Source organism: Carcharodon carcharias, chromosome 22 (assembly GCF_017639515.1).
Source record: "Carcharodon carcharias isolate sCarCar2 chromosome 22, sCarCar2.pri, whole genome shotgun sequence".
Lineage (NCBI taxonomy): Eukaryota > Metazoa > Chordata > Chondrichthyes > Lamniformes > Lamnidae > Carcharodon > Carcharodon carcharias.
The window spans coordinates 64,159,592-64,231,680 of record NC_054488.1 but is presented as its reverse complement, the minus strand read 5'-3'; the positions used below and the strand labels follow the sequence as shown (position 1 = coordinate 64,231,680).

Here is a 72,089-nt window from a genome sequence, read left to right as displayed (position 1 = left end):
CCCTTCACCTCTTTAACCCCCTTCACCCCTTTAACCCCCTTCACTGCTTTAACCCCCTCACCACCAGTAATTCACCCCCTTAACCTCCCTTCACCCTCAGTGATTCACCCCCTTCACCCTCAGTAATTTACCCCTCCAGCCCCAGTAATTCATCCTCTTCACCCTCAGTAATTCACCCCCTTCACCCTCAGTAATTCAGCCCATTCACCCCTTTAACCAACTTCACCCGTCTTTGACCCCCTTCACCCTTTCGCTCCCTTCACCCCTTTAACCCCCTTCACCTCTCCTTGACCCCTTTAAACCACTTTCACCCCTTTAACCCCATCAACCCCCCTTTCACCCCTTTTAACCCCCTTCAGTCCTTTAAACCCCCTTCACCCCTTTAAGCTCCCCCTTCACCACTTTAACCCCCTTCACCCCTTTAAGCCCTTTCACTGATTTAACCCCTCTCAACCCCTTTAACCTCCCTTCACCTCAGTAATTCACCCCCTTCACCCTCAGTAATTCACCCCAGTAATTCACCCCCTGTGATTCAACCACTTCACCCTGAGTAATTCACCCCCAGTAATTCAACCCCTTCACCCTAGTAATTCACCCCATCACGCTCAGTAATTCAGCCCCTTCACCTTCATTAATTGACCCCCTTCACCCTGAGTAATTCACCCCCTTCACCCTCAGTAATTCACCCCCTTGACCCCCAGTAATTCACCTCCTTGACCCCCAGTAATTCACCTCGTTCACCCTCAATAATTCACCCCTTCCCCCTCAGTAATTCACCCCCTCACCCTCAGTAATTCACCCCCTCACCCTAAGTAATTCACTCCCTTGACCCCCAGTAATTCACCTCTTGACCCCCAGTAATTCACTCCCTTGACCCCCAGTAATTCACCCCTTGACCCCCAGTAATTCACCCCCTTCACCCCCAGTAATTCATCCCCTTCTCCAGTAATTCACCTCCTTCACCCTCAGTAATTCACCCCTTCAACCTCAGTAATTCTCCCCCTTCACCCCCAGTAATTAACCCCTTCAACCTCAGTAATTCACCCCCTTCAACATCACTAATTCTCCCCATTCACCCCCAGTAATTCATCCCATTCACCCCCAGTAATTCGCCCCCAGCAATTCACTCCCTTCACCCCTAGTAATTCACCCCCTCACCCTCAGTAATTCACCCCCTTGACCCCCAGTAATTCACCCCTTGACCCCCAGTAATTCACCCCCTTCTCCTCCAGTAATTCACCCCTTCAACCTCAGTAATTCACCCCCTTCAACGTTGGTAATTCTCCCCCTTCACCTTCAGTAATTTACCCCCTTCACCCTCAGTAATTCACCTCCTTCACCCCCAATAATTCACCTCCTTCACCATCAGTAATGAAACCCCTTCACCGTCACTAATTCAACCCCTTCACTGCCAGTAATTCACCCTTCACTCACAGTAATTCAGACCCTTCAACCTCAATAATTCACCCCCTTCACCCTGAGTAATTCACTCCCTTCAACATCAGTAATTCTCCCCCTTCACCCTCAGTAATTTACCCCCTTCACCCTCAGTAATTCACCCCATTCACCCCATTCACCTGTCCTTGACCCCCTTCAACCCCCCTTCACCCTTTCACTCCCTTCAACCCTTTAACCCCATTCACCTATCCTTGACCCCTTTAAACCCCTTTCACCCCTTTAACCCCTTCAATCCCACTTTCACCCCCCTTAACCCCCTTCACCCTTTTAACCCCCTTCACCCTTTTAACCCCCCTTCACCCCTTAACCCCCTACACCGCTTTAACCCCCCTTCACCGATTTAATCCCCCTCACCCCCAGTAATTCACCCCTTTTAACCTCCCTTCACCCTCAGTAACTCACCCCCTTGACCCCCAGTAATTCACTCCTTGACCCCCAGTAATTCACCCCTTCACCCTCAGTAATACACCCCTTCAACCTCAGTAATTCACCCCCTTCAACGTCGGTAATTCACTCCATTCACCCTCAGTAATTCACCCTCTTCACCCCCATTAATTCTCCCTCTTCACCTTCAGTAATTCTGCCCCTTCACCCACAGTAAGTTACCGCCTTCACCCTCAGTAATTTACCCCCTTCACCCTCAGTAATTTACCAGCTTCACCATCACTAATTTACCCCCTTCACCATCAGTAACTTACCCCCTTCACCCTTAGTAATTTACCCCCTTCACCCTCAGTAATTCACCCTCTTCACCCTCAGTAATTGACCCCCTTCACCCTCAGTAATTGACCCCCTTAACTCCCAGTAATTCACCTCCTTCACCCTCAGTAATTCACCTTCTATGCCGTCACTAATTCACCCCCTTCACCTCCAGTACTTCAACCCCTTCACCCTCAGTAATTCACCCGCTTCACAATCAGTAATTCACTCCATTCACCCTCAGTAATTCACCCTCAGTAATTCACCCCCTTCACCCCCAGTAAATCACCCCCTTCATCATCAGTAATTTACCCCCTTCACTCACAGTAATTCACCCCCTTGAACCCAAGTAATTCTCCCCCTTTGCCCTCAGTAATTTACTCCCTTCACTCACAGTAATTCACCCCCTTCAACCCAAGTAATTCTCTCCCTTCACCCTCAGTAATTTACCCCCTTCACCCTGAGTAATTCACTCCCTTAAACATCAGTAATTTACCCCCGTCACCCTCAGTAATTCACCTCATTCACCCCTTTAACCCCCCTTCACCCATCCTTGACCCCTTTGACCCCATTCAACCCCCCTTCACCCTTTCACTCCCTTCACCCCTTTAACCCCCTTCACCTCTCCTTGACTCCTTTAAACCCTTCAACCCCACTTTCATCCCCCTTAACCCCCTTCAGCCCTTTAAACCCGCTTCACACCTTAACCCCCTTCACCCCTTTAACCCCCTTCAACCCCCCTTTCACCACTTTAACCCCCTTTAACCCCCCTTCACCCCTTAACCCCCTTCACTGCTTTAACCCCCCTTCACCGCTTTAACCCCCCTCACCCCCAGTAGTTCACCCCCTTTAACCTCCTTTCACCCTCAGTAATTCACCCTCTTCACCCTCAGTAATTTACACCTTCAGACCCAGTAATTCACCCTCTTCACCCTCAGTAATTCACCCAGTAATTCACCCCCTTCACCCCCAGTAATTCACCCCCTACAGCCCCAGTAATTCGCCTCTTCACCCTCAGTAATGCACCCCTTCACCCCTAGTAATTCACCCCCTCACCCTCTGTAATTCACCCTCTTGACCCCCAGTAATTCACCCCTTGACCCCCAGTAATTCATCCCTTCACCCTCAGTAATTCACCTCCTTCACCCTCAGTAATTCGCCTCTTCACCCTCAATAATTCACCTCCTTCACCCCCAGTAATTCGCTTCTTCACCCTTAGTAATTCACCCCCTTCACCCCTAGTAATTCACCCCATCACCCTCAGTAATTCAACCCCTTGACCCCCAGTGATTCACCCCTTGACCCCCAGTAATTTACCCCTTGACCCCCAGTAATTCACCACTTCACCCTCAGTAATACACCCCTTCAACCTCAGTAATTCACCCCCTTCAACGTCGGTAATTCACCCCATTCACCCTCAGTAATTCACTCCCTTCACCCCCAGTAATTCTCTCCCTTCACCTTCAGTAATTCTGCCCCTTCACCCTCAGTAATTTACCGGCTTCACCCTCAGTAATTGACCCCCATCACCCTCAGTAATTCACCCCCTTAACTCCCAGTAATTCACCCCCAGTAATTCACCTCCTTTACCCTCAGTAATTCACGCCCTATCCCGTCACTACTTCACCCCCTTCACCCCCAGTAACTCAGCCCTTTCACCCTCAGTAATTCACCCCCAGTAAATCACCCCCTTCATCATCAGTAATTCCCCCCCTTCACCCCCAGTAATTCTGCCCCTTCACACTTAGTAATTTACCCCCTTCACCCTCAGTAATTTACCCTGTTCACACCCAGTAATTCACCCTCTTCACGGTCAGTAGTTCACCCCCTTAACTCCCAGTAATTCATCCCCAGTAATTCACCCCCTTCACCCCGAGTAATTCACCCCCTTCACCCTAGTAATTCACCCCCTCACGCTCAGTAATTCACCCCCTTGACCCCCAGTAATTCACCCCCTTCATCCTCAGTAATTCACCCCTTCAACCTCAGTAATTCACCCCCTTCAATGTTGGTAATTCTCGCCCTTCACCCTCAGTAATTTAACCCCTTCACCATCAATAATTTACCCACATCACCCTCAGTAATTTACCCCCTTCACCCCCAGTAATTCACCCCATTGACCCCCAGTAATTCACCCCATTCACCCCCAGTAATTCACCCCATTCACCCCCAGTAATTCACCTCATTCACCCCCAATAATTCACCCCACTCACCCCAATAAATCACCTCCTTCACCATCACTAATTCAACCCCTTCACTGCCAGTAATTCACCCCTTCATTCACAGTAATTCAGACCCTTCACTCTCAGTAATTCACCCTCATTAATTCACCCCATTCACCCCTTTAACCCCCTTCACCCGTCCTTGACCCCTTTGACCCCCTTTAACCTTTCACTCCCTTCACCCCTTTAACCCCCTTCACCTCTCCTTGACCCTTTAAACCTCTTTCAACCCCTTCACCCCTTTAACCCCTTCAACACCACTTTCACCCGCTTTAACCCCTTTCAGCCCTTTAACCCCCCTTCACCCCTTTAAACCCACCTTCACCCCTTTAACCCCTCTTCACCCCTTTAACCCACCCTTCACCCCTTTAACCCCCTTCGCCGCTTTAACCCCCCCTTCAACGCATTAACCCCTCTTACCCCCAGTAATTCACTCCCTTTAACCTCCCTTCACCCTCAGTTATTCACCCCCTTCACCCTCAGTAATTTACACCATCAGCCCCAGTAATTCACACCCTTCACCCTCAGTAATTTACCCTCTTCACCCCCAGTAATTCACACCCTTCACCCTCAGCAATTTACCCCCTTTACCTTCATTAATTGACACCCTTCACCCTCAGCAATTTACCCCCTTTACCTTCATTAATTGACCCCCTTCACCCCCAGTAATTCATCGCCTACATCCCCAGTAATTTGCCTCTTCACCCTCAATAATGCATCCCTTCACCCCTAGTAATTCACCCCCTCACCCTCTGTAATTCACCCCCTTCACCCCCAGTAATTCACCCCCTTCACCCCGAGTAATTCACCCCTTCACCCCCAGTAATTCGCCTCTTCACCCTCAGTAATTCACCCCCTCCACTCCTAGTAATTCACCCCCTCACCCTCAGTAATTCACCCCCTCACCCTCAGTGATTCACCCCTTGACCCCCAGTAATTCACCCCTTGAACCCCAGTAATTCACCCCTTCATCCTCAGTAATTCACCCCTTCATCCTCAGAAATACACCCCTTCAACCTCAGTAATTCACCCCCTTCAACGTCGGTAACTCACCCCATTCACCCTGAGTAATTCACCCCCTTCACCCTCAGTAATTCCCCCCTTCACCCCCAGTAATTCACCTCCTTCACCCTCAGTAATTCACTCCCTTCAACATCAGTAATTCTCCCCCTTCACCCTCAGTTATTTACCCCTTTCATCCTCAGTAATTCACCTCATTCACCCCCTTAACCCCCTTCACCCGTCCTTGACCCCTTTGACCCCCCTCACCCTTTCATTCCCTTCACCCCTTTAACCCCCTTCACCTCTCCTTGACCCCTTTAAACCACTTTCACCCCTTCAGTCCTTTAACCCCTTCAACCCCCCTTTCACCCCCTTTAACCCCCTTCAGCCCTTTAAACCCCCTTCATCCCTTTAACCCCCCTTCACCCTTTTAACCCACCTTCACCCCTTTAACCCCCTTCAACCCCATTTCACCACTTTAACCCCCTTCACCCCTTTAAGCCTCTTCACCCCTTTAACCCCTCTCACTCCCTTTACCTCCCTTCACCCTCAGTAATTCACGCCCTTCACCCTCAGTGATCCACCCCTTCAGCCCCAGTAATTCACCCTCAGTAATTCACCCCAGTAATTCTCCCCCTGTGATTCAACCACTTCACCCTGAGTAATTCACCCCCTTCTCCCCCAGTAATTCATCTCCTTCACCCCCAGTAATTCACCCCCAGTAATTCACCCCCTTCAACCCTAGTAATTCACCCCATCATGCTCAGTAATTCACCCCCTTCACCTTCATTAATTGACCCCCTTCACCCCTAGTAATTCACACCCTCATGCTCAGTAATTCACCTCCTTGACCCCCAGTAATTCACCCCCTTCATCCTCAGTAATTCACCCCTTCAACCTCAGTAATTCACCCCCTTCAATGTTGGTAATTCTCGCCCTTCACCCTCAGTAATTTACCCCCTTCACCCTCAGTAATTTACCCACATCACCCTCAGTAATTTACCCCCTTCACCCCCAGTAATTCACCCCATTGACCCCCAGTAATTCACCTCATTCACACCCAATAATTCACCCCACTCACCCCAATAATTCACCCCACTCACCCCAATAATTCACCACCATCACTAATTCAACCCCTTCACTGCCAGTAATTCACCCCTTCACTCACAGTAATTGAGACCCTTCACCCTCAGTAATTCACCCTCATTAATTCACCCCATTCACCCCTTTAACCCCCTTCACCCATCCTTGACCCCTTTGACCCCCTTTAACCTTTCACTCCCTTCACCCCTTTAACCCCTTCACCTCTCCTTGACCCCTTTAAACCTCTTTCAACCCCATCACCCCTTTAACACTTTCAACACCACTTTCACCCGCTTTAACCCCTTTCAGCCCTTTAACCCCCTTCACCCCTTTAAACCCACCTTCACCCCTTTAACCCCCCTTCACCCCTTTAACCCACCCTTCACCCCTTTAACACCCTTTGCCGCTTTAACCCCCCCTTCAAAGCTTTAACCCCCCTCACCCCCAGTAATTCACTCCCTTTAACCTCCCTTCACCCTCAGTAATTCACCCCCTTCACCCTCAGTAATTTACACCATCAGCCCCAGTAATTCACCCTCTTCACCCTCAGTAATTCACCCAGTAATTCACCTCCTGTGATTCAACCACTTCACCCCCAGTAATTCACACCCTTCACCCCCAGTGATTCACACCCTTCACCCTCAGCAATTTACCCCCTTTACCTTCATTAATTGACCCCCTTCAGCCCCAGTAATTCACCGCCTACACCCCCAGTAATTTGCCTCTTTGCCCTCAGTAATGCATCCCTTCACCCCTAGTAATTCACCCCCTCACCTTCTGTAATTCACCCCCTCACCCTCTGTAATTCACCCCCTTCACCCCCAGTAATTCACCCCCTTCACCCCGAGTAATTCACCCCTTCACCCCCAGTAATTCGCCTCTTCACCCTCAGTAATTCACCCCCTCCACTCCTAGTAATTCACCCCCTCACCCTCAGTAATTCACCCCCTCACCCTCAGTGATTCACCCCCTTGACCCCCAGTAATTCAGCCCTTGAACCCCAGTAATTCACCCCCTTCAACGTCGGTAATTCACCCCATTCACCCTGAGTAATTCACCCCCTTCACCCTCAGTAATTCCCCCCCCTTCACCCCCAGTAATTCTCCCCCTTCACCTTCAGTAATTCTGCCCCTTCATCCTCAGTAATTTACCCCTTCACCCCCAGTAATTCACCCTCTTCACGCTCAGTAGTTCACTCCCTTAACTCCCAGTAATTCACCCCCAGTAATTCACCCTCTTCACCCCCAGTAACTCAGCCCCTTCACCTCCAGTAGTTCAACCCCTTCACCCCCTTGACCCCCAGTATTTCACCCACTTCACCCTCAGTAATTCACCCCCTTCACTCAGTAAATCACACCCTTCACCTCAGTAATTCACCCCCATCACCCTCAGTAATTTACCCCCTTCACCGTCAGTAATTCACCCTCTTCACCTCAGTAATTGTCCCCATTCTCCCTCAGTAATTCACCCATTTCACCCCCAGTAATTCACCCCCTTCACCAACAGTAACTCAGCCCCTTCACCCCCAGTAATTCAGACCCTTCACCCTCAGTAACTCAGCCTCTTCACTCTCAGTAATTCACCCATTTTACCCTCAGTAATTCACCCCCTTCACCCCCAGTAATTCAGCCCCTTCACCCCCAGTAATTCAGACCCTTCACCCTCAGTAACTCAGCCCCTTCACTCTCAGTAATTCACCCCCTTCAGCCTCAATAATTCACCCCCAGAAATTCAAACCCTTTACCATCAGTAATCTCCAACTCCACCCTCAGTAATTCACCAGCTTCAACATCAGTAATTCTCTCCCTTCACTCTCAGTAATTCACCCCTTTCACCATCAGTAATTTAGCCCCTTCACCCCCAGTAATTCACCCCCATCACCCTAAGTAATTCACCCCATTCACTCTCAGTAATTCACCCCCTTCACCATCAATAACTGACCGCCTTCACCATCAGTAATTCACCCCCTTCACCCCCAGTAAATCACCCCCTTCATCATCAGTAATTCTCCCCCTTCACCCTCAGTAATTTACCCCCTTCACTCACAGTAATTCACCCCCTTCAACCCAAGTAATTCTCCCCCTTCACCCTCAGTAATTTACCTGCTTCACCCCCAGTAAATCACCCCCTTCATCATCAGTAATTCTCCCCCTTCACTCACAGTAATTCACCCCCTTCACCCTCAGTAACTTACCCCCTTCACTCACAGTAATTCACCCTCTTCAACCCAAGTAATTCTCCCCCTTCACCCTCAGTAATTCGCCCCCTTCACTCACAGTAATTTACCCCTTCACCCTCAGTAATTCACCCCCTTCACTCACAGTAATTTACCCCCTTCACCCTCAGTAATTTACCTGCTTCACCATCACTAATTTACCCCTTCACCATCAGTAATTTAGCCCCTTTACCCCCAGTAATTCACGCCCTTCATCCTCAGTAATTTACCTCCTTCACCTTCAGTGAATTACCCCCTCACCCTCAGTAATTTACACCATCAGCCCCAGTTATTCACACCCTTCACCCTCAGTAATTTACCCCCTTCACCCTCAGTAATTTACCCCTTCACCCTCAGTAATTTACCCTGTTCACACCCAGTAATTCACCCTCTTCACGGTCAGTAGTTCACCCCCTTAACTCCCAGTAATTCACCCCCAGTAATTTACCCCCTTCACCCCCAGTAATTCACCTCCTTCACCCTCAGTAATTCACTCCCTTCAACATCAGTAATTCTCCCCCTTCACCCTCAGTTATTTACCCCCTTCATCCTCAGTAATTCACCTCATTCACCCCTTTAACCCCCTTCACCCGTCCTTGACCCCTTTGACCCCCTTCAACCCCCTTTCACCCTTTCATTCTCTTCACCCCTTTAACCCCCCTTCACCTCTCCTTGACCCCTTTAAACCACTTTCACCCCTTCAGTCCTTTAACCCCTTCAACCCCCCCTTTCACCCCCTTTAACCCCCTTCAGCCCTTTAAACCCCCTTCACCCCTTTAACCCCCTTCAGCCTTTTAACCCACCTTCACCCCTTTAACCCCCTTCAACCCCATTTCACCACTTTAACCCCCTTCACCCCTTTAAGCCCCTTTCACCCCCTTTACCTCCCTTCACCCTCAGTAATTCACGCCCTTCACCCTCAGTAATTCACCCCTTCAGCCCAGTAATTCACCCTCTTCACCATCAATAATTCACCCCAGTAATTCTCCCCCTGTGATTCAACCACTTCACCCTGAGTAATTCACCCCCTTCTCCCCCAGTAATTCACCCTCAGTAATTCATCCCCTTCTCCCCCAGTATTTCATCTTCTTCACCCCCAGTAATTCACCCCCAGTAATTCACCCCATCACGCTCAGTAATTCACCCCTTCACCTTCATTAATTGACCCCCTTCACCCTCAGTAATTCACCCACTTCACCCCCAGTAATTCACCCCCTTGACCCCTAGTAATTCACCCTCTTGACCCCCAGTAATTCACCCCATTCACCCCTAGTAATTCACCCCCTCACCCCCAGTAATTCACCCCCAGTAATTCATCCCCTTCACCCCCAGTAATTCACCCCCTTCACCACTAGTAATTCACCCCCTCACCCCCAGTAATTCACCCCATTCACCCCTAGTAATTCACCCCATCACCCCCAGTAATTCACCCCTTCACCCCTAGTAATTCACCCCCAGTAATTCACCCCCAGTAATTCACCCCCTCACCCTCCGTAATTCACCCCCTTCACCCCCAGTAATTTGCCTCTTCACCCTCAGTAATTCACCCCCTCCACTCCTAGTAATTCACCCCCTCACCCTCAGTAATTCACCCCCTCATCCTCAGTAATTCACCCCCTTGACCCCCAGTAATTCACCCCATGAACCCCAGTAATTCACCCATTCATCCTCAGTAATTCACCCCCTTCACCCTCAGAAATACACCCCTTCAACCTCAGTAATTCACCCCCTTCAATGTCGGTAATTCACCCCATTCACCCTGAGTAATTCACCCCCTTCACCCTCAGTAATTCCCCCCCTTCACCCCCAGTAATTCTCCCCCTTCACCTTCAGTAATTCTGCCCCTTCACCCTCAGTAATTTACCCCCTTCAGCCTCAGTAATTTACCCTGTTCACACCCAGTAATTCACCCTCTTCACGCTCAGTAATTCACCCCCTTAACTCCCAGTAATTCACCCCAGTAATTCACCTCCTTCACCCTCAGTAATTCACCCCCTTAACTCCCAGTAATTCACCCTCAGTAATTCACCTCCTTCACCCTCAGTAATTCACCCCCTTAACTCCCAGTAATTCACCCCCAGTAATTCACCTCCTTCGCCCTCAGTAATTTACCCCCTTCACCGCAGTAATTCACACTCTTCACCTCAGTAATTGTCCCCATTCTCCCTCAGTAATTCACCCATTTCACCCCCAGTAATTCACCCCCTTCACCAACAGTAACTCAGCCCCTTCACCCCCAGTAATTCAGACCCTTCACCCCCAGTAATTCAGACCCTTCACCCCCAGTAATTCAGACCCTTCACCCTCAGTAACTCAGCCTCTTCACTCTCAGTAATTCACCCCCTTCACCCCCAGTAATTCACCCCCTTCACCAACAGTAATTCAGACCCTTCACCCTCAGTAACTCAGCCCCTTCACTCTCAGTAATTCACCCCCTTCAGCCTCAATAATTCACCCCCAGAAATTCAAACCCTTTACCATCAGTAATCTCCCCTTCACCCTCAGTAATTTACCCCCTTTACCCTCAGTAATTTACCCCCTTCACTCACAGTAAATCACCATCTTCAACCCAAGTAATTCTCCCCTTCACCCTCAGTAATTCACCCCCTTCACCCTCAGTAATTTACCTGCTTCACCATCACTAATTTACCCCTTCACCATCAGTATCTTACCCCCTTCACCCTCAGTAATTTAGCCCCTTCACCCCCAGTAATTCACCCTCTTCACACTCAGCAATTCACCTCCTTTACCCCCAGTAATTCACCCCCATCACCCTAAGTAATTCACCCCATTCACCCTCAGTAATTTACCCCCTTTACCCTCAGTAATTTACCCCCTTCACTCACAGTAAATCACCATCTTCAACCCAAGTAATTCTCCCCTTCACCCTCAGTAATTCACTCCCTTCACCCTCAGTAATTTACCTGCTTCACCATCACTAATTTACCCCTTCACCATCAGTAACTTACCCCCTTCACCCTCAGTAATTTAGCCCCTTCACCCCCAGTAATTCACCCTCTTCACACTCAGCAATTCACCTCCTTTACCCCCAGTAATTCACCCCCATCACCCTAAGTAATTCACCCCATTCACCCTCAGTAATTTACCCCCTTCACCATCAATAACTGACCACCTTCACCATCAGTAATTCACCCCCTTCACCCTCTGTAATTCACGCCATTCACCCTCAGTAATTTACCTCCTTCACCTTCAGTGAATTACCCCCTCACCCTCAGTAATTTACCTCCTGCCTTAGTAATTTATCCCCTTTGTCCTGATCCTTCACCAGACACCCAGATTGTTTGTAGGATCTTGTTAGGGACCAATAACATTTTGTTTAAAGTAGATATTCAAGACACGTGCTCAGTGAAGAAAGATCACAAGTTTTGAACAACCAAAAATGAAATGAATGTTCAAAGTCAGAAAGATAAAACAATTTACAATATCTATCTTATACTCACGGCATTTTGGGTAAATATGAGGTACACGTGAAAATAGCAGGTAAATTGTGGTGGAACACACCACACCACAGATGTGGCACAAGCAGATTCCTTGGATTTCTCAGCAACCCACCCAGATGTTAGTCACACTGTGAGTCAACCAATCTCACTGAAACTCCGGGCGGAACCATTCCAGGTTTGCAGAAAGTGAGATCGCAGGTGGGAAAAAGGATGTTTTACCCACAGGCGGCAATGGTGACTTTTCACACCTTATTGTCCCATTCCTGCCTCTTCATTATGCAACCACAGGAAACACCATCTCACTGGGAGGCAGCCTCCGATTTGTCCAGCATGCTGTTAACTTGCTGCTTCCTCACACACGGTACCACAGTTAAACAGCAGCTGCGTGCACACTTTATTTTATTCATTCACAGGATGTGGGCGTCGTTGGCTGGGCCAGCATTTATTACCCATCCCTAATTGCCCTTGAAAAGGAGGTGGTGAGCTGCCTTCTTGAACCGCTGCAGTCCATGTGGTGTAGGTACACCCACAGTGCTGTTAGGGAGGGAGCTCCAGGATTTTGACCCAGCGACAGTGAAGGAACAGTGATATATTTCCAAGTCAAGATGGTGTGTGGCTTGGAGGGGAACTTCCAGGTGGTGGTGTTCCCATCTATCTGCTGCCCTTGTCCTTCTAGATGGTAGTGGTCATGGGTTTGGTAGATGCTGTCGAAGGAGCCTTGGTGAATTCCTGCAGTGCATCTTGTAGATGGTACACACACTGCTGCTACTGTGCCTCGGTTGTAGAGGGAGTGAATGTTTGTGGATGTGGTGCCAATCAAGCGGGCTGCTTTGTTCTGGATGGTGTTGAGCTTCTTGAGTGTTGTGGGAGCTGCACTCATCCAGGCAAGTGGGGAGTATTCCATCACACTCCTGACTTGTGCCTTGTAGATGGTGGACAGACTCTGGGGAGTCAGGAGGTGAGTTACTCGTTGCAGGATTCCTAGTCTCTGACCTGCTCTTGTAGCCACAGTATTTATATGGCTAGTTCAGTACAGTTTCTGGTCAATGGTAACTCCCAGGATGTTGATAGTGGGGGATCCAGTGATGGTAATGACATTGAACATAAAGGGGTGATGGTTGGATTCCCTTTTGTTGGAGATGGCCATTGTCTGACACTTGTGTGGCGCAAATGTTACCTGCCGCTTGCCAGGTCTTGCTGCGTTTGGACATGAACTGCTTCAGTATCTGAGGAGTCGTGAATGGTGCTGAACATTGTGCAATCATCAGCGAACATCCCCACTTCTGACCTTATGATGGAAGGAAAGTCATTGATGAAGCAGCTGAAAATGGTTGGGCCGAGGACACTAACCTGAGGAACTCCTGCAGTGATGTCTTGGAGCTGAGATGACCGACCTCCAACAACCACAACCATCTTCCTTTGTGCTGGGTATGACTCCGACCAGTGGAAAGCTTTCCCCTTGATTCCCATTGACTCCAGTTTTGCTAGGGCTCCTTGATACTACACTCGGTCAAATGCTGCCTCGATGTCAAGGGCAGTCACTCTCACCTCACCTCCGGAGTTCAGCTCTTTTGTCCATGTTTGAACCAAGGCTGTAATGAGGTCAGGAGCTGAGCGGCCCTGGCGGAACCAAAACTGGGCATCAGTGAGCAGGTTATTGCTAAGCAAGTGCCGCTTGATAGCACTGTTGATGACGCCTTTCATTACTTTATTGATGATCAAGAATAGACTGCTGGAGCGGTAATTGGCTGGGATGGATTTGTCCTGCTTTTTGTGTACAGGACATACCTGGGCAATTTTCCACATAGCCGAGTAGATGCCAGTGCTGTAGCTGTACTGGAACAGCTTGGCTAGGGGCCCGGCAAGTTCTGGAGCACAAGTCTTCAATACTATTGCAAAATATTGTCAAGGCCCTTAGCCTTTGCAGTATCCTGTGCCTTCAACCATTTCTTGATATTACATGGAGTGAATCAAATTGGCTGAAAACTGGCACCTGTAATGCTGGGGACCTCTGAGGAGGCTAAGTTGAATCATCCACTCGGCACTTCTAGCTGAAGATTGTTGCGAATTCTTCAGCCTTATCTTATGCACTGATGTGCTGGACTCCCCCACCATTGAGGATGGGGATATTTGTGGAGATCCCTCCTCCAGTGAGTTGTTTAATTGTCCACCAGCATTCACAACTGGATGTGGCAGGATTGCAGAGCTTCGATCTGATCCTTTGGTTGTGGGATTGCTTAGCTCTGTCTATCACTTGCTGTTTATGATGTTTGGCACACAAGTAGTCCTGTCTTATAGCTTCACCAGGCTGACACCTCATTTTTAGGTATACCTGGTGCTGCTCCTGACATGCCCTCCTGCACTCTTCATTGAACCAGGGTTGATCCCCTGGCTTGATGGTAATGGTAGAGTGGGGGATATGCCAGGCCACGAGGTTACAGATTGTGTTTGAGTACAATTCTGCTGCTGCTGATGGCCTACAATGTCTCATGGATGCCCAGTCTTGAGTTGGTAGATCTGTTCAAAATCTATCCCATTTAGCATGGTGGTAGTGCCACACAACACAATGGAGGGTATCCTCAATGTGAAGGAGGGACTTCATCTCCACAATGACTGTGCGATGGTCACTCCTACCGATACTGTCATGGACAGATGCATCTGCAGCAGGCAGGTTGGTGAGGATGAGGTCAAGTATGTTTTTCCCTCTTGTTGGTTCCCTCACTACCTGCTGCAGACACAGTCTAGCAGCTATGTCCTTTAGGACTCAGCCAGCAGTGGTGCTACTGAACCACTCTTGGTGATGGGCATTGAAGTCCCCCATCCAGAGAACATTCTGCGCCCTTACCACCCTCAGTGCTTCCTCCATGTGTTGTTGAACATGGAGGAGCACTATCAACTGAGGGAGGACAGTACATGGCAATCAGCAGGAGGTTTCCTTGCCCATGTTTGACCTGATGCCACAAGACCTCATGGGGTCCGGAGTCAATGTTGAGGACTCCTAGGGCACCTCCCTCCTGACTGTATACCACTGTGCCGCCACCTCTGCTGGGTCTGTCCTGCTAGTGGGACAGGACGTACCCAGGGATGGTTATGGTGGTGTCTGGGACATTATCTGTAAGGTGTGATTCTGTGAGGATGACTATGTCAGGCTGTTGCTTGACTAGTCTGTGAGACAGCTCTCCCAATTTTGGCACTAGCTCCCAGATGTTAGTAAGGAGGACTTTGCAGGGTCGACAGGGCTGAGTTTGCAGTTGTTGTTTCCGGTACCGAGGTTGATGCCGGATGGTCAGTCTGGTTTAATTCCTTTTGTGAGACTTTGTAGCGGTTTGATACGACTGACTGGCCTTGCAAGGCCATTTCAGAGTCATCCACATTGTTGTGGGGTTTAGAGTCACATGTAGGCCAGAGACCAGGTAAGGACAACAGGTTTCCTTCCCTAAAAGGCATTCGTGAACCAGATGGGTTTTTACAACAATCGACAGTGGTTTCATTAGACTTTTAATTCCAGATTTTTATTGAATTCAAATTCCACCATCTGCCATGGCAGGATTTGAACCCAGGCCCCCATTACCCTGGGTCTCTGGATTACTAGTCCAGTGACAATACCACTACACCATCGCGCCCCCTTAAATGCTTGCAGCCTAGCAGGGTGCTGGTGAACACACGGCCCCAAAAGTCAAGAAGAGTGCAAGCCCCTGATTCAGTGACGCATCCCTGGGACACTGTGGAGACCTGCCCTGATGTCCTCTACCCCCGCTCTGGTCACAGGAGGCCCATCAGTCTCACCACACCGGCTCAGGAGGTGGTGGCAGAGGTGGTCAGTGCCAATGCCACACACCAGAGGTTGGCCATCCAGTGCAGAAAACAAATGAATTACCTCATTTAAACAGAGATGAGGAGGAATTTCTTCCCTCAGAGGGTAGTGAATCTGTGGAATTCTTTACCGCAGAGGGCTGTAGAGGCTGGGTCGTTAAGTATATTCAAGGTTGAGATAGACAGATTTTTAATCAGTAAGGGGATCAAGGGTTACTGGGAAAAGGCAGGAAAGTGGAGTTGAGGATTATCAGGTCAGACATGATCTCATTGAATGGCGGAGCAGACTCAATGGGCCGAATGGCCTACTTCTGTCTTATGGTCCCCTCTCTTTTTCTTGATCTAACTGGAACCTGCTTCTCCCAGAACAAAAACACCAGTAAAAACTGGGAATTAAGAGTGCTGGTCTGAACTGGTCTTGTATGCTTTAAAATGGAACACCAGTAAAGACTGGGGAAATAAAAGTCCTGCTCCGAACGGTTTTTTTCCCTCTGTCCCCTGTTTTTGTCCCTTACTTGGGACTCCCTATTGGGACCTCTCCCTGCCCCCCTCCTACTTCCCTGCCAGGGACACTTCTTGGGTCATCTCCTTGTCCTCCTCCTCCTCCTTTGCCCCTCTCCCTGGGACACTCGCTGGCTCTGGTGCTTTGTACCCAGTCACCTGGCCCAGGTTTTGTGCCCCTTCCTCTTCTGCACAAGTGCATTCAGCTGGACCTTGACCCAAAGAATGTGAAAAATGCCAAACTGCACACTTGCAGACGTCTCCCCGTCTGCACATGCACAGAAAGTCTGAGCTCTGTCGGGACTTGGAGCTCCTGACCTTTGTGCACCACAAGTTTGGGCTTCTTAACATCTCACCCTCAGTAATTTACCCCCTCACCCTCAGAAATTACCTCCTTGCCCTGAGTAAATTACTGCCTCACCCTCAGTCATTTACCCCCGCCACACTCAGTAATTCACTCCCTCTCCCTCAGTAATTCACCCCCTTACCCCCATAATTGGGTAATTTACCCCCTCGCCCTCAGTCATTTACCCCTTTACTCTCAGTAATTCACCCACTCACCACTCAGTTATATGCCCTTGCCCTCATTAATTCGGTAATTTACCCCCTCACCCTCAGTAATTGATCCTTTCACACTCAGTTGTTTACCCACCTGTGGAGAGAGAAACAGAGTTAACGTTTCGAGTTAACGTTATGACTTAAGAGTCATACAGACTCAAAACGTTAACTCTATTTCTCTCCCTACAGATGCTGTCAGACCTGCTCAGTTTTTCCAGCATTTTCTGTTTTTGTTTCAGATTTCCAGTATCCGCAGTATTTTGCTTTTATCTCAGTGTTTACCTCTCTCCCTCACTAATTTACCCCTTTACCCTCAGTAATTTACCCCTCTCCCTCACTAATTTACCCCTTACCCTCAGTAATTTACCCCTTACCCTCAGTAATTTACCCCTCTCCCTCACTAATTTACCCCTTTACCCTCAGTTGTTTACCATATCCCTCAGTAATTTAGCCACTCATCCTCAGTTATTTACACCCCCACATTCAGTAATTCACTCCCTCCCTTAGTAATTTACTCCATCACTCTCAGTAATTCACTAACTAACACCCCATAATTCAGCATTTTACCCCCTCACCCTCAGTTGTTTACACCTCTCCCTCAGTAATTTAACCCCTCACCCTCAGTAATTTACCCCCCCTCCCTAAGTAATTTACCCCCTCACCCTCAGTAATTTACCACCTCTCCCTCAGTAATTTACCCTCTCCTCCACAGTAATTTACCCCCTCCCCCACAGTAATTTACCCCCTCTCCCTCAGTAATTTACCCCCTCTCCCTCAGTAATTTACCCCCTCCCCCACAGTAATTTACCCCCTTCCCCCTCAGTAATTTACCCCTCTCCCTCAGTAATTTACCCCCTCACTCACAGTAATTTACCCACTCCCCCACAGTAATTTACCCCCCTCCCCCTCAGTAATTTACCCCCCTCCCTCAGTAATTTACACCCTCGCCCTCAGTAATTTACCCCCTCGCCCTCAGTAATTTACCCCCCTCCCTCAGTAATTTACCCCCTCACTCACAGTAATTTACCCCCTCCCCCACAGTAATTTACCACCTCGCCCTCAGTAATTTACCCCCTCACCTTCAGTAATTTACCCCCTCTCCCTCAGTAATTTACCCCCCACCCCCTCAGTAATTTACCCCCTCTCCCTCAGTAATTTACCCTCTCCCCCTCAGTAATTTACCCCCTCCCCCAGTAATTTACCCCCTCACTTACAGTAATTTACCCCCCCACAGTAATTTACCCCCTCGCCCTCAGTAATTTACCCCCTCGCCCTCAGTAATTTACACCCTCGCCTTCAGTAATTTACCCTCCTCCCTCAGTAATTTACCCCCTCCCCCACAGTAATTTACCCCGTCACCCTCAGTAATTTACCCCCTCGCCTTCAGTAATTTACCCCCTCCCCCTCAGTAAATTACCCCCTCCCCCTCAGTAATTTACCCCCTCCCCCTCAGTAATTTACCCCCTCGCCCTCAGTAATTTACCCCCTCGCCCTCAGTAATTTACGCCCTCGCCTTCAGTAGTTTACCCTCCTCCCTCAGTAATTTACCCACTCTCCCTCAGTAATTTACCCCCTCACTCACAGTAATTTACCCCCTCCCCCACAGTAATTTACCCCCTCGCCCTCAGTAATTTACCCCCTCGCCTTCAGTAATTTATCCCCTCTCCCTCAGTAATTTACCCCCTCCCCCTCAGTAATTTACCCCCTCCCCCTCAGTAATTTACCCCCTCCCCCTCAGTAATTCAGCACTTATTCCCCTTCCCCAATTCTCAGCCACAGTCTGGCTGCAACCAGAAGGGTTTCAAAACTCACCCAATGGATGTCAATGCCCAGGGTCCAGCACCCAAACCCATCAGCAACGCTCCCCAATAAATATTCGCATTCTGCAAAGGGATGGGAGAATGTTTATAAGCAACAAATTACGTTTATATAGCACCTTTAATGTAGTAAAAGGTCCCAGGGTGCTTCTCGGGTGTGGTTTCAGAAAAAAGACACTGAATCTAAATCTGAAAACTTGGTCAAAGGTGCAGTTTTTAAGGACTGACTTAGGAGATGAGAGAAGTGGGGAGGTCTAAGGAGAGAATTCCATAGCTGAGGGCCCAGGCAGCTGAAGGCACAGTTACAATGGTGGGGAACGATTAAAATCAGGGATAATCAGGTGATGAGAATTAGAGGAGAGCAGATATCTGGGAGGGTTGTGGGGCTGGAGGAGTTACAAGAGATAGGGAGGGGTAAGGCCATGGAGGGAGTCAGAAGGGGTGGGGGTGGGGGTGTTGGGGACAGGGGTGGTGGGGATGGTGGGGGCGGTGGGGACAGGGGCGCTGGGGTGGTAGGGCGGGGTGGTGAGGGTGGTGGGGGAGGTGGTGGTGGAGGGGTGGGTGTGGTGGGTTGGGGGCAGTGGGGGTGCGGGATTGGGAGGTGGGGGTGGGGGTGGGGGTGGGGTGGGGTGGAGGGTTGGGTGGTGGGGGTGGGGGTGGGGTGTTGGGCGGGGGGGTTGGTTGGTGGGAGTGGGGGTGGGGGGTTGGGTGGTGGGGGTGGGGGTGGGGGGTTGGGTGCTGGGAGTGGGGGTGGGGGGGGTGGAGGGTTGGGTGGTGGGGGTGGGGGTGGGGGTGGGGTGTTGGGTGGTGGGGGTGGGGGTGGGGGGTTGGGTGGTGGAGGGTTGGGTGGTGGGGTTGGGGGTGGGGGTGGGTGTGGGGGGGGTGGAGGGTTGGGTGGTGGGTGTGGGGGTGGGGTGTTGGGCGGGGGGGTTGGGTGGTGGGAGTGGGTGTGGGGGTGGGGGGTTGGGTGGTGGGAGTGGGGGTGGGGTGTTGGGTGGTGGGAGTGGGGGTGGGGTGTTGGGTGGTGGGGGTGGGGGTGGGGGGGTTGGGTGGTGGGTGTGGGGGTGGGGGTGGGAGTGGGGGGGTTGGGTGGTGGAAGTGGGGGTGGGGGTGGGGTGTTGGGCGGGGGTTGGGTGGTGGGAGTGCGTGTGGGGGGTTGGGTGGTGGGGGTGGGGGTGGGGGATTGGGCGGTGGGGGTTGGGGGGGTGGAGGGTTGGGTGGTGGGGGTGGGGGTGGGGTGTTGGGTGGGGGGAGTGGGGGTGGGGGGGTTGGGTGGGGGGGTTGGGTGGTGGGGGTGGGGGTGGGGTGTTGGGCGGGGGGAGTGGGGGTGGGGGGGTTGGGTGGGGGGTGGGGGGTGGGGGGTTGGGTGGTGGGAGTGGGGGTGGGGGGTTGGGTGATGGGAGTGGGGGTGGGGGTTTGGGTGGTGGGCGTGGGGGTGGGGGTGGGGGGGTTGGGTGGTGGGAGTGGGGGTGGGGGTGGGGTGTTGGGCGGGGGTTGGGTGGTGGGAGTGCGTGTGGGGGGTTGGGTGGTGGGAGTGGGGGTGGGGGGTTGTGTGGTGGGTGTGGGGGTGGGGGTGGCATGTTGGGTGGTGGGAGTGGGGGTGGGGTGTTGGGTGGTGGGGGTGGGGGTGGGGGGGTTGGGTGGTGGGTGTGGGGGTGGGGGTGGGAGTGGGGGGGTTGGGTGGTGGAAGTGGGGGTGGGGGTGGGGTGTTGGGCGGGGGTTGGGTGGTGGGAGTGCGTGTGGGGGGTTGGGTGGTGGGGGTGGGGGTGGGGGATTGGGCGGTGGGGGTTGGGGGGGTGGAGGGTTGGGTGGTGGGGGTGGGGGTGGGGTGTTGGGTGGGGGGGTTGGGTGGTGGGGGTGGGGTGTTGGGCGGGGGGAGTGGGGGTGGGGGGTTGGGTGATGGGAGTGGGGGTGGGGGTTTGGGTGGTGGGCGTGGGGGTGGGGGTGGGGGGGTTGGGTGGTGGGAGTGGGGGTGGGGGTGGGGTGTTGGGCGGGGGTTGGGTGGTGGGAGTGCGTGTGGGGGGTTGGGTGGTGGGAGTGGGGGTGGGGGGTTGGGTGGTGGTGGTGGGGGTGGGGGTGGGGTGTTGGGCGGGGGTTGGGTGGTGGGAGTGCGTGTGGGGGCTTGGGTGGTGGGGGTGGGGGTGGGGGATTGGGCGGTGGGGGTTGGGGGGGTGGAGGGTTGGGTGGTGGGGGTGGGGGTGGGGTGTTGGGTGGGGGGGTTGGGTGGTGGGGGTGGGGGTAGGGTGTTGGGCGGGGGGAGTGGGGGTGGGGGGGTTGGGTGGGGGGTGGGGGTGGGGGGTTGGGTGGTGGGAGTGGGGGTGGGGGGTTGGGTGGTGGTGGTGGGGGTGGGGGTGGGGTGTTGGGCGGGGGTTGGGTGGTGGGAGTGCGTGTGGGGGGTTGGGTGGTGGGGGTGGGGGTGGGGGATTGGGCGGTGGGGGTTGGGGGGGTGGAGGGTTGGGTGGTGGGGGTGGGGGTGGGGTGTTGGGTGGGGGGGTTGGGTGGTGGGGGTGGGGGTGGGGTGTTGGGCGGGGGGAGTGGGGGTGGGGGGGTTGGGTGGGGGGTGGGGGTGGGGGGTTGGGTGGTGGGAGTGGGGGTGGGGGGTTGGGTGATGGGAGTGGGGGTGGGGGTTTGGGTGGTGGGCGTGGGGGTGGGGGTGGGGGGGTTGGGTGGTGGGAGTGGGGGTGGGGGTGGGGTGTTGGGCGGGGGTTGGGTGGTGGGAGTGGGGGTGGGGGGTTGGGTGGTGGTGGTGGGGGTGGGGTGATGTTCCTCCAACATCTCATCTTCCAATTAGGCACTTTACAGCCGACCGGACTTAACATTGAGTTCAACACCTTCAGACCATGAACTCTCTCATCCAACCTCAACCCCTTTTTAAAATCCCCTTTTATCAATATTCATTTTTATCCACTTATTTTCATTTTTATTTTATTCATTTTTATCCCATTTTCGATCCTTTTCTCCTCACCATTTTCCCCTCCCCATAACTCACCCCCGCGAGGGCCAACTATTACCTGTTCATGTTGTTCTACACAGAGTGCTTACCCTTGTCATGCTATTATCACATTCTGCTTTCTTACCTTTATGCCACTATCAGCACCTTTTTTAGCCCTAACGTCTACCATTAACACTCCCTTTGTCCTTTTGTTCATGACATTTTTGTCAATCCCTCCTTTGTCCCCACCTATCGCTGGCCTTCTATCCAGCTCCACCTGCTCTACCCCCTTAAACACTATAAATTTCATCACATTTCCACTTCTCTGTCGCTCTGAAGAAGGGTCATGGGGACTCAAAACGTTCGCTCTGTTTCTCTCCACAGATGCTGTTAGACCTGCTGAGTTTTTCCAGCATCTTCAGTATTTCTTTCAGATTTCCAGCATCCACAGTATTTTGCTTTTATCCCTGTATTCAATGTAGTTTAGAAGAATGAGAGGAGATCTCATTCAAACATACAAAATTGTTGCAGAGCTTCACAGGGTAGATGCAGGAAGGATGTTTCCCCTGGGGGGAGGGGGGTGTTCTAGAACCAAGGGACACAGGCTCAGAATAAGGAGCAGCCCATTTAGGACTGAGATGATGAGAAATTTCTTCACTCAGAGGGTGGTGAATCCTTGGAATTCTCTATCCCAGAGGCTGTGAAGGCTCAGACATTGAGTATATCCAAGACTGAGATCGATAGATTTCTACTTATTAAAAACATAAATGGATATAGGGATAGTGTGGAAAAATGGCATTGAGATAGAGGATCAGCTGTGATCTAATTGAATATTGAATAAGAGCAGAAGATGGAGGAGCAGAAATTAGGCCATTCGGCCCATCGAGTCTGCTCCACCATTCAATCATGGCTGATAAATTTCTCAACCCCATTCTCCTGCCTTCTCCCCGTAACCTTTGATTCCCTTACCAATCAAGGACCTATCTATCTCGGTCTTAAATACACTCAATGACCTGGCCTCCACAGTCTTCTCTGCCTAAAGAAGTTTCTCCTCATCTCTGTTCTGAAAGGTCCTCCCTTTACTCTGAGGCTGTGCCCTCGGGTCCCAGTCTCTCCTACTAATGGAAACATCTTCCCCACGTCCACTCTATCCAGGCCTTTCAGTATTCTGTAAGTTTCAATCAGATCCCCCCTCATCCTTCTAAACTCCATCGAGTATAGACCCAGAGTCCTCAAACGTTCCTCATATGTTAAGCCTTTCATTCCTGGGATCGTTCTCATGAACCTCCTCTGGACCCTCTCCAGGGCCAGAACATCCTTCCTGAAATACGGGGCCCAAAATTGCTCACAATATTCTAAATGTGGTCTGACCAGAGCCTTATAAAGCCTCAGCAGCACATCCCTGTTTTTATATTCTAGTCCTCTCGAAATAAATGCCAACATTGCATTTGCCTTCCTAACTACCGACTCAACCTGCAAGTTAACCTTAAGAGAATCCTGGATAAGGACTCCCAAGTCCCTTTGCACTCCAGATTTCTGAATTCTCTCCCCATTTAGAAAATAGTCTATGCCTCTATTCTTCCTATCAAAGTGCATAACCTCACACTTCCCCACGTTGTATTCCATCTGCCACTTCTTTGCCCATTCTCCTAAACTGTCCAAATCCTCTGCAGCCTCCCTGCCTCCTCAATATTACCTGTCCCTCCACCTATCTTTGTATCAGCTGCAAACTTAGCCAGGATGCCCTCAGTTTCTTCATCTAGATCATTAATGTATAAAGTGAAAAGTTGTGGTCCCAACACTGACCCCTGCAGAACTCCACCAGTCACCGGCCGCCATCCTGAGAAGGACCCCCTTATCCCCACTCTCTGCCTCCTGCCAGACAGCCAATCTTCTATCCATGCTAGTACCTTGCCTCTAACACCGTGGGCTCTTATCTTACTGAGCAGCCTCCTGTGCGGCACCTTGTCAAAGGCCTTCTGGAAGTCTGAGTAGATAACATCCATTGGCTCTCCTTTGTCTAACCTACTCGTTACTCCTCAAAGAATTCTAACAGATTGTCAGGCATGACCTCCCCTTGATGAAACCATGCTGACTTTGCCCGATTTTACCATGCACTTCCAAGTATTCTGAAATCTCATCCTTAATAATGGACTCTAAAATCTTACCAACGACCGAGGTCAGGCTAATCGGCCTGTAATTTCCTGTCTTTTGCCTCACTCCCTTCTTCAACAGGGGGGTTACATTAGCGATTTTCCAGTCCTCTGGGACCCTCCCTGACTCGAGTGACTCCTGAAAGATCACCACTAACACCTCCACTATCTCTTCAGCTATCTCCTTCAGAACTCTGGGGTTAATCCATCTGGTCCAGGTGATTTATCCACCTTCAGACCTTTCAGTTTTCCTAGCACCTTCTCCTTGGTAATGGTCACCATACTCACCTCTGCCCCCCGACTCTCTTGAACTTTGGGGATGTTACTCGTGTCTTCCATTGTGAAGACTGACACAAAGTACCTATTCAGTTCCTCCGCCATTTCTTTGTTCCCCACTACCACTTCTCCAGTGTCATTTTCCAGCGGCCCAAATACTGTGTGCAGTTTTGGTCTCGTTATTTAAGGAAGGATGTAAATGTATTGGAGGCGGTTCAGAGGAGGTTTACTAGATTGATACCTGGAATAAGTGGGTTGTCTTATGAGGAAAGGTTGGACAGACTGGGCTTGTTTCCACTGGAGTTTAGAAGAGTGAGGGGTGATTTGATTGAAGTTTACAAGATCCTGAACCGTCTTGACAAGGTGGACGTGGAAAGGATGTTTCCTCTGGTGGGTGAGTCCAGAACTAGGGGGCAATGTTTTAAAATTAGGGGTCTCCCTTTTAGGACAGAGAGGGGGAGAATTTTTTCCTCTCAGAGGGTTGTGCAGCTTTGGAACTCTCTGCTTCAGAAGGTGGGGGAAGCGGGGTCATTGAATATTTTTAAGGCAGAGGTGATAGGCAAGGGAATCAAAGGTTATCGGGGGTGGATGGGAACATGGAATTTGAAACACAAGAAGATCAGCCATGGTCTTATTGAATGGCGGAGCAGGCTCGAGGGGCCGAATGGCCTACTCCTGCTGCTATTTTGTATGAATGATCTCCTGTACAGACAGGCTGACACGAACTCTCCCTCAGGTCCCTTGTTAACCAGCAGAATGAATCTTATTGACCTGACCGCTCCACACTAAAGACATCTTTCACCAATGCTCAAAACTCCCCTCCCAACCCTCTGATTCTCCCTCACATTCAAACCTCATCTACTCATTGGCCCCTTCGAACCAGGGGCAGGAGAGCACAGCAAGATCCCAAAAATGCAAACCTTGCCAGAGTGGCGAGTGTGTGCTGCCTCACATGGCTGAAGAGCCAGGGGAAGGTGAGGCCTCCAGGAAGGGGGGGTGGGGGGAGGGATTGGCCCTCAGTGGGCGGGGCCACGGTGCCGACTGGGGAGGGTGGAGCCGCTGAGCTGAGTCGGATGGGGCGGGGCCTCTGAGCCGAAACAGATGGGGCGGGGCCTCTGAGGCGATTCGGGGGCGGGGCTTCTGAGCCGAGTCGGATGAGGCGGGTCCCCTGAGCCGAGTCAGATGGGGCGGGGCCTTGGAGCCGAGTCGGATGGGGCGGGGCCTCAGTGCCGAATCAGATGGGGCGGGGCCTCTGAGGCGATTCTTGGTGGGGGGGGCTTCTGAGCCGAGTCGGATGAGGCGGGTCCTCTGAGCCGAGTCAGATGGGGCGGGGCCTCTGAGCCGAAACAGATGGGGCGGGGCCTCTGAGGCGATTCGGGGGCGGGGCTTCTGAGCCGAGTCGGATGAGGCGGGTCCCCTGAGCCGAGTCAGATGGGGCGGGGCCTTGGAGCCGGGTCGGATGGGGCGGGGCCTCTGTGCCGAAACAGATGGGGCGGGGCCTCTGAGGCGATTCTGGACGGGGGGGGGGGCTTCTGAGCTGAGTCGGATGGGGCGGGTCCTCTGAGCCGAGTCAGATGGGGCGGGGCCTCCGGGGGCGCGATGGCGGCGGATCCGCGGCTCGAGTTGGATGAGCGGTTGCGGGAGGCCTCGAGTATCGGGGACCCGGAGTCGGTGCGACAGCTGCTGGGCCGCGGGGCTCGAGTGAACGGTCAAAACCCGGTGAATGGCTGGTAAGTGGGGCCGGGACCCGGGGGGATTCAGCTCCGGCATCTCTGACCCGAGGTTACAGTGAAACCCGGTAAAAAAACACCCCCTCCCCCCCCCCCCCCAAATACCGCAAGTGTCAGAGAGTCAGTACTGAGGGAGTGCTGCACTGTCAGAGGGTCAGTACTGAGGGAGTGCTGCACTGTCAGAGGGTCAGTACTGAGGGAGCGCTGCACTGTCAGAGGGTCAGTACTGAGGGAGTGCTGCACTGTCAGAGGGTCAGTACTGAGGGAGTGCTGCACTGTCGGAGGGTCAGTACTGAGGGAGTGCTGCACTGTCGGAGGGTCAGTACTGAGGGAGTGCCGCACCGTCAGAGGGTCAGTACTGAGGGAGCACTGCACTGTCAGAGGGTCAGTACTGAGGGAGTGCTGCACTGTCAGAGGGTCAGTACTGAGGGAGTGCTGCACTGTCAGAGGGTCAGTACTGTGGGAGTGCTGCACTGTCAGAGGGTCAGTACTGAGGGAGTGCCGCACTGTCAGAGGGTCAATACTGTGGGAGTGCTGCACTGTCAGAGGGTCAGTACTGAGGGAGTGCTGCACTGTCAGAGGGTCAATACTGTGGGAGTGCTGCACTGTCAGAGGGTCAGTACTGAGGGAGTGCTGCACTGTCAGAGGGGCAGTACTGAGGGAGTGCTGCACTGTCAGAGGGTCAGTACTGAGGGAGTGCTGCACTGTCAGAGGGTCAGTACTGAGGGAGTGCTGCACTGTCAGAGGGTCAGTACTGAGGGAGTGCTGCACTGTCAGAGGGTCAATACTAATGGAGTGCTGCACTGTCGGAGGGTCAGTACTGAGGGAGTGCTGCACTGTCGGAGGGTCAGTACTGAGAGAGTGCCGCACTGTCGGAGGGTCAGTACTGAGGGAGTGCTGCACTGTCGGAGGGTCAGTACTGATGGAGTGCTGCACTGTCGGAGGGTCAGTACTGATGGAGTGCCGCACTGTCGGAGGGTCAGTACTGAGGGAGTGCCGCACTGTCGGAGGGTCAGTACTGATGGAGTGCCGCACTGTCGGAGGGTCAGTACTGATGGAGTGCCGCACTGTCGGAGGGTCAGTACTGAGGGAGTGTTGCACTGTCGGAGGGTCAGTACTGAGGGAGTGCCGCCCTGTCGGAGGGTCAGTACTGAGGGAGTGCCTCACTGTCGGAGGGTCAGTACTGAGGGAGTGCCGCACTGTCGGAGGGTCAGTACTGAGGGAGTGCCGCACTGTCGGAGGGTCAGTACTGAGGGAGTGCCGCACTGTCGGAGGGTCAGTACTGAGGGAGTGCCGCACTGTCGGAGGGTCAGTACTGAGGGAGTGCCGCACTGTCGGAGGGTCAGTACTGAGGGAGTGCCGCACTGTCGGAGGGTCAGTACTGAGGGAGTGCCGCACTGTCGGAGGGTCAGTACTGAGGGAGTGCCGCACTGTCGGAGGGTCAGTACTGAGGGAGTGCCGCACTGTCGGAGGGTCAGTACTGAGGGAGTGCCGCACTGTCGGAGGGTCAGTACTGAGGGAGTGCCGCACTGTCGGAGGGTCAGTACTGAGGGAGTGCCGCACTGTCAGAGGGTCAGTACTGAGGGAGTGCCGCAATGTCGGAGGGTCAGTACTGAGGGCGCGCTGCACTGTCAGAGGGTCAGTACTGAGGGAGTGTTGCACTGTCAGAGGGTCACTATTGAGGGAGTGCTGCACTGTCAGAGGGTCAGTACTAAGGGATGCTGCAATGTCGGAGGGTCAGTACTGAGGGCGCGCTGCACTGTCAGAGGGTCAGTACTGAGGGAGTGTTGCACTGTCAGAGGGTCACAATTGAGGGAGTGCTGCACTGTCAGAGGGTCAGTACTAAGGGAGTGCTGCACTGTCGGAGGGTCAGTACTGAGGGCGCGCTGCACTGTCAGAGGGTCAGGACTGAGGGAGTGTTGCACTGTCAGAGGGTCACTATTGAGGGAGTGCTGCACTGTCAGAGGGTCAGTACTAAGGGAGTGCTGCACTGTCGGAGGGTCAGGACTGAGGGAGTGCTGCACTGTCAGAGGGTCAGTACTGAGGGAGTGCCGCACTGTCAGAGGGTCAGTACTGAGGGAGTGCCACACTGTCAGAGGGTCAGTACTGAGGGAGTGCTGCACTGTCAGAGGGTCAGTACTGAGGGAGTGCTGCACTGTCAGAGGGTCAGTACTGAGGGAGTGCGGCACTGTCAGAGGGTCAGGACTGAGGGAGTGCTGCACTGTCAGAGGGTCAGTACTGAGGGAGTGCTGCACTGTCGGAGGGTCAGTACTGAGGGAGTGCTGCACTGTCGGAGGGTCAGTACTGAGAGAGTGCCGCACTGTCGGAGGGTCAGTACTGAGGGAGTGCTGCACTGTCGGAGGGTCAGTACTGATGGAGTGCCGCACTGTCGGAGGGTCAGTACTGATGGAGTGCCGCACTGTCGGAGGGTCAGTACTGAGGGAGTGCCGCACTGTCGGAGGGTCAGTACTGATGGAGTGCCGCACTGTCGGAGGGTCAGTACTGATGGAGTGCCGCACTGTCGGAGGGTCAGTACTGAGGGAGTGCCGCACTGTCGGAGGGTCAGTACTGAGGGAGTGCCGCACTGTCGGAGGGTCAGTACTGAGGGAGTGCCGCACTGTCGGAGGGTCAGTACTGAGGGAGTGCCGCACTGTCGGAGGGTCAGTACTGAGGGAGTGCCGTGCTGTCGGAGGGTCAGTACTGAGGGAGTGCCGCACTGTCGGAGGGTCAGTACTGAGGGAGTGCCGCACTGTCGGAGGGTCAGTACTGAGGGAGTGCCGCACTGTCGGTGGGTCAGTACTGAGGGAGTGCTGCAATGTCGGAGGGTCAGTACTGAGGGCGCGCTGCACTGGCAGAGGGTCAGTACTGAGGGAGTGCCGCACTGTCGGAGGGTCAGTACTGAGGGAGTGCCGCACTGTCGGAGGGTCAGTACTGAGGGAGTGCCGCACTGTCGGAGGGTCAGTACTGAGGGAGTGCCGCACTGTCGGAGGGTCAGTACTGAGGGAGTGCCGCACTGTCAGAGGGTCAGTACTGAGGGAGTGCCGCAATGTCGGAGGGTCAGTACTGAGGGCGCGCTGCACTGTCAGAGGGTCAGTACTGAGGGAGTGTTGCACTGTCAGAGGGTCACTATTGAGGGAGTGCTGCACTGTCAGAGGGTCAGTACTAAGGGATGCTGCAATGTCGGAGGGTCAGTACTGAGGGCGCGCTGCACTGTCAGAGGGTCAGTACTGAGGGAGTGTTGCACTGTCAGAGGGTCACAATTGAGGGAGTGCTGCACTGTCAGAGGGTCAGTACTAAGGGAGTGCTGCACTGTCGGAGGGTCAGTACTGAGGGCGCGCTGCACTGTCAGAGGGTCAGTACTGAGGGAGTGTTGCACTGTCAGAGGGTCACTATTGAGGGAGTGCTGCACTGTCAGAGGGTCAGTACTAAGGGAGTGCTGCACTGTCAGAGGGTCAATACTAAGGGAGTGCTGCACTGTCAGAGGGTCAGTACTGAGGGATTGCTGCACTGTCAGAGGGTCAGTACTGAGGGAGTGCTGCACTGTCAGAGGGTCAGTACTAAGGGAGTGCTGCACTGTCAGATGGTCAGTACTGAGGGAGTGCTGCACTGTCAGAGGGTCAGTACTAAGGGAGTGCTGCACTGTCAGAGGGTCAATACTAATGGAGTGCTGCACTGTCGGAGGGTCAGTACTGAGGGAGTGCCGCACTGTCGGAGGGTCAGTACTGAGGGAGTGCCGCACTGTCGGAGGGTCAGTACTGAGGGAGTGCCGCACTGTCGGAGGGTCAGTACTGATGGAGTGCCGCACTGTCGGAGGGTCAGTACTGATGGAGTGCCGCACTGTCGGAGGGTCAGTATTGAGGGAGTGCCGTACTGTCGGAGGGTCAGTACTGAGGGAGTGCCGCACTGTCGGAGGGTCAGTACTGAGGGAGTGCCGCACTGTCGGAGGGTCAGTACTGAGGGAGTGCCGCACTGTCGGAGGGTCAGTACTGAGGGAGTGCCGCACTGTCGGAGGGTCAGTACTGAGGGAGTGCCGCACTGTCGGAGGGTCAGTACTGAGGGAGTGCCGCACTGTCGGAGGGTCAGTACTGAGGGAGTGCCGCACTGTCGGAGGGTCAGTACTGAGGGAGTGCCGCACTGTCGGAGGGTCAGTACTGAGGGAGTGCCGCACTGTCGGAGGGTCAGTACTGAGGGAGTGCCGCACTGTCGGAGGGTCAGTACTGAGGGAGTGCCGCACTGTCGGAGGGTCAGTACTGAGGGAGTGCCGCACTGTCGGTGGGTCAGTACTGAGGGAGTGCTGCAATGTCGGAGGGTCAGTACTGAGGGCGCGCTGCACTGGCAGAGGGTCAGTACTGAGGGAGTGCTGCACTGTCAGAGGGTCAGTACTAATGGAGTGCTGCACTGTCGGAGGGTCAGTACTGAGGGAGTGCTGCACTGTCAGAGGGTCAGTACTAAGGGAGTGCTGCACTGTCAGAGGGTCAGTACTGAGGGAGTGCTGCACTGTCAGATGGTCAGTACTGAGGGAGTGCCGCACTGTCGGAGGGTCACTACTGATGGAGTGCCGCACTGTCGGAGGGTCAGTATTGAGGGAGTGCCGTACTGTCGGAGGGTCAGTACTGAGGGAGTGCCGCACTGTCGGAGGGTCAGTACTGAGGGAGTGCCGCACTGTCGGAGGGTCAGTACTGAGGGAGTGCCGCACTGTCGGAGGGTCAGTACTGAGGGAGTGCCGCACTGTCGGAGGGTCAGTACTGAGGGAGTGCCGCACTGTCGGAGGGTCAGTACTGAGGGAGTGCCGCACTGTCGGAGGGTCAGTACTGAGGGAGTGCTGCACTGTCAGAGGGTCAGGACTGAGGGAGTGCTGCACTGTCAGAGGGGCAGTACTGAGGGAGTGCTGCACTGTCAGAGGGTCAGTACTGAGGGAGTGCTGCACTGTCGGAGGGTCAGGACTGAGGGAGTGCTGCACTGTCAGAGGGTCAGTACTGAGGGAGTGCCGCACTGTCAGAGGGTCAGTACTGAGGGAGTGCCACACTGTCAGAGGGTCAGTACTGAGGGAGTGCTGCACTGTCAGAGGGTCAGTACTGAGGGAGTGCTGCACTGTCAGAGGGTCAGTACTGAGGGAGTGCGGCACTGTCAGAGGGTCAGGACTGAGGGAGTGCTGCACTGTCAGAGGGTCAGTACTGAGGGAGTGCTGCACTGTCGGAGGGTCAGTACTAAGGGAGTGCTGCACTGTCAGAGGGTCAGTACTGAGGGAGTGCTGCACTGTCAGATGGTGAGTACTGAGGGAGTCCCGCACTGTCAGAGGGTCAGGACTGAGGGAGTGCTGCACTGTCAGAGGGTCAGGACTAAGGGAATGCTGCACTGTCAAAGGGTCAGTACTGAGGGAGTGCTGCACTGTCAGAGGGTCAGTACTGAGGGAGTGCTGCACTGTCGGAGGGTCAGTACTAAGGGAGTGCTGCACTGTCAGAGGGTCAATACTAATGGAGTGCTGCACTGTCAGAGGGTCAGTAGTGAGGGAGTGCCGCACTGTCGGAGGGTCAGTACTGAGGGAGTGCCGCACTGTCGGAGGGTCAGTACTGAGGGAGTGCCGCACTGTCGGAGGGTCAGTACTGAGGGAGTGTCGCACTGTCGGAGGGTCAGTACTGAGGGAGTGCCGCACTGTCGGAGGGTCAGTACTGAGGGAGTGCCGCACTGTCGGAGGGTCAGTACTGAGGGAGTGCCGCACTGTCGGAGGGTCAGTACTGAGGGAATGCCGCACTGTCGGAGGGTCAGTACTGAGGGAGTGCCGCACTGTCGGAGGGTCAGTACTGAGGGAGTGCCGCACTGTCGGAGGGTCAGTACTGAGGGAGTGCCGCACTGTCGGAGGGTCAGTACTGAGGGAGTGCCGCACTGTCGGAGGGTCAGTACTGAGGGAGTGCCGCACTGTCGGAGGGTCAGTACTGAGGGAGTGCCGCACTGTCGGAGGGTCAGTACTGAGGGAGTGCTGTACTGTCGGAGGGTCAGTACTGAGGGAGTGCAGCACTGCCGGAGGGTCAGTACTGAGGGAGTGCCGCACTGTCGGAGGGTCAGTACTGAGGGAGTGCCGCACTGTCGGAGGGTCAGTACTGAGGGAGTGCCGCACTGTCGGAGGGTCAGTACTGAGGGAGTGCCGCACTGTTGGAGGGTCAGTACTGAGGGAGTGCTGCACTGTCAGAGGGTCAGTACTGAGGGAGTGCTGCAATGTCGGAGGGTCAGTACTGAGGGCGCGCTGCACTGTCAGAGGGTCAGTACTGAGGGAGTGTTGCACTGTCAGAGGGTCACTATTGAGGGAGTGCTGCACTGTCAGAGGGTCAGTACTAAGGGAGTGCTGCACTGTCAGAGGGTCAGTACTAAGGGAGTGCTGCACTGTCAGATGGTCAGTACTGAGGGAGTGCTGCACTGTCGGAGGGTCAGTACTGAGGGAGTGCTGCACTGTCAGAGGGTCAATACTAATGGAGTGCTGCACTGTCGGAGGGTCAGTACTGAGGGAGTGCTGCACTGTCGGAGGGTCAGTACTGAGAGAGTGCCGCACTGTCGGAGGGTCAGTACTGAGGGAGTGCTGCACTGTCGGAGGGTCAGTACTGATGGAGTGCCGCACTGTCGGAGGGTCAGTACTGATGGAGTGCCGCACTGTCGGAGGGTCAGTACTGAGGGAGTGCCGCACTGTCGGAGGGTCAGTACTGATGGAGTGCCGCACTGTCGGAGGGTCAGTACTGATGGAGTGCCGCACTGTCGGAGGGTCAGTACTGAGGGAGTGCCGCACTGTCGGAGGGTCAGTACTGAGGGAGTGCCGCACTGTCGGAGGGTCAGTACTGAGGGAGTGCCGCACTGTCGGAGGGTCAGTACTGAGGGAGTGCCGCACTGTCGGAGGGTCAGTACTGAGGGAGTGCCGCACTGTCGGAGGGTCAGTACTGAGGGAGTGCCGCACTGTCGGAGGGTCAGTACTGAGGGAGTGCCGCACTGTCGGAGGGTCAGTACTGAGGGAGTGCCGCACTGTCGGAGGGTCAGTACTGAGGGAGTGCCGCACTGTCGGAGGGTCAGTACTGAGGGAGTGCCGCACTGTCGGAGGGTCAGTACTGAGGGAGTGCCGCACTGTCGGAGGGTCAGTACTGAGGGAGTGCCGCACTGTCGGAGGGTCAGTACTGAGGGAGTGCCGCACTGTCGGAGGGTCAGTACTGAGGGAGTGCCGCACTGTCAGAGGGTCAGTCCTGAGGGAGTGCCGCAATGTCGGAGGGTCAGTACTGAGGGCGCGCTGCACTGTCAGAGGGTCAGTACTGAGGGAGTGCTGCACTGTCAGAGGGTCAGTACTAAGGGATGCTGCAATGTCGGAGGGTCAGTACTGAGGGCGCGCTGCACTGTCAGAGGGTCAGTACTGAGGGAGTGTTGCACTGTCAGAGGGTCACTATTGAGGGAGTGCTGCACTGTCAGAGGGTCAGTACTAAGGGAGTGCTGCACTGTCAGAGGGTCAATACTAAGGGAGTGCTGCACTGTCAGAGGGTCAGTACTGAGGGATTGCTGCATTGTCAGAGGGTCAGTACTGAGGGAGTGCTGCACTGTCAGAGGGTCAGTACTAAGGGAGTGCTGCACTGTCAGATGGTCAGTACTGAGGGAGTGCTGCACTGTCAGAGGGTCAGTACTAAGGGAGTGCTGCACTGTCAGAGGGTCAATACTAATGGAGTGCTGCACTGTCGGAGGGTCAGTACTGAGGGAGTGCCGCACTGTCGGAGGGTCAGTACTGAGGGAGTGCCGCACTGTCGGAGGGTCAGTACTGAGGGAGTGCCGCACTGTCGGAGGGTCAGTACTGATGGAGTGCCGCACTGTCGGAGGGTCAGTACTGATGGAGTGCCGCACTGTCGGAGGGTCAGTACTGAGGGAGTGCCGCACTGTCGGAGTGTCAGTACTGATGGAGTGCCGCACTGTCGGAGGGTCAGTATTGAGGGAGTGCCGTACTGTCGGAGGGTCAGTACTGAGGGAGTGCCGCACTGTCGGAGGGTCAGTACTGAGGGAGTGCCGCACTGTCGGAGGTTCAGTACTGAGGGAGTGCCGCACTGTCGGAGGGTCAGTACTGAGGGAGTGCCGCACTGTCGGAGGGTCAGTACTGAGGGAGTGCCGCACTGTCGGAGGGTCAGTACTGAGGGAGTGCCGCACTGTCGGAGGGTCAGTACTGAGGGAGTGCCGCACTGTCGGAGGGTCAGTACTGAGGGAGTGCCGCACTGTCGGAGGGTCAGTACTGAGGGAGTGCCGCACTGTCGGAGGGTCAGCACTGAGGGAGTGCCGCACTGTCGGTGGGTCAGTACTGAGGGAGTGCTGCAATGTCGGAGGGTCAGTACTGAGGGCGCGCTGCACTGGCAGAGGGTCAGTACTGAGGGAGTGCTGCACTGTCAGAGGGTCAGTACTAATGGAGTGCTGCACTGTCGGAGGGTCAGTACTGAGGGAGTGCTGCACTGTCAGAGGGTCAGTACTAAGGGAGTGCTGCACTGTCAGAGGGTCAGTACTGAGGGAGTGCTGCACTGTCAGATGGTCAGTACTGAGGGAGTGCCGCACTGTCGGAGGGTCACTACTGATGGAGTGCCGCACTGTCGGAGGGTCAGTATTGAGGGAGTGCCGTACTGTCGGAGGGTCAGTACTGAGGGAGTGCCGCACTGTCGGAGGGTCAGTACTGAGGGAGTGCCGCACTGTCGGAGGGTCAGTACTGAGGGAGTGCCGCACTGTCGGAGGGTCAGTACTGAGGGAGTGCCGCACTGTCGGAGGGTCAGTACTGAGGGAGTGCCGCACTGTCGGAGGGTCAGTACTGAGGGAGTGCCGCACTGTCGGAGGGTCAGTACTGAGGGAGTGCCGCACTGTCGGAGGGTCAGTACTGAGGGAGTGCCGCACTGTCGGAGGGTCAGTACTGAGGGAGTGCCGCACTGTCGGTGGGTCAGTACTGAGGGAGTGCTGCAGTGTCGGAGGGTCAGTTCTGAGGGCGCGCTGCACTGGCAGAGGGTCAGTACTGAGGGAGTGTTGCACTGTCATAGGGTCACTATTGAGGGAGTGCTGCACTGTCAGAGGGTCAGTACTAATGGAGTGCTGCACTGTCGGAGGGTCAGTACTGAGGGAGTGCTGCACTGTCAGAGGGTCAGTACTAAGGGAGTGCTGCACTGTCAGAGGGTCAGTACTGAGGGAGTGCTGCACTGTCAGATGGTCAGTACTGAGGGAGTGCCGCACTGTCGGAGTGTCAGTACTAAGGGAGTGCTGCACTGTCAGAGGGTCAATACTAATGGAGTGCTGCACTGTCAGAGGGTCAGTACTGAGGGAGTGCCGCACTGTCGGAGTGTCAGTACTGAGGGAGTGCCGCACTGTCGGAGGGTCAGTACTGATGGAGTGCCGCACTGTCGGAGGGTCAGTACTGAGGGAGTGCCTCACTGTCGGAGGGTCAGTACTGAGGGAGTGCCGCACTGTCGGAGGGTCAGTACTGAGGGAGTGCCGCACTGTCGGAGGGTCAGTACTGAGGGAGTGCTGCACTGTCGGAGGGTCAGTACTGAGGGAGTGCCGCACTGTCGGAGGGTCAGTACTGAGGGAGTGCCGCACTGTCGGAGGGTCAATACTGAGGGAGTGCCGCACTGTCGGAGGGTCAGTACTGAGGGAGTGCCGCACTGTCGGAGGGTCAGTACTGAGGGAGTGCCGCACTGTCGGAGGGTCAGTACTGAGGGAGTGCCGCACTGTCGGAGGGTCAGTACTGACGGAGTGCCGCACTGTCAGAGGGTCAGTACTGACGGAGTGCCGCACTGTCGGAGGGTCAGTACTGAGGGAGTGCTGCATTGTCGGGGAATCAGTGCTGAAGGCGTGTTGCACTGTTGGAGGGTCAACAGCGAGGGAGTGCCGTGCTGTTGGAGGGGCTGTCTTTTGGAGAAGGCCTTAAACCAAGGCAGTGTCTGTTATTCCTGTGCCATTAAAGTTGCCCTGACACTATTTTGAAGATAAGCAGAGAATTTTCTCTGGTGCCCTGAAGCCAATATTTAGCCCTCATCCAATATAACAAAAAAAAATCAGATTCTTTGGGCATTGTCAGAGTGCAGATCGCAAGCCAAATAAAGATAAGAGTTTGGTGAGGTGAGGAGGAGCTGTTCTTACTTTCTTTCTTTGGTGCAGCGGAAGGAGCTGGTTGGTGAGTAACTGGTAAGCCAGTTAGGAATTAAGAAAGGTATAACTCTTAATTGAAGGTGGTACTAGCATTTAATAAGTACAGTATATTGTAGTACAGATGGGCATTATTCTAAGTTAATTAAGATCGTAATTAAAGTAACTAAATATCCATAATTAACAATGGCTGGACAGGTGTTGCCTTGTAGCTGTGGAATGTGGGTGCTCCTGGGTGCCAAGGTGATCCAGGACAAATACGTCTGCAGATGGTGTAAGCAGCTAGAAGAATTCTGCATCAGGATTATTGGTCTGGAAGCCGAACTGCAGATTCTGCGCAATATCAGTGAGGGGGATAAATATCTGGACATTTTGCACCAGAAGTTGGTCACATCTCTTAGAATAAGGTCACCTGTTTTGGTCAGCGATGAGGGACAGGAGGGTGTGACTGTGGATGAGACAGGTGGAGGAGCCTCAGACTTTGTAATTGTCAAACTGGTTTGAGATGCTTGCACCCTGTGTGGACAAAAGCAAAGTCTGCAGAGTGGATGAGCAAACTGGCCATGGCACCATGGTACTGGAAGCCTTTCAAGCTGTGGTGAGCAAACAGGAATGTAGTGGTAGTAAAGGACAGTAGAGTCAGGGATAGGCACTGTTCTCTGCAGCGTAGAGTGAGAATCCAGAAGGCTGTGTTGTCTGCCCGGTGCCAGGGTTCGCAATACCTGCTTAGGGTTGGGGAGGAAATTGTGGTGGGAGGAGGAAGGATCCAGTCGTCATGGTCCATGTAGGTACCAACGACATAGGTAGAAATAGGAAGGCGCTTCTGCATTGAGAGTATTAGGCACTAAATTAAAAAGCAAAACCTCAAAGTTAATAAACCAGAGATGAACCACATGCAAGTTGGTATAGGGTAAATAAAATTAGATGAGTAGTTGGCTCAAAGCCTGGTGTGGGGCAAGTGGGTTCCCATTTGTGGGGCACTGGCATCAGTATCGGGGAAAGGGGGGCTGTACCATTGGGACGGTCTACACCTGAACAAGACAAGGCAGAAGTATGGGAAATGATGGAAAATGATAGACTGCAACATGAAGGGACAGAGAGTGCAAATCGAAAGGTAAATCAACAGATAAGGCTAGAGGTTACAAAAATAGCACAAGGACAAAACTAAAGGCTCTGAATCTGAATGCATGTAGCATCAAAACAAAACAGATAACTGATAGCTCAAATAGAAATAAATAAGTACGACCTGATAGCCATTACAGAGACATGGCTGCAGGATGAGCTAGATTGGAGCCTGAATATTGAAGGGTACATGACATTTAGGACAGACAGGAAAAGATGCAGGGGTGGCTCTGTTAATTAATTATGTATTAGCTCATTAGAGAGGGATGATCTAAGTTCAGGAAACAAGAATATAGAAGTGGTTTGGGTAGAGATGAGAAAAATTAAAGGCAAGAACTCACTTGTGGGAGTGGTATACAGGCCACCTAATGGTAACCACATAGTAGGATGGAGTATAAATGAAGAAATAGTGGCAGCTTGTCAGAAAAGTATGGCTATAACCTCGGAGGATTTAATAGACTGGGAAAATCAGATGGGCAAGATTGCCTAGTTGAGGAATTCATAGAATGTTTACAGGATAGTTTCTTAGAACAACATATTCTGGCAGCAGCCAGAGAGCAGGCTATACTTGACCTGGTATTGTGCAACGAGATAGGATTAATTCATGACCTTATAGTTGAAGGCGCCCCTAGGTAGTAATGATCATAACATGATTGAATTTTACATTCAGTTTGATGGATAGACTAGTATTTTAAACTTAAGGGCATGAAAGCAGAACTAGCTGAAGTGAACTGACAAATGACGTTAAGGGATAGGCCATTAGAGATGCAGTGGCAGACATTTAAGGGAATATTTTAGAATGCACAGAATAGATACATTCCATTGAGAAAGCCTTCCAAGGGGAGGGCTCACCACCTGTGGTTAACTAAAAAAGTGAAAGAAAAAGTATATAATTGTGCAAAGGTGGGTGGCAGTTCAGAAGATTGGACAGAATATAAAAAACAGCAAAGAATGACTAAAGGATTAATAAGGAGGAAAAATTAGAATACAAGAGAAAGCTAGCTAGAAATATAAAGACAGATAGTAAGAGTTTCTGTAGATATTTGAAAAAGGAAAGAGTTAATAAAGTGAGCGTTGGTCCTATATAAAATGAGCCTGGTAAGTAATAATGGAAAATCAGGAGATGCCAGATGAATTGAGCAGGTATTTTACATCAACCTTCACTATAGAGGATGTAAATAACATCCTAGAAGTAGCTGTAAATCAAGTATTGGAAGGAACTCAAGAAAATTACAATCACCAGGGAAGTGGTACCGAGCAAATTGTTGGGGCTGCGGGCTGACAAAATCTCCAGGTCCTGATGAACTTCATCCAAGGGTCTTAAACCTAGTGGCTAGTGAGATAGTTGATGCATTGGTTTTAATTTTCCAAAATTCCCTGGATTCGGGGAAGGTTCCATTAGATTGGAAAATAGCGAATGTAACTCCTTTATTCAAAAAGGGAGGAAGACAGAAAGCAGGAAACCACAGGCCAGTTAGCTTAACATTTTCCCTATGACAGATGTTAGAAACTATTATTAAATATGTTATAACAGGGCACTTAGATAAATTCAAAGTAATCAGACAGAGCTAACACAATTTTGTGAGAGGGAAATAATGTTTAACCAATTTATTGGAGATCTTTGAAAGAGTCACATGTGCTGTGGATAAAGGGGAGCCTGTAGATGTGCTGTACTTAGATTTCGAGAAGGTATTTGATAAGGTGCCACATCAAAGGTTACTGCGGAAAATAAAAGCTCATGGTGTAGGGGGTAACATATTAGCCTGGATAGAAAATTGGCTGACTAACAGAAAACAGAGAGTAGGCATAAATGGGTAATTTTCTAGTTGGCAGGTTGTGACGAGTGGTGTGCCACAGGGATCAGTGCTGGGGCCTCAACTTTTTACAATTTATATAAATGACTTGGATGAAGGGACTGATTGTATGGTCGCTGAATTTGCTGAAGACCCAAAGATAGGTGGGAAAGTAAGTTGTGAAGAGGATGTAAGGAGGCTACAAAGTGACTTAGATAGGTTAAGTGAGTGGGCAAAGACCTGGCAAATGGAGTATAATGTGGGTAAATGTGAAATTGTTAATTTTGATAGGAAGAATTATAAAGAAGCTTATTATCTAAATGGTGAGAGATTGCAGAGCTCTCAGATTCAGAGGGATCCGTGTGTCCTAGTGCATGAATCACAAAAGGTTAGTATGCAGGTACAGCAGGTAATTCGGAAAGCGAATGGAATGTTATTGTCTATTGTGAAGGGAATTGAACACAAAAGTAGGGTGGTTATGCTTTGTTATACTGGGCATTTGGTGTGTTGTGTACGATATTGGTCTCCTTATTTAAGGAAAGATGTAAATGTGTTGGAAGCAGTTCAGAGAAGGTTTACTAGACTAACACCTGGAATGGATGGGTTGTCTTTTGAGGAAAGGTTGGACACGCTGGATTTCTATCTGCTGGAGTTTAGAAGAGTAAGAGGCAACTTGATTGAAACATATAAGATCCTGTGGGGTCTTGACAGGGTGGATGTGGAAAGGATGTTTCCTCTTATGGGAGAATCTAGAACGGGGGTCACTGTTTAAAAATAAGGGGTCACACATTTAAAACAGAGATAAGGAGAAATATTTTCTGAGGGTCGTGAGTCTTTGGAACTCACTTCCGCAAAAGGCAGTGGAAGCCTTTGAATATTTTTAAGGCAGAGCTAGATAGATTCTTCATTAACAAGGGGGTGAAAGGCTATTGGGGGCAGGCAGGAGTGTGGAGTTGAGGTTACATTCAGTGATCAGTCATGATCTTATTGAATGGTGGAGCAGGCTTGAGGGACCGAGTGGCTTACTCCTCTTAATTCATATGTTCATATAGATTGATGTTTTTGGGAGATTGTGTGCTAATTGGCTGCTGCATTTCTAACCTGCAACAGCGACCACACTTAAAAACGTGTGCGCAATTTGGGATGTCCTGAGGTTATGGAAAGTGCTGTAGAAATGCAAGTTCCTTTTCCCTAGAATATTCAGACTGAAATTGCTTCCATTCACTATTTATGGTGATGTCATAAGCCTGTGTTTTTTTTAATAGTGAGTTCACTATTAGTGAACTGTGGAAATCTTCACTCTCAGTTTCTTATTTCCACATTCATGGTATGATGGTGATCTATTGCTCTCTCCTCCCACTCTTTCAAAAAGAGTGACCATTGATCCAATCAGACTCCACACAAACGCTCCCCTTTTACCCTGCTATGCAGTTGTTTCTGTGCCCTGTGTTGTTGACTATCCTATGATTGTGTTTGTTGCTTGCATTACAGGACCTGTTTGCACTGGGCTTGCAAACGTGGTCATAGCCAGATTGTGTCCTGCTTGCTTGATGCCGGGGCTGATAAAGACATCCTCACAAACAAAGGTGAAAGTGCAGCACAGCTTACAATGAAACCGGAAATCCGAGCAATGTTAGGAGGTGACTTGCTGACATTTTTATTCCACCTCTTACCCTGTCCATCGGTGCATCATGTTTCTTTGTCTATCTGCCTCAGTATTTTAATATTTATTTCACTCAGAAACTCTCATCCAGGTATCTCTCTCTCCTCTCTCCCTCCCTCCATCTCTTTTGGATGTAATATTGCCCAAGTCAAATACCCTGGCAGGGACAACCTTTTACTTCACACTTGCTGTAAACTTAAGCCCTTGTCAAACACAGCTGCCCATATCCTAACTTACACCAAGTTCTGTTCATCCATGAGTACCTTCACTCACTGAACTACATTGGCTCCCAGCACAGCAATGCCTTGATTTTAAACTTATTTTGTGTTCAAATCTCTCCAAGGTCTTGACTCTCCCGATCTCTGTAACCTCCTCCATTGTGCATGGTGGTTATGTTTTTGGACTAGCGATCCAGAAGTCTGGACTAATGATCCAGAAACATAAGCTCAAATTGCAGCTTGGTAGCTGGTGAATTTAAATTAAGCTTATTAAATAAAATCTAGAAAAAAAAGCTAGTACCAGTAATGCTGGCCATGAAACTATTAGATTATCATAAAAAACAATCTGGTCTACTAATGTCCTTTATGAAGGCAATGACCACGTCCAATGAGAGATAATCTAACTATGTTTCCCCGATTTTCAATGACATTACTATCACTGAAATCTCATTAACTTCCTGAGGATTACCATAGGCCAGATATTAAACTGCGCCAGCCAAATAACTACTGTGGCTACAAGAACAGATTAGAGGCTAGGAAATCTGTGGCGAGTGAATCACCTCCTGACTCCCCAAAGCCTGTCCACCATCTACAAGGCACAAGTCAGGAGTGTGATGGAATACTCCCCACTTGCCTGAGTGAGTGCAGCTCCCACAGCACTCAAGAAGCTCAACACCATCCAGGATAAAGCAGCCTGCTTGATTGGCACCTCATCCAGCACCTTCAACATTCGCTCCCTCCACCACCGACGCACAGTAGCAGCAGTGTGTGTACCATCTACAAGATGCACTGCAGCAACTCACCAAGGCTCCTTAGACAGCATCTTCAAACCCACAACCTCTACCACCTAGAAGGACAAGGGCAGCAGGTACATGGGATCACCACCACCTGGAAGTTCCCCTCCAAGTCACATACCATCCCGACTTGGAAATATATTGCCATTCCTTCACTGTCGCTGGGTCAAAATCCTGGAACTCCCTCCCTGTCAGCACTGTGGGTGTACCTACACCACATGGACTGCGGCGGTTCAAGAAGGCAGCTCACCCCCACCTTCTCAAGGGCAATTAGGGATGAGCAATAAATGCTGGTCTAGCCAGCGACACCCACATCTCATAAATTTAAAAAGAACTCGCCAAGAACTTGGTGCTTCCCCAATTTTGGCCTCTTCAGCTATTCTAAACTCTGGAATTTCCTCCCTGCACCTTTACCTCTCTCTTCTCCTTCATGAAGCCCATTAAAGTCTATCTCTTTGACCGGGCTTTTGGTCACTGTCAGTCTTGGCTCTGTGCAAAGCTGTCTCGCCTCTGAGTCAGAAGGTTGTCTGTTCAAGTCCCACTCCAGGAACCTGAGCACAAAGATGCGGGCTGACAATCCAATGCAGTACTGAGGGAGTGCTGCACTGTCAGAATTCATATGTTGAATAGATATTAAACCGAGGCCCTATCTGTCCTCTCAGGTGGACATAAAAAATCCCACAGCCACCATTTCAAAGAAGAGCAGGAGAGTTATCCCTAGTGTCCTGACCAATATTTATCCCTTAATCAACATCACAAACAAAGATTATCTGGTTATTTTCACACTGCTGTTTGTGGGACCTTGCTGTGTACAAATTGGCTGCTGCATTTCCTACATCAGTAAAGTATTTCATTGGCTGTAAAGTATTTGGTTACATTCAGTGGTTGTGAAAAGTGTTATATAAATGTGAATCTTTCTTCCCTTATTTCCTTACCTGCCCTCATATCTCTTTGTGTCAAAGCTGCTATGTAAATGCAAGCTATTGTTGTGTGGAAGGGGAAGTATTGAGTGAAGGTGGTGCTCACTGCTGTTAACTCTCTCTCTCTCTGCAGTTAATGAGGATTCGGAACCTGTGGTTAATGGAGAATCCCAGCTTACGTTCTTGCCCAACTACCTGGCAAATCCCCCCTTCCCGTACAAGGAGAACCAGGAGGCCAACAGTACCCAGGCCCCAGCTACTGGCTCACCAACTGGTCCCAAACCATCACTAACACAGCCAGCACAGAACGGGGCACCAGCAGGACCCCCAGCAACCTTCCAGCCGCTATTTTTTACTGGAACCTTCCCTGTAAACGAACGAGGTATGGATGGTGGGTGCATGACAGACTGTGTTTGTAGAGAGAGGGCACACTCAGTCCCAGCACACTCTGCAGTGGCAGTAAGTGTTTCTGCTTCTGCTTTGATTGTATTAGCATCACAGACTAACATCTGTATTCCACCAACATTTTTATTATTAATGTGGTTAACAATATGATGATGACCAGCTAATCTATGTTTTGTAATTTTGATTGAGGGATAGATATTGGTCAAGAGTGAGTTGGTCATGTCTGTTACACAACAGTAAACTTTTAAAAAAGGTACACAGAATATGCTGTGACACCCTACAGAATATATACAGAGCAGTGATTAACACCCTACACAATATATACAGGACAGTGATTAACACCATACACAATATTTACAGGACAGTGATTAACACCATACACAATATTTACAGGACAGTGATTAACACCATACACAATATATACAGGACAGTGATTGACACCATACACAATATATACAGGACAGTGATTGACACCAAACACAATATATACAGGACAGTGATTAACACCATACACAATATATACAGGACAGTGATTAACACCAAACACAATATATACAGGACAGTGATTAACACCATACACAATATATACAGGACAGTGATTGACACCATACACAATATATACAGGACAGTGATTGACATCATACACAATATATACAGGACAGTGATTGACACCAAACACAATATATACAGGACAGTGATTAACACCATACACAATATATACAAGACAGTGATTAACACCAAACACAATATATACAGGACAGTGATTGACACCTTACACAATATATACAGGACAGTGATTGACACCTTACACAATATATACAGGACAGTGATTGACACCCTACACAATATATACAGGACAGTGATTGACAGCCTACACAATATATACAGGACAGTGATTGACACCCTACAGGATATATACAGGACAATGATTAACACCCTACAGGATATATATAGGACAGTGATTAACACCCTACAGGATATAAATAGGACACTGATTAACACCCCACAGAAAATATACAGGACAATGGTTAACACCCTACACAATGTATACAGAACAGTGATTGACACCCTACACGATATTTACTGCACAGTGATCGACACACTACACAATATATTCAGGACAATGGCTGTTACATGCCACATAGCAAAGGGGTGGCTATAATACTGTATAGGATACATACAGTACAGATGACTGGTCTCAGTAACAAGAGCCCAGGAAGGTGTTGTCTTATTGATTAAGCTGATTCTCAACTGTCCATACTGAAACTGCTCCAGTTACTTCTGGACTCTGAGGGAAAAAGAATCAGAAATTCCTGAGCCTGAGATCACAGACTGGACTAACTACTCTGAGATGGTGCAGCTCCATCTCTTCAAAGGAAGACATAGGCTGATGCTCATGGTACACTGCTCTAAGCCGCTGCTGTCTTGTCCTTGCAGAGCTAATATTGAAAGTTCGCATTCAGAACCCTGCCATCCGGGACAATGACTTCATCGAGGTGGACCTCGACCGAAGGGAACTCACCTACCAAGCACTCCTCTCAGTGAGCTGCCAGGAGCTCAATGTCCATCCTGAGCAAGTGGAAAAGATCAGGAAACTGCCCAACACATTGCTGCGAAAGGTAATAAAAATACCCCACACCCATCACTCTGACATTCTGATACACTCCACGTCCCTCTCTGTGACACTGATACACCCCACACCCCTCACTGTAACACTGATACACCACACACCCCTCACTGTAACACTGATACACCACACACGCCTCACTGTGACACTGATACACACTACACCCCTCACTGTAACACTGATACACCCCACACCCCTCACTGTAACACTCTGATATATCCCACACCCCTCACTGTAACACTCTGATACACCCCACACCCCTCACTGTAACACTCTGATACACCCCACACCCCTCACTGTAACACTCTGATACACCCCACACCCCTCACTGTAACACTCTGATATACACCACACCCCTCACTGTGACACTGATACACCCCACACCCCTCACTGTGACACTGATACACCCTACACCCCTCACTGTAACACTCTGATACACCCCACACCCCTCACTGTGACATTCTGATATACCCCACACCCCTCACTGTGACACTGATATACCCCACACCCCTCACTGTGACACTGATATACCCCACACCCCTCACTGTAACACTCTGATACACCCCACACCCCTCACTGTAACACTCTGATGCACCCCACACCCCTCACTGTAACACTCTGATACACCCCACACCCCTCATTGTGACACTGATACACCCCACACCCCTCACTGTGATACTGATGCACCCCACACCACTCACTGTGACACTGATACACCCCACAGCCCTCACTGTGACACTCTGATATACCCCACACCCCTCACTGTAACACTCTGATATACCTCACACCCCTCACTGTAGCACTCTGATGTACCCCACACCCTTCACTGTAACACTCTGATATATCCCACACCCCTCACTGTAACACTCTGATACACCCCACACCCCTCACTGTAACACTCTGATATACACCACACCCCTCACTGTGACACTGATACACCCCACACCCCTCACTGTGACACTGATACACCCTACACCCCTCACTGTAACACTCTGATACACCCCACACCCCTCACTGTAACACTCTGATATACCCCACACCCCTCACTGTGACATTCTGATATACCCCACACCCCTCACTGTGACACTGATATACCCCACACCCCTCACTGTAACACTCTGATATACCCCACACCCCTCACTGTAACACTCTGATGCACCCCACACCCCTCACTGTAACACTCTGATACATCCCACACCCCTCACTGTGACACTGATACACCCCACACCCCTCACTGTGACACTGATACACCCCACACCCCTCACTGTGACACTGATACACCCCACACCCCTCACTGTGACACTGATACACCCCACAGCCCTCACTGTGACACTCTGATATACCCCACACCCCTCACTGTAACACTCTGATATACCTCACACCCCTCACTGTAACACTCTGATGTACCCCACCCCCTCACTGTAACACTCTGATATACCCCACACCTCTCACTGTAACACTCTGATATATCCCACACCCCTCATGTAACACTCTGATATATCCCACACACCTCACTGTAACACTCTGATATATCCCACACCCCTCACTGTAACACTCTGATATACCCCACACCCCTCGCACTGATACACCCCACATCCCTCACTATAACACTCTGATATACCCCACACCTATCACTGTAACATTCTGATATACCTCACACCCCTCACTGTAACATTCTCTGATATATCCCACACCCCTCACTGTGACACTGATACACCCCACACCCCTCACTGTGACACTGATACACCCCACACCCCTCACTGTGACACTGATACACCCCACACCCCTCACTGTGACACTGATACACCCCACAGCCCTCACTGTGACACTGATACACCCCACAGCCCTCACTGTGACACTCTGATATACCCCACACCTCTCACTGTAACACTCTGATATACTTCACACCCCTCACTGTAACACTCTAATGTACCCCACCCCCTCACTGTAACACTCTGATATACCCCACACCTCTTACTGTAACACTCTGATATATCCCACACCCCTCACTGTAACACTCTGATATATCCCACACCCCTCACTGTAACACTCTGATATACCCCACACCCCTCACTGTAACACTCTGATATACCCCACACCCCTCGCACTGATACACCCCACATCCCTCACTGTAACATTCTGATATACCCCACACCTATCACTGTAACATTCTGATATACCTCACACCCCTCACTGTAACATTCTCTGATATATCCCACACCCCTCACTGTGACACTGCTACACCCCACACCCCTCACTGTGACACTGATACACCCCACACCCCTCACTGTGACACTGATACACCCCACAGCCCTCACTGTGACACTCTGATATACCCCACACCCCTCACTGTAACACTCTGATATACCTCACACCCCTCACTGTAACACTCTAATGTACCCCACCCCCTCACTGTAACACTCTGATATACCCCACACCTCTCACTGTAACACTCTGATATATCCCACACCCCTCACTGTAACATTCTGATATACCCCACACCTATCACTGTAACATTCTGATATACCTCACACCCCTCACTGTGACTCTCTGATATATCCCACACCCCTCACTGTGACACTCTGATATACCCCACACCCCTCACTCTGATACACCCCACATCCCTCACTGTGACACTCTGACATATCCCACACCCCTCACTGTGACACTGATACATCCCACACCCCTCACTGTGACACTGATACACCCCACACCCCTCACTGTGACACTGATACACCCCACACCCCTCACTGTGACACTGATACACCCCACACCCCTCACTGTGACACTGATACACCCCACACCCCTCACTGTGACACTGATACACCCCACACCCCTCACTGTGACACTGATACACCCCACACCCCTCACTGTGACACTGATACACCCCACACCCCTCACTGTGACACTGATACACCCCACACCCCTCACTGTGACACTGATACACCCCACACCCCTCACTGTGACACTGATACACCCCACACCCCTCACTGTGACACTGATATACCCCACACTGTGACACTGATATACCCCACACTGTGACACTGATACACCCCACACTGTGACACTGATACACCCCACACCCCTCACTGTGACACTCTGATACACCCCACACCCCTCACTGTAACACTCTGATATATCCCACACCCCTCATGTAACACTCTGATATATCCCACACACCTCACTGTAACACTCTGATATATCCCACACCCCTCACTGTAACACTCTGATATACCCCACACCCCTCGCACTGATACACCCCACATCCCTCACTATAACACTCTGATATACCCCACACCTATCACTGTAACATTCTGATATACTTCACACCCCTCACTGTAACATTCTCTGATATATCCCACACCCCTCACTGTGACACTGATACACCCCACACCCCTCACTGTGACACTGATACACCCCTCACTGTGACACTGATACACCCCACAGCCCTCACTGTGACACTCTGATATACCCCACACCTCTCACTGTAACACTCTGATATACTTCACACCCCTCACTGTAACACTCTGATACACCCCACCCCCTCACTGTAACACTCTGACACACCCCACACCCCTCACTGTAACACTCTGATATACCCCACACCCCTCACTGTAACACTCTGATACATCCCACACCCCTCACTGTAACACTCTGATATACCTCACACCCCTCACTGTAACACTCTGATATACCCCACACCCCTCACTGTAACACTCTGATATACCCCACACCCCTCACTCTCACACTCTGATATACCCCACACCGTAACACTCTGATGTACCCCACACCCCTCACTGTAACACTCTGATGTACCCCACACCCCTCACTGTAACACTCTGATATACCCCACACCCCTCACTGTAACACTCTGATATACCCCACACCCCTCACTGTAACACTCTGATACACCCCACACCCCTCACTGTAACACTCTGATGTACCCCACACCCCTCACTGTAACACTCTGATATACCTCACACCCCTCACTGTAACACTGATATACCCCACACCCCTCACTGTAACACTCTGATATACCCCACACCCCTCACTCTCACACTCTGATATACCCCACACCGTAACACTCTGATATATCCCACACCCCTCACTGTAACACTCTGATGTACCCCACACCCCTCACTGTAACACTCTGATATACCCCACACCCCTCACTGTAACACTCTGATATACCCCACACCCCTCACTGTAACACGCTGATACACCCCACACCCCTCACTGTAACACTCTGATATACCCCACACCCCTCACTGTAACACTCTGATACACCCCACACCCCTCACTGTAACACTCTGATATACCCCACACCCCTCACTGTAACACTCTGATACATCCCACACCTCTCACTGTAACACTCTGATGTACCCCACACCCCTCACTGTAACACTCTGATATACCCCACACCCCTCACTGTAACACTTTGATATACCCCACACCACTCACTCTCACACTCTGATATACCCCACACCGTAACACTGATATATCCCACACTCCTCACTGTAACACCCTGATGTACCCCACACCCCTCACTGTAACACTCTGATATACCCCACACCCCTCACTCTGATACACCCCACATCCCTCGCTGTAACATTCTGATACACCCCACACCCCTCACTCTCACACTCTGATATACCCCACACCGTAGCACTCTGATATATCCCACACCCCTCACTGTAACACTCTGATGTACCCCACACCCCTCACTGTAACACTCTGATATACCCCACACCCCTCACTCTGATGTACCCCACACCCCTCACTGTAACACTCTGATATACCCCACACCCCTCACTGTAACACTCTGATATACCCCACACCCCTCACTGTAACACTCTGATACACCCCACACCCCTCACTCTCACACTCTGATATACCCCACACCGTAACACTCTGATATATCCCACACCCCTCACTGTAACACTCTGATATACCCCACACCCCTCACTGTAACACTCTGATACACCCCACGCCCCTCACTGTAACACTGATATACCCCACACCCCTCACTGTAACACTCTGATACACCCCACACCCCTCACTGTCACACTCTGATATACCCCACACCCCTCACTGTAACGCTCTGATATACCCCACACCCCTGACTGTAACACTCTGATATACCCCACACCCATCACTGTCACAAAGCAGTATATCCCTGATTTGAAAATAGGTTCCCACAGTTAATGTTTTATTTGAAATAAAAATAATAAATATTGGAAAGCCTCTGGCAGCATCTCTGAAGAGAGAAATAAAGTTACTGTTGATAATAATTCAATACAACTGGCCAATGTTACACAGGAAGCAGGTGGTGAGGAAAGGGTGGAGAGCAAGAGAAACTAAATGACATACAGTTTCACCTCATTTTATTCTCTGTCCACTCCCAGTCTGATCCTTTTGTCCCCAGTCTCCTAAGCTGTTCCAATGAAGCTGACACTAGCTGCAGGAACAGCATCCTGTCTTTCGTTTAGATCCTTTACAGCCTTCCAGACTCAATATTGAGTTTTCAACAGATTCAGATTATAACTGCTGCTCCTATTTTCTCAAATGGGACCTGTTGTTAATGATTCTGCTTCTGTCATCTCTCTAGACAAATATTTTGTTTCTTTACTTGTCCAATTATCACTCCCATAGTCTCTTTTGTCATTTAACACTCATGCCTTCCACCCGATCATCCACCTTCCTTGTTATTCATATCTCCCTCTACATGCTCCCTGACTTTGTGCTTATGTTAAACCTGTCATTTCCCAAACATGTTTTATTTGATTTGATGTTTAGGATAAGGAAGTTGCGAGGCTTCAGAATTTCCAGGAGTTGGAGTTTGTTTTACTGAAAAGCGACACGAACACAAGCTCCTCACCAGCTGCTCTAACTGAACGCCCTTGCTACAATCAGGGAGCGGCAACACTGACCTACTGAAACTTCCTTCCGTGTCTCACTGTGAGCAACCATCACTGGGATTATCCCACCCACACAGTGTAAACTGAAGACTGTTACTATCTGTAAGGGAGGGCAAATCTCAGTGTGGGCTGAATGGCCTCCTCCTCCTCTGTGATGTCTGTAAGGTTAATTCCAATGGTTACTCGAGAGTCGCTAACACTACTTTAAGCTCCCTCCCCTCATAACAAATGAAAACTAATTCAATAAATACTCCCTCATCCAATCCTGCCGACCCCCCCTCTCCCCCAGTCTGGACTCTCTCATCGCACCTGACAGTTCCAGTGAAGATACCTGACTGCAGGAGCGCAGAGGGTGTCAGGATCGAGACAGCAGGGAGGGTGTCAGCTGCTGAATTCCCTGTTATTTTGTAAACAGGAGATTTGGTGTGCAGTGATTTACATCTTTGTTCATTGGGAGGGGCCTCAGCAGGTTTTTGAAATGGGCTGCCCTGGTTAACAGTTCCTTTGCATGAAAACTGTGACCATCTTGTCTGCTTAACCCCCAGTACCTCAGCCTATCACCCCCAAGGTACCTGGGATCCACACTGAGCAGCCTGCAGTCCCTGGGGTGGGGGTGTGATCGCAGTGAGGGGGGCGGGGGGAGGTGGGCTGCAGGATAGGATTGTACAAGAGTCTGATTTCAGACACAGAGTTCAAAAAGGCTGAGACCACGAGCGCACACTCACGTCCCAGCCTCTCTGGTTAGAGCAACCATCCTTCATTATCAAAGCTTTCACCCACATTAACCCCCACCACACCCCCCCACTCCGTGCTCAACCCCTACCAACCCCCACTCCCCGCCCAACCCCCACTCCCCGCCCAACCCCCACTCCCCGCCCAACCCCCACCCAACCCCCACACCCCACTCCCCGCCCAACCCCCACTCCCCGCCCAACCCCCACCCAACCCCCACACCCCACTCCCCGCCCAACCCCCACTCCCCGCCCAACCCCCACACCCCACTCCCTGCCCAACCCCCATTCCCCGCCCAACCCCCACACCCCACTCCCCGCCCAACCCCCACACCCCACTCCCCTCCCAACCCCCACACCCCACTCCCCGCCCAACCCCCACACCCCACTCCCCACCCACACCCCACTCCCCGCCCAACCCCCACACCCCACTCCCCGCCCAACCCCCACACCCCACTCCCCGCCCAACCCCCACACCCCACTCCCCGCCCAACCCCCACACCCCACTCCCCGCCCAACCCCCACACCCCACTCCCCGCCCACACCCCACTCCCCGCCCAACCCCCACTCCCCGCCCAACCTCCACACCCCACTCCCCGCCCAACCCCCACACCCCACTCCCCGCCCAACCCCCACACCCCACTCCCCGCCCAACCCCCACACCCCACTCCCCGCCCCAACCCCCACTCCCCGCCCAACCCCCACTCCCCGCCCAACCCCCACACCCCACTCCCCGCCCAACCCCCACACCCCACTCCCCGCCCAACCCCCACACCCCACTCCCCGCCCACACCCCACTCCCCGCCCACACCCCACTCCCCGCCCAACCCCCACTCCCCGCCCAACCTCCACACCCCACTCCCCGCCCAACCCCCACACCCCACTCCTCGCCCAACCCCCACACCCCGCTCCCCGCCCAACCCCCGCCCAACCCCCACACCCCGCCCAACCCCCACAACCCGCCCAACCCCCACCCAACCCCCACACCCCGCCCAACCCCCACACCCCACTCCCCGCCCAACCCCCACTCCCCGCCCAACCCCCACTCAACCCCCACACCCCGCCCAACCCCCACACCCCACTCCCCGCCCAACCCCCACACCCCACTTCCCACCCACACCCCACTCCTCACCCACACCCCACTCCCCGCCCAACCCCCACACCCCGCCCAACCCCCACACCCCGCCCAACCCCCACACCCCGCCCAACCCCCACACCCCGCCCAACCCCCACACCCCGCCCAACCCCCACACCCCGCCCAACCCCCACACCCCGCCCAACCCCCACACCCCGCCCAACCCCCACACCCCGCCCAACCCCCACACCCCGCCCAACCCCCACACCCCGCCCAACCCCCACACCCCGCCCAACCCCCACACCCCGCCCAACCCCCACACCCCGCCCAACCCCCACACCCCGCCCAACCCCCACACCCCGCCCAACCCCCACACCCCGCCCAACCCCCACACCCCGCCCAACCCCCACACCCCGCCCAACCCCCACACCCCGCCCAACCCCCACACCCCGCCCAACCCCCACACCCCGCCCAACCCCCACACCCCGCCCAACCCCCACACCCCGCCCAACCCCCACACCCCGCCCAACCCCCACACCCCGCCCAACCCCCACACCCCGCCCAACCCCCACACCCCGCCCAACCCCCACACCCCGCCCAACCCCCACACCCCGCCCAACCCGCACACCCCGCCCAACCCCCACACCCCGCCCAACCCCCACACCCCGCCCAACCCCCACACCCCGCCCAACCCCCACACCCCGCCCAACCCCCACACCCCGCCCAACCCCCACACCCCGCCCAACCCCCACACCCCGCCCAACCCCCACTCCCCGCCCAACCCCCACTCCCCGCCCAACCCCCACTCCCCACTCCCCGCCCAACCCCCACTCCCCGCCCAACCCCCACTCCCCGCCCAACCCCCACTCCCCACCCAACCCCCACACCCCACTCCCCACCCAACCCCCACACCACACTCCCCGCCCAACCCTCACACCCCACTCCCCACCCAACCCCCACACCCCACTCCCCGCCCAACCCCCACTCCCCACTCCCCGCCCAACCCCCACTCCCCACCCAACCCTCACACCCCACTCCCCACCCAACCCCCACACCCCACTCCCCGCCCAACCCCCACTCCCCACTCCCCGCCCAACCCCCACACCCCACTCCCCGCCCAACCCCCAGCCCCCCAATCCGCGCCCAACGCTCACCCCCATCCCTCCCACTCCCCACCAAACCCCCATTCCCCATAGTCCCCTGTTCCCTGTCACTCTACCCCCCCATTCCCATTGTCCCATCCCATCCTGGTCCATTCCCCAAGTCAACAATTTATTTTTTTAAGAAAACTTTAAAATAAAACTAACTATTTTTCTATTGTCACCTTTGCTGCCACCCAGTGTCAGAAGAAATTATTCCAGTTCCCATTCTCTTCCACATTTTTTACATCACGAGTGTTTATTGATAGTGACTTTATTCATGGTAAGTCTTGGGTGACGTTTCAGACAGACACCTCCCGTTTCCACGTAGATTTGGTGCTCACTCTGACATCACTTACTGAACCTATGCATTTAGAGATTTGCTATTTTTATATATGCCTTTCCTTAACTCCTTCCATATCCTAAAGCACTTTTTCTAAACTGTTATAATCAGGATTTGAAAGTGTAATAACTGTATCAATAAAACAAGGTTTGTGAGCAGTGAAGCATCTGTGTGTATATGTATGGGGTGTAAGTGTGCAGACTGTGTCTGCGTGTGGATGTATGTTTGCATGTGCTTTTATGTCTGTCTGCAGATGCGTGTGTCTGTTAACATTTATGTCTGTGTTTGAGTATCTGGTAATGTGTGCTTCATGTGCAGGCTAATATAGCTGAGTATCCCCTCATGCTTCTGTACTCACCTGCAAAGAGTTCAATGTTTAACAGTGGGCCCAAGCAGAAAAATTAATGCTCAAATTAATCTCTGCCCATTCCTGGGTAATGGGAACTTTCAGCAAAAACCACTTTATAATTTCCATTGGCCCTTCAATACTGGAGCCCCCAGCAGAGGGAGCTGCAGTACAGGAGGAGCAAGAAATGACTGCACACAAGGCAGTGATTCACACCTGTCTGATGCTGTCTGTGTGTCTCAGTGTCAGCTCCTGTACAACCCCTGTGTGTGTCTGTGTCAGCTCCTGTACGATCTTTGGGTGTGTCTTCGTGTCAGCTCCTGTACGGTCCGTGTGTGTGTGTGTCTCAGTGTCAGCTCCTGTACGGTCCGTGTGTGTGTGTGTGTCTCAGTGTCAGCTCCTGTACAGTCCGTATGTGTGTCTCAGTGTCAGCTCCTGTACAGTCCGTATGTGTGTCTCAGTGTCAGCTCCTGTACAGTCTGTGTGTGTCTCAGTGTCAGCTCCTGTACAGTCCATGTGTGTGTCTCAGTGTCAGCTCCTGTACAGTCCGTTTATGTGTCTCAGTGTCAGCACCTGTATGGTCCGTGTGTGTGTCTCAGTGTCAGCTCCTGTACGGTCAGCGCGTGTGTCTCAGTGTCAGCTCCTGTACGGTCCGTGTGTGTGTCTCAGTGTCAGCTCCTGTGCGGTCCGTGTTTGTGTCTCAGTGTCAGCTCCTGTACGGTCCGTGTTTGTGTCTCAGTGTCAGCTCCTGTACAGTCCGTGTGTGTGTCTCAGTGTCAGCTCCTGTGCGCTCCGTGTGTGTGTGTCTCAGTGTCAGCTCCTGTACGATCTTTGGGTGTGTCTCTGTGTCAGCTCCTGTACGGTTCGTGTGTGTGTCTCAGTGTCAGCTCCTGTACAGTCTGTGTGTGTCTCAGTGTCAGCTCCTGTACAGTCCATGTGTGTGTCTCAGTGTCAGCTCCTGTACAGTCCGTGTATGTGTCTCAGTGTCAGCTCCTGTATGGTCCGTGTGTGTGTCTCAGTGTCAGCTCCTGTACGGTCAGCGCGTGTGTCTCAGTGTCGGCTCCTGTACGGTCAGCGCGTGTGTCTCAGTGTCGGCTCCTGTACGGTCCGTGTGTGTGTCTCAGTGTCAGCTCCTGTACGGTCCGTGTGTGTGTCTCAGTGTCAGCTCCTGTACGGTCCGTGTGTGTGTCTCAGTGTCAGCTCCTGTACAGTCCGTGTGTGTGTCTCAGTGTCAGCTCCTGTGCGCTCCGTGTGTGTCTCAGTGTCAGCTCCTGTACGATCTTTGGGTGTGTCTCTGTGTCAGCTCCTGTACGGTTCGTGTGTGTGTCTCAGTGTCAGCTCCTGTACAGTCCGTGTGTGTGTCTCAGTGTCAGCTCCTGTACAGTCCGTGTGTGTCTCAGTGTCAGCTCCTGTACAGTCCGTGTATGTGTCTCAGTGTCAGCTCCTGTACAGTCCGTGTGTGTGTCTCAGTGTCAGCTCCTGTACAATCCGTGTGTGTCTCAGTGTCAGCTCCTGTACAATACGTGTGTGTGTGTCTCAGTGTCAGCTCCTGTACGGTCCGTGTGTGTGTGTCTCAGTGTCAGCTCCTGTACGGTCCATGTGTGTGTGTCTCAGTGTCAGCTCCTGTACAGTCCGTGTGTGTCTCAGTGTCAGCTCCTGTACAGTCCGTGTATGTGTCTCAGTGTCAGCTCCTGTACAGTCCGTGTGTGTGTCTCAGTGTCAGCTCCTGTACATTCCGTGTGTGTGTGTCTCAGTGTCAGCTCCTGTACAGTACATGTGTGTGTGTCTCAGTGTCAGCTCCTGTACGGTCCGTGTGTGTGTGTCTCAGTGTCAGCTCCTGTACGGTCCATGTGTGTGTGTCTCAGTGTCAGCTCCTGTACAGTCCCTGTGTGTGTCTCAGTGTCAGCTCCTGTACAGTCCCTGTGTGTGTCTCAGTGTCAGCTCCTGTACAGTCCGTGTGTGTCTCAGTGTCAGCTCCTGTACAGTCCGTGTGTGTGTCTCAGTTTCAGCTCCTGTACGGTCTGTGTGTGTGTCTCAGTGTCAGCTCCTGTACAGTCCGTGTGTGTCTCAGTGTCAGCTCCTGTACAGTCCGTGTGTGTGTCTCAGTTTCAGCTCCTGTACGGTCAGCGCGTGTGTCTCAGTGTCAGCTCCTGTACGGTCCGTGTGTGTGTCTCAGTGTCAGCTCCTGTACGGTCCGTGTGTGTGTCTCTGTGTCAGCTCCTGTACGGTCTGTGTGTGTGTCTCAGTGTCAGCTCCGGTTGGGTCTATGTATGTGTCTCAGTTTCAGCTCCTGTACGGTCCGTGTGTGTCTCAGTGTCAGCTCCTGTACGATCTTTGGGTGTGTCTTAGTGTCAGCTCCTGTACGGTCCGTGTGTGTGTGTCTCAGTGTAAGCTCCTGTACAGTCTGTGTCTGTGTGTGTCTCAGTGTCAGCTCCTGTACGGTCCGTGTGTGTGTCTCAGTGTCAGCTCCTGTTGGGTCTGTGTGTGTGTCTCAGTGTCAGCTCCTGTACGGTCCGTGTGTGTGTCTCAGTGTCAGCTCCTGTACGGTCAGCGCGTGTGTCTCAGTGTCAGCTCCTGTACGGTCCGTGTGTGTGTCTCAGTGTCAGCTCCTGTACGGTCCATGTGTGTGTCTCAGTGTCAGCTCCTGTACGGTCAGCGCGTGTGTCTCAGTGTCAGCTCCTGTACGATCTTTGGGTATGTCTCAGTGTCAGCTCCTGTGCAGTCCCTTTGTGTGTCTCAGTGTCAGTTCCTGTACAGTCCGTGTGTGTGTCTCAGTGTCAGCTCCTGTACGCTCCATGTGTGTGTGTGTGTCTCAGTGTCAGCTCCTGTACGGTCCGTGTGTGTGTGTCTCAGTGTAAGCTCCTGTACGGTCCGTGTGTGTGTCTCAGTGTCAGCTCCTGTACATGTGTAATACACAGTGGGTAAAAGGGGACAATTCACTCCTGTCATGCTTCAGTGCTACAATATGTATATACGTTTGAAGCAAAACTGTGAACATTCAAAAGCTTTGGTTGATCGTGTTTGTTTCACTGTTTCAGTCCGAATAGGAATATGAGCAGCAAGTTCTGTTGTTAAAACAGGGTGTCTTTTAAAAGAAGGTGCCTGTTATACCTGCTCCGACCAGACACTCAGCTGTGATGGTGAGAGGGTGAGTGAGCTGGGATATAGCCACCTCCATTGATGTTCCCGCTGTGCTGTCAGTGTTTTTAATACTGAACCAAGATGGTGTGAAGCACAAGACTCCACGTGGGCCTTAATCTCGGATTGCTGGGATTGAGGCTGAGCCTGCCTCAGGGTAGCTCTGCTCCTGGGCAGAATGGTACAGTCTGGAGCAGCTCAGTCATGACCCTGAGTTTAAATCTCATTATTTCCAGAATGTAGAATTCCACACTAATCGGGTACTTTCTGGAGCTCTCCCCATTGCACCACATCCTCAGAGTGACAGCAACACTTAAGGTGGTGATGGGTTTAACCCAGGGACATGAAGTCATTTAAATAAATAAAACCTACAGCTAACTTGAAGCTTTATCTAACCCCGTGCTGTACCTGTCCTGGGAGTGTTTGATGGGGACAGTGTAGAGAAAGCTTTACTCTGTATCTAACCCCGTGCTGTACCTGTCCTGGGAATGTTTGCTGGGGACAGTGTAGAGGGAGCTTTACTCTGTATCTAACCCCGTGCTGTACCTGTCCTGGGAGTGTTTGATGGGGACGGTGTAGAGGGAGATTTACTCTGTATCTAACCCCGTGCTGTACCTGTCCTGGGAGTGTTTGCTGGGGACAGTGTAGAGGGAGATTTACTCTGTATCTAACCCCGTGCTGTACCTGTCCTGGGAGTGTTTGATGGGGACAGTGTAGAGGGAGCTTTACTCTGTATCTAATCCTGTGCTGTACCTGTCCTGGGAGTGTTTGATGGGGACAGTGTAGAGGGAGCTTAAGTCTGTATCTAACCCCGTGCTGTACCTGTCCTGGGAGTGTTTGATTGGGGCAGTGTTTGATTGGGACAGAGTAGAGGGAGATTTACTCTGTATCTAAGCCCTTGCTGTTCCTGTCCTGGGAGTGTTTGATGGGGATGGTGTAGAGTGAGCTTTACTCTGTATCTAACCCTGTGCTGTACCTGTCCTGGGAGTGTTTGATGGGGACAGTGTAGAGAGAGCTTTACTCTGTATCTAACCCCGTGCTGTACCTGTCCTGGGAGTGTTTGATGGGGACAGCGTAGAGGGAGATTTACTCTGTATCTAAGCCCTTGCTGTTCCTGTCCTGAGAGTGTTTGATGGGGACAGTATAGAGGGAGCTGTACTCTGTATCTAACCCCGTGCTGTACCTGTCCTGGGAATGTTTGTGACCATCTTGCCCAGAACACTGACTCCCAGCCCCATCTGTCCGATTTTCCGATCCAAACATGCTGATAGTCAGCTGATGAAGCCTGTAGCAGGTTTTGATCATTTGGTGTTTGTTGACATTATTGGTGTGAATTAAGAGTTTGAAAACCTCAGCATAAACCTGCCCCAGACTCAGCTCAGAATAAGCATCTCAGCTCACGTGACAAGGCGACCAGTGGACTGTAGGTAGAAACCACGGGACCCGAATCTCTAATCTCTCACACAACAATCTCCCTATTGTAAGGTTCCATGCTGCGATCAACACCCTTGTCTGCAAGGCTTGGCGGTGAGAGCGGATTATTAACCTGTTAGTTACAGTCTGCTGCTTCAGAAATGTGGGCTTGTATATTAAAATGGGGTGATGCGCTTTTACTCTAATGTCCCTGTTTGCTGTCCTCTTTCTAACTGCAGCCCAGGTTTCATCAGTCAGTTCCTGCGCTCGATATCTTTCCAGACACTTGCATACAAAATGCAGGCTGACACTCTGCAGTACTGAAGGAGTGCTGAGCTGCTGGAGGTGCCATCTTTTGGATGAGACATTAAGCTGATGTTCTTTCTGCCCTCTTGATCCCATAAGCACTATTTCAAAGAAGAGCAGGTGAGTTATCCCCCATCCCCGGCTAATATTTATCCCCCGATCAACATCACAGATTATCTGGGGAGGCGATGGCATAGTGGTGTTTTCATTAGACGGTATTAAGAGACCCAGGGTAATGCTCTGCGGACCCAAGATGGTGAAATTTGGGAATTTAATAAAAAATTTGGAATTAAAAGTCCATGAAACTATTACTGATTGTTGTAAAAACTCACCTGGTTCACTAGTGTCCCTTAGGGAAGGAAATCTGCTGCCCTTACCTGGTCTGGCTTACATGTGACTCCAGACCCACAGCAATGTGGTTGACTCTTAAATGCCCCCTGAACAAGGGCAGTTAGGGATGGGCCATATATTCTCACCTAGCCAGAGACCGCCCACATTCCATGAACGAATAAAAAAGTTATCACGTTGCTGTTTGTGGGAGCTTGCTGTGTACAAAGTTTCTACAGTGATCTGTACAATGCCATAGTAACGACACCTCGAAAGATGCTCGAAAGACTGTAAAGTGCTTTGGGACATCCTGAGGTTGTGAAAGGTGCCGTAGAAGTACTGGTCTTAAAATAAATCATCCAAAACTGGCTACAATATTCTACCACTGGCCTATGCAATGTTTTGGAGAGTTTCAGCATTACCTTGAGTACTAAAGGCTCTTGTTTATCGAAAATGAGTGTTCTTTTCCACTACTTCACATCTCATCTTTTAAAGATTTATGTATTACAATCCCAAACTCTGCTGCTCTACTTTTACCAGTTTGTACATGTAACATTTCCCTCAATTCCCTTCCAAATCTATCAACTCTCATAGAATTACTGAGGAAAACTACTGTTATAAGTGGAACATAACTTCCATATTTTCTAGAAAACCTTCAGTGTTGTCGCTGATTTATCTGTAAATTGCTTGGGTTCTAAGTTCTGGAAATCCTCCCCTAAAGCTGTCCAACACCATTTTCCTCTTTAAGACCCTCTTTAAAATACGCTTCTTTGATCAAGATCTGTCACATCAGAACATAAATAGGAAGTAGACCATTCGGTCCCTCGATCCTGCTTCCCCATTCAATGCAATAGTGGCTGATCTACGTCAATTCTACTTTCTCACCCTACCCCCATATCCTTAGATTCCATCAGTGCCCAAAAATCTATCGATCTCAGCCTTGAAGATACTCAACTACTGAGCACCCACAGCTCTCTGGTGTAAAGAATTCCAAAGATTCACAATCCTTTGAAGAATTTTCTCCTCTTGTCGGGCCCAAATGGTTGATCACTTATTCTGAGACTCTGCCCCTAATTCTAGACTCTCCAAAAGAAACAGATTTAGCATGTACCCAGTTCAAGCCCACTCAAAGTCTTATGTTTCAGTGACATCACCTCTCATCCTTCTAAACTCCAGAGAGCAAAGGCCCAATTCCACTCCATCTCTCCCCACAAGACAAATAAGGCGGCAGAGAAGAAAGGAAAAGGGAGCAAATCCTGTGCTCTGCATCCCACTGCGTCATGGGACATCCTGCCTCATCTGCCCAAAGATGTGTGGGTGGAGAGTCGTCCTGTTAACTCACATGAAGATCCAGGGCAGAAGCTCAGAACACTCAGTAGGCATCATCCTTGAATCAAGGGACAGCCAATGATCAGTGCGCTTAACAATTGCAGCAAGATTTCTTCACACATAAACTGCAACATCCTTGCTATAACAGCTCACGTACATTTTGCCTTTCTAATTGTTCCTTACCTGCATATTAACTTTCTGATTCATGTACAAGGGCATTCAATTCCCTCTAAATAACAACTGAGGGTCACGGCGTGTGGAACTGTACCCCAGTGAGAGTCAGTGTGTGGGGAACTGTACCACAGTGAGAGTCAGTGTGTGTGGAACTGTAACCCAGTGAGAGTCAGTGTGTGTGGAACTGTACCCCAGTGAGAGTCAGTGTGTGTGGAACTGTACCCCAATGAGAGTCAGTGTGTGTGGAACTGTAACCCAGTGAGAGTCAGTGTGTGTGGAACTGTACCACAGTGAGAGTCAGTGTGTGTGGAACTGTACCCCAGTGAGAGTCAGTGGGTGTGGAACTGTAACCCAGTGAGAGTCAGTGTGTGTGAAACTGTACCCCACTGAGAGTCAGTGTGTGTGTGGAACTGTACCCCAGTGAGAGTCAGTGTGTGTGGAACTGTACTCCAGTGAGAGTCAGTGTGTATGGAACTGTACTCCAGTGAGGGTCAGTGTGTGTGGAACTGTACCTCAGTGAAAGCCAGTGTGTGGAATTTTAGAGTCCATTGTTAAGGATGAGATTTCAGAATACTTGGAAGTGCATGGTAAAATAGGGCAAAGTCAGCATGGTTTCATCAAGGGGAGGTCATGCCTGACAAATCTGTTAGAATTCTTTGAGGAGGTAACGAGTAGGTTAGACAAAGGAGAGCCAATAGATGTTATCTACTTGGACTTCCAGAAGGCCTTTGACAAGGTGCCGCACAGGAGGCTGCTCAGTAAGGTAAGAGCCCACGGTGTTAGGGGCAAGGTACTAGCATGGATAGAAGATTGGCTGTCTGGCAGGAGGCAGAGAGTGGGGATAAGAGGGTCCTTCTCAGGATGGCGGCCGGTGACTAGTGGAGTTCCGCAGGGGTCAGTGTTGGGACCACAACTTTTCACTTTATACATTAATGATCTAGATGAAGGAACTGAGGGCATCCTGGCTAAGTTTGCAGCTGATACAAAGATAGGTGATGGGGCAGGTAGTATTGAGGAGGCAGGGAGGCTGCAGAAGGATTTGGACAGGTTAGGAGAATGGACAAAGAATTGGCAGATGGAATACAACATGGGCAAGTGTGAGGTTATGCACTTTGATAGGAAGAAAAAAGGCATAGACTATTTTCTAAATGGGGAGAGAATTCAGAAATCTGGAGTGCAAAGGGACTTGGGAGTCCTTGTCCAGGATTCTCTTAAGGTTAACTTGCAGGTTGAGTCGGTAGTTAGGAAGGCAAATGCAATGTTGGCATTTATTTCGAGAGGACTAGAATATAAAAGCAGGGATGTGCTGCTGAGGCTTTATAAGGCTCTGGTCAGACCACATTCAGAATATTGTGAGCAATTTTGGGCCCCGTATCTCAGGAAGGATGTTCTGGCCCCGGAGAGGGTCCAGAGGAGGTTCACGAGAATGATCCCAGGAATGAAAGGCTTAACATATGAGGAACATTTGAGGACTCTGGGTCTATACTCGATGGAGTTTAGAAGGATGAGGGGGGATCTGATTGAAACTTACAGAATACTGAAAGGCCTGGATAGAGTGGACGTGGGGAAAATGATTCCATTAGTAGGAGAGACTGGGACCCGAGGGCACAGCCTCAGAGTAAAGGGAAGACCTTTTAGAACAGAGATGAGGAGAAACGTCTTTAGCCAGAGAGTGGTGAATCTATGGAATTCATTGCCACAGAAGACTGTGGAGGCCAGGTCATTGAGTGTATTTAAGACCGAGATAGATAGGTTGTTGATTGGTAAGGGGATCAAAGGTTACGGGGAGAATGGGGTTGAGAAACTTATCAGCCATGATTGAATGGCGGAGCAGACTCGATGGGCCGAGTGGCCTAATGTCTGCTCCTATGTCTTATGGTCTAACTGTACCGCAGAGAAAGTCAGTGTGTTTGTAACCCATATGCCAGTGATAGTTTGTGTGGAATTGTAGCCCAGTGGGGAAAGAGTGCGTGGAACTGTACCCCAATGATAGCCAGTGTGTTGGGAACTGGACCTCAGTGAGAGTCAGTGTGTGTGGAACCCATATGCCGGTGAAAGTAAATGTGTCTGTAACTACCACATTGAGGGTCAGTGTATGTGGAACTGTACCCCAGTGAGGGTCAGTGTATGTGGAACTGTACCCCAGTGAGAGTCAGTGTGTGTGGAACTGTAGGCCAGTGAGGGTCAGTGTGTGTGTAACTGTACCCCAGTGAGAGTCAGCATGTGTGCAACTGTACCCCAGTGAGAGTCAATGTGTGTGGAACTGTACCCCAGTGAGAGTCAGTGTGTGTGTGGAACCCATATCCCAGTGAGAGTCAGTGTGTGTGGAACTGTACCCCAGTGAGAGTCGGTATGTGTGTGAAACCCATATCCCAGTGAGAGTCAGTGTGTGTGGAACTGTACCCCAGTGAGTGTCAGTGTGCGTGGAACCCATATCCCAGTGAGTGTGTGTGTGTGGAACTGTACCCCAGTGTGAATCAGTGTGTGTGTGGAACACATATCCCAGTGAGAGCCAGTGTGTGTGGAACTGTACCCCAGTGTGAGTCAGTGTATGTGGCACTGTACCCCAGTAAGAGTCGGTGTGTGTGGAACCCATATGGCAGTGACAGTCAGTGTGTGTGGAACCCATATGCTAGTGAGAGTCAGTGTGTGTGGAACTGTACCCCAGTGTGAGTCAGTGTGTGTGGCACTGTACCCCAGTGTGAGTCAGTGTGTGTGGCACTGTACCCCAGTGTGAGTCAGTGTTTGTGGCACTGTATGCCAGTGAGAGTCAGTGTGTGTGTGGAACCCATATCGCAGTGAGAGTCAGTATGTGTGGAACTGTACCCCAGTGTGAGTCAGTGTGTGTGGAACCCATATGCCAGTGAGAGTCATTGTGTGTGGAACTGTACCCCAGTGAGACTCAGTGTGTGTGGAACTGTACCCCAGTGAGAGTCAGTGTTTGTGGAACCGTACCCCAGTGAGAGTCAGTGTGTGTGTGGAACCCATATCCCAGTGAGAGTCAGTGTGTGTGGAACTGTACCCCAGTGTGAGTCAGTGTGTGTGGAACTCATATGCCAGTGAGAGTCATTGTGTGTGGAACTGTACCCCAGTGAGAGTCAGTGTGTGTGGAACTGTACCCCAGTGAGACTCAGTGTGTGTGGAACCCATATGCCAGTGAGAGTCAGTGTATGTGGAACTGTACCCCAGTGAGAGTCAGTGTGTGTGGAACTGTACCCCAGTGAGAGTCAGTGTGTGTGGAACTATACCCCAGTGTGAGTCAGTGTGTGTGGAACCCATATGCCAGTGAGAGTCAGTGTGTGTAGAACTGTACCCCAGTGAGAGTCAGTGTGTGTGTGGAACTGTACCCCAGTGAGAGTCAGTGTGTGTGGAACTGTACCCCAGTGAGAGTCAGTGTGTGTGGAACTGTACCCCAGTGAGAGTCAGTGTGTGTGGAACTGTACCCCAGTGAGAGTCAGTGTGTGTGGAACTGTACCCCAGTGAGAGTCAGTGTGTGTGGAACTGTACCCCAGTGAGAGTCAGTGTGTGTGGAACTGTACCCCAGTGAGAGTCAGTGTGTGTGGAACTGTACCCCAGTGAGAGTCAGTGTGTGTGGAGCTGTACCCCAGTGAGAGTCAGTGTGTATGGAACTGTACTCCAGTGAGGGTCAGTGTGTGTGGAACTGTACCCCAGTGAGAGTCAGTGTGTATGGAACTGTACCCCAGTGAGAGTCAGTGGGTGTGGAACTGTACTCCAGTGAGAGTCAGTGTGTGTGAAACTGTACCCCACTGAGAGTCAGTGTGTGTTTGGAACCCATATCCCAGTGAGAGCCAGTGTGTGTGGAATTGTACCCCAGTGAGAGTCAGTGTGTATGGAACTGTACTCCAGTGAGGGTCAGTGTGTGTGGAACTGTACTCCAGTGAGGGTCAGTGTGTGTGCAACTGTACTCCAGTGACAGTCAGTATGTGTGGAACCCATATGCCAGTGAAAGTAAGTGTGTCTGTAACTACCCCATTGAGAGTCAGCATGTGTGCAACTGTACCCCAGTGAGAGTCAGTGTGTGTGGGGAACTGTACCCCAGTGAGAGTCAGTGTGTGGGGAACTGTACCCCAGTGAGAGTCAGTGTGTGTGGAACTGTACCCCAGTGAGAGTCAGTGTATGTGGAACTGTACCCCATTGAGACTCAGTGTGTGTGGAACTGTACCCCAGTGAGAGTCAGTGTGTGTGTGGAACCCATATCCCAGTGAGAGGCAGTGTGTGTGGAACTGTACCCCAGTGTGAGTCAGTGTGTGTGGCACTGTACCCCAGTGTGAGTCAGTGTGTGTGGCACTGTACGCCAGTGAGAGTCAGTGTGTGTGGAACTGTACCCCAGTGAGAGTCAGTGTGTGTGGAACTATACCCCAGTGAGAGTCAGTGTGTGTGGAACTGTACCCCAGTGAGAGTCAGTGTGTGTGGAACTGTACCCCAGTGAGAGTCAGTGTGTGTGTGGAACCCATATCCCAGTGAGAGTCAGTGTGTGTGGAACTATACCCCAGTGAGAGTCAGTGTGTGTGGAACTGTACCCCAGTGAGAGTCAGTGTGTGTGGAACTGTACCCCAGTGAGAGTCAGTGTGTGTGTGGAACCCATATCCCAGTGTGAGTCAGTGTGTGTGGAACCCATATGCCAGTGAGAGTCATTGTGTGTGGAACTGTACCCCAGTGAGAGTCAGTGTGTGTGGAACTGTACCCCAGTGAGAGTCAGTGTGTGTGGAACTGTACCCCAGTGAGAGTCAGTGTGTGTGGAACTGTACCCCAGTAAGAGTCAGTGTGTGTGGAACTGTACCCCAGTGAGAGTCAGTGTGTGTGTGGAACCCATATCCCCGTGAGAGCCTGTGTGTGTGGAACGGTCGCCCAGTGAGAGTCAGTGTGTGTGGAACTGTACCCCAGTGAGAGTCAGTGTGTGTGGAATTGTACCCCAGTGAGAGTCAGTGTGTATGGAACATTACTCCAGTGAGGGTCAGTGTGTGTGGAACTGGACTCCAGTGAGTGTCAGTGTGTGTGGAACTGTACTCCAGTGACAGTCAGTGTGTGTGGAACTGTAGGCCATTGAGGGTCAGTGTGTGTGTAACTGTACACCAATGAGAGTCAGCATGTGTGCAACTGTACCCCAGTGAGAGTCAGCGTGTGTGGAACCCATATGCCAGTGAAAGTAAATGTGTCTGTAACTACCCCATTGAGGTTCAGTATATGTGGAACTGTACCCCAGTGAGGGTCAGTGTATGTGGAACTGTACCCCAGTGAGAGTCAGTGTTTGTGGAACTGTACCCCAGAGAGGGTCAGTGTGTGTGGAACTGTACCCCAGTGAGGGTCAGTGTGTGTGGAACTGTACCCCAGTGAAGGTTTGTTATGTGGAACTGTACCCCAGTGAGGGTCCGTGTGTGTGGAACCCATATGCTAGTGAGATTAAGTGTGTGTGGAACTGTACCCCAGTGAGAGTCAGTGTGTGTGGAACTGTACCCCAGTGAGAGTCAGTGTGTGTGGAACTGTACCCCAGTGAGGGTCAGTGGGTGTGGAACCCATACGACAGTGAGAGTCAGTGTGGGGAATTGTATCCCAGTTAGGATCAGTGTGTGTGGAACTGTATCCCAGTGAGGTTCAGTTGTTTGGAACTGTAGCCCAGTGAGTGTCAGTGTGTGTGGAACTGTACGCCAGTGACAGTCATTGTGTGCAGGTCGTTACGCCATTGAGGTTACATTTGTGTGGAACTGTACCCCAGGGAGTGTCAGTGTGTGTGGAACCCATATTTCAGTGAGAGTCAGTGTGTTGGGAACTGTACCCCAGTGAGAGACAGTGTGTTGGGAACTGCACCTCGGTGGGAGTCCGTGTGTGTGGAACTGTACCACAGTGAGAATAAGTGTGTGTGGAACTGTACCCCAGTGAGAGTCAGTGCGTGTGGAACTGTACCCAAGTGAGGGTCAGTGTGCGTGGATCTGTACCCCAGTGAGGTTCAGTGTGCGTGGATCTGTACCCCAGTGACAGTCAGTGTGTGTGGAACTGTACCCCAGTGAGAGTCAGTGTGTGTGGAATTGTACCCCAGTGAGAGTCAATGTGTGTGGAACTGTACCCAAGTGAGAGTCAGTGTGTGCGGAACTGTACCCCAGTGAGAGTCAGTGTGTATGCAATTGTACCCCATTGAGAGACAGGGTGTGTGGAACTGTGCCCCATTGACAGTCAGTGTGCTTGTGGAACTGTACCCCAGTGAGAGACAGTGTGTGTGGAACTGTACCCAGTGATGGTCAGTGTGTGTGGAACTGTACCCCAGTGATGGTCAGTGTGTGTGGAACTGTACCCCAGTGATGGTCAGTGTGTGTGAAACTGTACCCCAGTGAGAGACAGTGCGTGTGGAACTGTACCCCAGTGATGGTCAGTGCATGTGGAATTGTACCCCAGTGAGAGTCAGTGTGTGTGGAATTGTACCCCAGTGAGAGTCAATGTGTGTGGAACTGTACCCAAGTGAGAGTCAGTGTGTGCGGAACTGTACCCCAGTGAGAGTCAGTGTGTATGCAATTGTACCCCATTGAGAGACAGGGTGTGTGGAACTGTGCCCCATTGACAGTCAGTGTGTGTGTGGAACTGTACCCTTGTGAGAGTCAGTGTGTGTGGAACTGTACCCCAATGAGGGTCAGTGTGTGTGCAACTGTACCCCAGTGAGGGTCAGTGGGTGTGGAACCCATACGACAGTGAGAGTCAGTGTGGGGAATTGTATCCCAGTTAGGATCAGTGTGTGTGGAACTGTACCCCAGTGTGAATCAGTGTGTGTGTGGAACACATATCCCAGTGAGAGCCAGTGTGTGTGGAACTGTACCCCAGTGTGAGTCAGTGTATGTGGCACTGTACCCCAGTAAGAGTCGGTGTGTGTGGAACCCATATGGCAGTGACAGTCAGTGTGTGTGGAACCCATATGCTAGTGAGAGTCAGTGTGTGTGGAACTGTACCCCAGTGTGAGTCAGTGTGTGTGGCACTGTACCCCAGTGTGAGTCAGTGTGTGTGGCACTGTACCCCAGTGTGAGTCAGTGTTTGTGGCACTGTATGCCAGTGAGAGTCAGTGTGTGTGTGGAACCCATATCGCAGTGAGAGTCAGTATGTGTGGAACTGTACCCCAGTGTGAGTCAGTGTGTGTGGAACCCATATGCCAGTGAGAGTCATTGTGTGTGGAACTGTACCCCAGTGAGACTCAGTGTGTGTGGAACTGTACCCCAGTGAGAGTCAGTGTTTGTGGAACCGTACCCCAGTGAGAGTCAGTGTGTGTGTGGAACCCATATCCCAGTGAGAGTCAGTGTGTGTGGAACTGTACCCCAGTGAGAGTCAGTGTGTGTGGAACTCATATGCCAGTGAGAGTCATTGTGTGTGGAACTGTACCCCAGTGAGAGTCAGTGTGTGTGGAACTGTACCCCAGTGAGACTCAGTGTGTGTGGAACCCATATGCCAGTGAGAGTCAGTGTGTGTGGAACTGTACCCCAGTGAGAGTCAGTGTGTGTGGAACTGTACCCCAGTGAGAGTCAGTGTGTGTGGAACTATACCCCAGTGTGAGTCAGTGTGTGTGGAACCCATATGCCAGTGAGAGTCAGTGTGTGTAGAACTGTACCCCAGTGAGAGTCAGTGTGTGTGTGGAACTGTACCCCAGTGAGAGTCAGTGTGTGTGGAACTGTACCCCAGTGAGAGTCAGTGTGTGTGGAACTGTACCCCAGTGAGAGTCAGTGTGTGTGGAACTGTACCCCAGTGAGAGTCAGTGTGTGTGGAACTGTACCCCAGTGAGAGTCAGTGTGTGTGGAACTGTACCCCAGTGAGAGTCAGTGTGTGTGGAACTGTACCCCAGTGAGAGTCAGTGTGTGTGGAGCTGTACCCCAGTGAGAGTCAGTGTGTATGGAACTGTACTCCAGTGAGGGTCAGTGTGTGTGGAACTGTACCCCAGTGAGAGTCAGTGTGTATGGAACTGTACCCCAGTGAGAGTCAGTGGGTGTGGAACTGTACTCCAGTGAGAGTCAGTGTGTGTGAAACTGTACCCCACTGAGAGTCAGTGTGTGTTTGGAACCCATATCCCAGTGAGAGCCAGTGTGTGTGGAATTGTACCCCAGTGAGAGTCAGTGTGTATGGAACTGTACTCCAGTGAGGGTCAGTGTGTGTGGAACTGTACTCCAGTGAGGGTCAGTGTGTGTGCAACTGTACTCCAGTGACAGTCAGTATGTGTGGAACCCATATGCCAGTGAAAGTAAGTGTGTCTGTAACTACCCCATTGAGAGTCAGCATGTGTGCAACTGTACCCCAGTGAGAGTCAGTGTGTGGGGAACTGTACCCCAGTGAGAGTCAGTTTGTGGGGAACTGTACCCCAGTGAGAGTCAGTGTGTGTGGAACTGTACCCCAGTGTGAGTCAGTGTGTGTGGCACTGTACCCCAGTGTGAGTCAGTGTGTGTGGCACTGTACGCCAGTGAGAGTCAGTGTGTGTGGAACTGTACCCCAGTGAGAGTCAGTGTGTGTGGAACTATACCCCAGTGAGAGTCAGTGTGTGTGGAACTGTACCCCAGTGAGAGTCAGTGTGTGTGGAACTGTACCCCAGTGAGAGTCAGTGTGTGTGTGGAACCCATATCCCAGTGAGAGTCAGTGTGTGTGGAACTATACCCCAGTGAGAGTCAGTGTGTGTGGAACTGTACCCCAGTGAGAGTCAGTGTGTGTGGAACTGTACCCCAGTGAGAGTCAGTGTGTGTGTGGAACCCATATCCCAGTGTGAGTCAGTGTGTGTGGAACCCATATGCCAGTGAGAGTCATTGTGTGTGGAACTGTACCCCAGTGAGAGTCAGTGTGTGTGGAACTGTACCCCAGTGAGAGTCAGTGTGTGTGGAACTGTACCCCAGTGAGAGTCAGTGTGTGTGGAACTGTACCCCAGTGAGAGTCAGTGTGTGTGGAACTGTACCCCAGTGAGAGTCAGTGTGTGTGTGGAACCCATATCCCCGTGAGAGCCTGTGTGTGTGGAACGGTCGCCCAGTGAGAGTCAGTGTGTGTGGAACTGTACCCCAGTGAGAGTCAGTGTGTGTGGAATTGTACCCCAGTGAGAGTCAGTGTGTATGGAACATTACTCCAGTGAGGGTCAGTGTGTGTGGAACTGGACTCCAGTGAGTGTCAGTGTGTGTGGAACTGTACTCCAGTGACAGTCAGTGTGTGTGGAACTGTAGGCCAGTGAGGGTCAGTGTGTGTGTAACTGTACACCAATGAGAGTCAGCATGTGTGCAACTGTACCCCAGTGAGAGTCAGCGTGTGTGGAACCCATATGCCAGTGAAAGTAAATGTGTCTGTAACTACCCCATTGAGGTTCAGTATATGTGGAACTGTACCCCAGTGAGGGTCAGTGTATGTGGAACTGTACCCCAGTGAGAGTCAGTGTTTGTGGAACTGTACCCCAGAGAGGGTCAGTGTGTGTGGAACTGTACCCCAGTGAGGGTCAGTGTGTGTGGAACTGTACCCCAGTGAAGGTTTGTTATGTGGAACTGTACCCCAGTGAGGGTCCGTGTGTGTGGAACCCATATGCTAGTGAGATTAAGTGTGTGTGGAACTGTACCCCAGTGAGAGTCAGTGTGTGTGGAACTGTACCCCAGTGAGAGTCAGTGTGTGTGGAACTGTACCCCAGTGAGGGTCAGTGGGTGTGGAACCCATACGACAGTGAGAGTCAGTGTGGGGAATTGTATCCCAGTTAGGATCAGTGTGTGTGGAACTGTATCCCAGTGAGGTTCAGTTGTTTGGAACTGTAGCCCAGTGAGTGTCAGTGTGTGTGGAACTGTACGCCAGTGACAGTCATTGTGTGCAGGTCGTTACGCCATTGAGGTTACATTTGTGTGGAACTGTACCCCAGGGAGTGTCAGTGTGTGTGGAACCCATATTTCAGTGAGAGTCAGTGTGTTGGGAACTGTACCCCAGTGAGAGACAGTGTGTTGGGAACTGCACCTCGGTGGGAGTCCGTGTGTGTGGAACTGTACCACAGTGAGAATAAGTGTGTGTGGAACTGTACCCCAGTGAGAGTCAGTGCGTGTGGAACTGTACCCAAGTGAGGGTCAGTGTGCGTGGATCTGTACCCCAGTGAGGTTCAGTGTGCGTGGATCTGTACCCCAGTGACAGTCAGTGTGTGTGGAACTGTACCCCAGTGAGAGTCAGTGTGTGTGGAATTGTACCCCAGTGAGAGTCAATGTGTGTGGAACTGTACCCAAGTGAGAGTCAGTGTGTGCGGAACTGTACCCCAGTGAGAGTCAGTGTGTATGCAATTGTACCCCATTGAGAGACAGGGTGTGTGGAACTGTGCCCCATTGACAGTCAGTGTGCTTGTGGAACTGTACCCCAGTGAGAGACAGTGTGTGTGGAACTGTACCCAGTGATGGTCAGTGTGTGTGGAACTGTACCCCAGTGATGGTCAGTGTGTGTGGAACTGTACCCCAGTGATGGTCAGTGTGTGTGAAACTGTACCCCAGTGAGAGACAGTGCGTGTGGAACTGTACCCCAGTGATGGTCAGTGCATGTGGAATTGTACCCCAGTGAGAGTCAGTGTGTGTGGAATTGTACCCCAGTGAGAGTCAATGTGTGTGGAACTGTACCCAAGTGAGAGTCAGTGTGTGCGGAACTGTACCCCAGTGAGAGTCAGTGTGTATGCAATTGTACCCCATTGAGAGACAGGGTGTGTGGAACTGTGCCCCATTGACAGTCAGTGTGTGTGTGGAACTGTACCCTTGTGAGAGTCAGTGTGTGTGGAACTGTACCCCAATGAGGGTCAGTGTGTGTGCAACTGTACCCCAGTGAGGGTCAGTGGGTGTGGAACCCATACGACAGTGAGAGTCAGTGTGGGGAATTGTATCCCAGTTAGGATCAGTGTGTGTGGAACTGTATCCCAGTGAGGTTCAGTTGTTTGGAACTCTAGCCCAGTGAGTGTCAGTGTGTGTGTGGAACTGTACGCCAGTGACAGTCATTGTGTGCGGGTCGTTACGCCATTGAGGTTAAGTATGTGTGGAACTGTACCCCAGGGAGTGTCAGTATGTGTGGAACCCATATTTCAGTGAGAGTCAGTGTGTTGGGAACTGTACCCCAGTGAGAGACAGTGTGTTGGGAACTGCACCTCAGTGGGAGTCCGTGTGTGTGGAACTGTACCACAGTGAGAATAAGTGTGTGTGGAACTGTACCCCAGTGAGAGTCAGTGCGTGTGGAACTGTACCCCAGTGAGGGTCACTGTGTGGGTAACTATATCCCAGTGAGAGTCAGTGCGTGTGGA

At 51.8% G+C, this 72,089-nt stretch overlaps 1 protein-coding gene across 2 annotated transcripts; it reads left to right on the top strand.

The window, feature by feature from the left end:
* The first annotated feature begins 25,774 nt into the window (after positions 1-25,774).
* ankrd40 (ankyrin repeat domain 40) lies at positions 25,775-51,348 on the top strand. 2 transcript variants are annotated; one of them, XM_041217123.1, is made up of 5 exons: positions 25,775-25,920; positions 40,455-40,549; positions 42,692-42,940; positions 44,401-44,582; positions 50,387-51,348. In XM_041217123.1, the coding sequence occupies exons 1-5, from the start codon at positions 25,790-25,792 to the stop codon at positions 50,525-50,527; spliced, it is 798 nt and encodes a 265-aa protein (XP_041073057.1). In that variant the 5' UTR covers positions 25,775-25,789; the 3' UTR covers positions 50,528-51,348. The 2 variants fall into 2 exon arrangements, with proteins under 2 accessions (XP_041073057.1, XP_041073056.1); XM_041217122.1 differs by having other exon boundaries at positions 40,455-40,603.
* Positions 51,349-72,089: the final 20,741 nt, after the last annotated feature.

Coding starts and splice junctions, on each gene's coding strand:
- ankrd40 (XM_041217122.1), top strand. CDS start 25,790: ATGGCGGCGGATCCGCGGCTCGAGTTGGATGAGCGGTTGCGGGAGGCC. Junction 40,604..42,691: donor AATCCGAGCAATGTTAGGAG/GTGACTTGCTGA, acceptor CTCTCTCTGCAG/TTAATGAGGATTCGGAACCT. Junction 44,583..50,386: donor CCAACACATTGCTGCGAAAG/GTAATAAAAATA, acceptor TTTGATGTTTAG/GATAAGGAAGTTGCGAGGCT.